This window comes from Bubalus kerabau, chromosome 15 (genome assembly GCF_029407905.1).
Source record: "Bubalus kerabau isolate K-KA32 ecotype Philippines breed swamp buffalo chromosome 15, PCC_UOA_SB_1v2, whole genome shotgun sequence".
Taxonomy (NCBI): Eukaryota; Metazoa; Chordata; class Mammalia; order Artiodactyla; family Bovidae; genus Bubalus; species Bubalus kerabau.
Window position 1 is genome coordinate 21,698,402 of NC_073638.1, and position 61,953 is coordinate 21,760,354.

Sequence of the window (61,953 nt, forward strand, 5' to 3'; positions counted from 1 at the left end):
AAATATGAACAGATCAATTACAAGTAATGAAATTGAATCACTAATGCAAAAAAATACTCCCAAGAAACAAAATTCTAGAACCAGACAGCTTTACAGGTGAGTTCTAACAAACATTTAGAGAAGAGTGAACATCTATTCTTCTCAAATTATTTCCAAAAATTTTCAGAGGAAGGAACACTTCCAAACTCATTTTATGAGGCCACATCACCCTGATACTAAAATCAGACAAAGATATAACAGGAAAAAAATCACAGGGTCAGTATCATTGAAGGAAAGTTATGACCAACCTAGATAGCTATAAGAAAACTGCAAAAAACACAAATACATGAAGGCTAAACAATATACTTCTATTAAAACAATATACTTCATATTAAAAAGCAGAGATATTACTTTGCCAACAAAGATCCATCTAGTCAAGGCTATGGTTTTTCCAGTGGTCATGTATGGATGTGAGAATTGGACTGTGAAGAAAGCTGAGCATCGAAGAATTGATGCTTTTGAACTGTGGTGTTGGAGAAGACTCTTGAGAGTCCCTTGGACTGCAAGGAGATCCAACCAGTCCATCCTGAAGGAGACCAGTCCTGGGTGTTCATTGAAACGACTGATGCTGAGGCTGAAACTCCAATACTTTGGCCACCTCATGTGAAGAGTTGACTCATTGGAAAAGACTCTGATGCTGGGAGGGATTGGGGGCAGGAGGAGAAGGGGACGACAGAAGATGAGATGGCTGGATGGCATCACCGACTCGATGGATATGAGTTTGGGTGAACTCCGGGAGTTGGTGATGGACAGGGAGGCCTGGCATGCTGCAATTCAAGGGGTTGCAAAGAGTCAGACATGACTGAGTGACTGAACTGATCATTGATGAACAGAGATGCAAATCAAAGAAAGAATAGAGAGCCCAGAAATAAACCCATGAATCTATGGCTAATTAATCTATAACAAGGAGGCATGAATATCCAATAGGGAAAAGAGAGTCTTCAATAAGCGGTGCTGGGAAAATACAACAGCTACTTGTAAAGAATGAAATTAGAAGGAGTTTCTCATGCTATTACAGAAATAAACTCAAAATGGATCATAAACCTATATGTAAGACTGCAAACCATAAAAACTCTTCAGAACATAGCATAGGCAGAACTCTGATATAAATTGTAGCAATATTTTCTGGATGTCTCCTAAGGCAAAGAAAACAAAAACAAATTAACGTTAAAAGCTTTTGCACAGCAATGGAAACCATCAACAAAAAGATTACCTACTGAATGGAAGAAAATATTTGCAAGTATAACTGATAAGGGGTTACTATCCACAATATATAGACAGCTCATACAACTTAATATCAAAATTTTTTCATTTCAAATTTTAATTCAAAATTGATTTCAAATTTTAATATCAAAAAAATTTAATTTCCAACCTAAAAATGGATCTGAATAGACATTTTTCCAAATAAGACATACAAATAGCTCATAGGCACATAAAGAGATGCTCAATATTTTATATTATTTAAAGAAATGCAAATCAAAACAATGAGACATTACCTCACACTTGTCAGAATGGCTATCATTAAAATGTCTACAAGTATCAAATGTTAGTGAGAACATGGAGAAAAAGGACCCCTTGTACACTATTGGTGGGAATATAAATTGGTGTAGCCACTATGGAATATGGAGATTCCTCAAACTAAAAGTAGGATTACCATGTGATCCAGCAACTCAACTCCTGGGTATATATCCAGAAAAAATAAAATCATTAATTTGAAAAGATACATGTACCCCAGTATTCAGAGAAGCACTATTTACAATAGCCAAGACTTGGAAGTAACACAAATGTCCATCAGTAGATGAATGGATAAAGAAGATGTGGTATATGTATGTACACACTAGAGTACTACTCAGCCATAAAAAAGAATGAAATTCTGCCATTTGCAGCAACATGGATAGACCCAGAGAATATTGTGGTTAGTGAAATAAATCAGAGAAAAGTCAAATACTGCATGATGTTATTTATAGGTAGAATCTAAAAAAATAAAATATATGTATATAGCAAAAAAAACTGACTAAACAGATAAGAAAACTATTGGTTACCAGTAGAAAAGAGGGAAGTGAGAAGGGGCAAGGTAGGGGTAGGTACAGACTACTATGTATAAAATATAAGAATATATTGTACAACACAGGGAATATAGCCAAGGTTTTACAATAACTTTAAATGGGGGTATAATCTGTAAAAAAAAAAAAAAAAAAAAAAACTTTGAATTACTATGATGTATACCTGAAACTAATATAATTTTGTAAATCAACTATAGTTTAAGAAAACAAATTGAAATGGCTTGTCAGCAAAGCAAATTGAGAGACATTATGACCTTCTGCTACTATACTGTCATAATTGGTGGAGGTCAAGGATTCTATAAAAGCTTTCTAGGAATTAGCTAAGGAAAAGACAAACTTTTTTTGATTCAACTAATGGACTGATTTGCTGGTGACAGATAATTCCTCTTTCCCCTTGATACTGCCTAAAATGCTTGGACTTTATGCAATTGGAAATAGGATGCCAGGTTTAACGTCAAATTTCAAATACTATGGAAAAATCTTTGTGCTTCCCACCCCATCCACCCTAAAATGAAGTCTGTATTGTCTGATATAGCTTGCATCTAGTCTTAATGGGCTTGTGCTCTCATTGCTAATCCAGGGATTGGTAGCATCACCTTTCACAAAGATGCATAGACTAAATAACCTAAGGTTCCCAAGGGTCACAGACCACATAAACTGGCTCCAATAAGATTACTCACCGGCAGCACACTTCAAAGGGGTCTACCCATATGGTCATCTCCTTTGGAAGTCCCAGGTGAGAAAAATCCACGTTACTTTCAGCACAAGCCCTTTCTAGAATAGGATCTTTATTCTGATTATTGTTTATCCTGATACACCTTTAGAAACAAGAAAAGGGAAACGACGTGGTGATAGTTGGAGAATCATGCAGCTGGCAAGGGTCTCCAATACACACAGCTCCCACCTCACTCCCGTCTTCCCTCAACTCCTTCACCACCCCTCAGAAGTTCTACAGTAAGAGTGAAATATCAAATTTTTACACAATATGGATTCCATTACTAAATCACACAATTAGTTCACCAAATGTGCTCACTCATGTTCAACTCTTTGCGGCTCCATGGATTGTAGCCACCATGCTCCTCTGTTCATGGGATTTCCCAGGCAAGAATACTGGAGTGGGTTGACATTTCCTACTCCAGGGGATCTTCCTGACCCAGGGATCAAACCCTCATCTCTTGTGTCTCCTGCACTGGCAGGTGGATTCTTTACCACTAGAGCCACCTGGGAAGACTAAAGGTTCTCTGTATATCCTTCACAGTAAACACAAGTTAGAAACTGTTTAATCCACCTCGCACAAGGAGGTTTCCTCTATAGTTTTCAAATTGTGCTATAATCTACTACTCTCCTTTTTTCAAGCCCAAGTTCAAACAAATAAATTTTCATTATTTATAGGCGGCCAACAGTCACTGCACGCGGTAGCTGCTGGCTTGTTACTGCCCTCTGCTATGCCTACCGCATCCTAGCTCTCACCTGAAGGCTTGCCCTTTAGAAGGGTGATCAGAGTGCCAGTGACTTCTGTATGTTTCAAACAAGATTGTCATCAGCTTTTCTGCAAAGTCTTCTATTTGCTCTTTATTCAGTTTATCATGTTTTTTCACTAATCTTGTCACAAAGAAGACTGTTGTTGCTATTTCATCTCTCATGATTCAAGAAGAGCCTACAAGGAGGTCTGAAACCATTGAAAGGAAGCAAGAAGAAATTAAACAGAAACAAGGGTCTAACTTACTATCAACATGTAATTACCATTTGGAAATTTTATATATGTACCTTAAATTTAAAACAGAAGTCACTTGCTAATCCTTAATGAACTTAAAAAAGCACATCAATAGTATCAACAAAACAGCCAAGCAAACCAGTTCCTCAACTAACCTTTAATGATTCTCACAGAAAAAAAAAATTTTAATACTGTAATATACTTAACAAATGATTATGCAAATTAAATGTTTTTAAAGTCCAGATCCAGGAGAGTAAGTTACACCAAGCACTACTGTTTGAAAACATAGTTACAAAGAGCAAAAACATTTCAGGATATAGTTGTCCCTAAAATTGTGGCTCTCAGGTTGCACATTCAAAAGTTAAGATTAATCAAATATATATTATTATACTTGCCAGCAAAAGATCTTTAGCCCAACAGGAAGGGGGCCAGAGTCAGAAGCCTCTCTCACCACACCTGGTTTGTCAGTTCCAGGCTGCAGTTTATATAAACCTGGGTCCCGAGGCCGGATAGGTTTTTTGCCTTACACAGGTGCTGCCCTTTAGGATAATTGACAGCTCTTTCCAGGTCCCCATCAAATTGCTCCTTGGCATATGTAGAGGATATTCGTTACGTAAAGTGTTTAAAGATTTTCAACGTGGATTTCTATCTTCTGTTTTGCTCTTTAAGTCCTATCTTTTATGACATAAATAAGAATCAATCCTTCTCCTTCCAAATCCTAAGAGCCTACATTCCAGTATTTTTGTCTCTCATTTTATCTCTCAAAACTGTCAACATATTAAAGCATTTTGTCTTGGATCTTTTCTAAAATTAAACACAACTTTCTTTGAACAGTCATTGTGTTGACTCCACATATTTTTCACTGTAAAATAAATGGAAAAGACCTCAAAGTATATCTAGTCTTACTAGTTCTCAAAGGGTAGGTCACTGATCACCTGATTTGGATCCACTGAGCTGCTTGTTAAAAATGCAGATTCCAGGACTTTATCCCAGATCCACTGAATCAATACCTCTAAAGGCAGGTCTGGGAATCAATATTTAACAAGTTCCCCTGGGTGATTCTTATACCCCACTAAATTTAAGAACCATTACACCCAGAATATGTCTTTAACACCCATGGTAAGTGGTCATTCAGGTTCTTTGTCAGTGAAAAAGAAGTTTTCTCTTATAAGGAAGCCCATTTCTTTTCTAAAAAGCCCCAAAGGCCAGGCAGTCCCTCTCCTTGAGAAGCTACAGCCAACTCTTTACTCTATCTGAAAAGCCTAGTTTTTCCCTCCGGAACCGTACAGATTTTATCGAATTCTCCACCACAGGAAGACACTTCAAATACTAGCTATTGAGCCTTCCCTGAGCCTCCTCTTTAGGAAGAGAGCTAACCATTCTTAGCTTTTCAGTAGTTCTTCCCACAGACATGTTACTCAGACATGTCATCACTCACATCTGGATGCGTTTCAGGTGCGTCAGTAATCCTCTTTTAAAGGCTGGAGCCCAGACTCCCACGCAATGCTCCAAGTGTGCTCTGCCATGATGGAATAGCGTGGACTGTTACTTTGCTCTGAAACTGTGTATCCGGAACACAGCCTCAGGTGGCATTTGCCTTAGTGGTAGCGCCATCACGTCTCTGCTTCACGCTGAACTATTAACAGCCAAGCAGTCTTTTTCACTAATGCTATTGTTTTGTCACATCTTTCCCTCCTACACAACATAATGTTTAAGAATATGATCTTTGAGAAGAACTGAGTAGAAATTTCTGCTTTGAGTAGAAATTTTTTCAAAGAGAGAATACAGATGGCCAACAAAAGATGTTCAACATAGCTCATCGTCAGGGAAATGCAAATCAAAACTACGTGAGTTATCATTTCACACCTATCAGAATGGCTATCATCAAAAAGAACACAAATAAATGTTGACGAGGATGTGGAAAAAAGGGAACGCTTGTACACTGTTGGTGGGAACGTAAATTGATATAGCCACTGTGGAAAACAATATGGAGGTTTCTCAAAAAACTAAAAATACAACTACCATATGACCCAGAAATTCTGCTCCTAGCTATATTCAAAAAAAAAAATCAAGAACATTAATTTGAAGAGATAACATGCACCCCAATATTCAAAGCAGCATTATTTACAATTGCCAAGATATGGAAGCCACTTAAGTGTCCATCAACTGACAAACAGATAAAGAAGATGTGACACACACACACATACACACACACACACACACACACACAGGAATATTACTCAGTTATTAAAAAAAAAGAAGCAGAACTTTGCTACTTGCAGCAACATGGGTAGACTTGGAGGGCAGAAAAAGACTAGCACGTATGATGTAAGTTATATGTGGAACCTGAAAAATACAACAAACTAGTGAATACACACAAAAAAAGCAGCAGACTAGTGAGGTGGGGGGAAGAGGCAATATAAGGGTGGGGGAGTTGGGGGGCACAAACCATTGGGTGTAAGACAGGCTCAAGGATGTATTGTACAACACACGGAATCTAGCCAATGTTTTGTAATAACTATAAATGGAAGGTAATCTTTTTTAAATGTATTAAAATATTTTTTAATTTTTTAAAAATAAATTAAAAAAAATAATAATAATAGGCTTTGGAGCCAGACCTGGGTGTAAACTGCAACTTTACAACTCACTATGCATGTAACCTTGGGCAACTGGTTTAGCGTCTCAAACTTTCAGTTTCCTGAAAGGAACAATAGCGACCTCATAGGGTTGTTAGTGAGATCACAATTAATAATCTTTTGTTTTAAAGCATCTTGTCCAGGGCCTACCCAGCAGTTGTTAGAGGAAGGCAGTGCAGTAGAGTAGTTAAGAAATAAGCGATGAAATTAAGCATCATGAGATTGACTCCCAGCCCTCTAGCTGACTAGAAACCTGCAGCAGTTTCTCAACTTCTCTAATTTAAAAAAATCTTTATCTATAAAAAGGTGGGTAAGGTGTGTACCTAAGGCCTTGGAATCAGACTGCCAGATGTGGATCCTAGCTGAATTTACTGGATATAGTAAGTGCTCAAAAATGCCTTTCTTATCATTAAATATGTTGATTTATTTATTAAATCATGTTAATCAACTCTATTTTTAAAAAGTTATTCCTTGCCCAAAGGGTGGCCTGCAATCATTGACTGGCTGGTGTGAAGGAAAAAAACCTGGCCCTCCTGCCTCAATGAGCAACAACTCTGAAGAGCCATCTCATCTCCAGAGCTCCCGTAAGATGGGCAGAGGCCTCAGCAACAACCAGATCAGTGGCCCTCCTCTCCCTCTCCCCAATCCTCTTTCTCACTCCCTTATGGGTGTATCTCTCAACAAAACTCCCCAGTAAACCTTCTGCATGAAACTCCCTATCGCAGACTCTAAGAAGCTCAGTCTAAGACAGTTTGTATCAGGAATGTTTAAGGAAGCAGACTCTAAAATGGGATTTGGGGAGTAGGTTACAAACCTACTGGCTGGAATAAAAATCTTATCCCTGGTGGTAGCAGAATATGGATATATTTGGCTCCAGGCATGCTGGAGTGGTATGATTTTTACAAACCTCACCAGTGATGAACTGAGATGGAATACAAATAATAGGAGGTGCGTTGGCTATTGTAATATCTTTGATGCTGAAGAGGTATGTGAAATGATAATACAAGGACTGTGGAAACAGATGGTTAAACACCTTGATGTCTAGTAACAACATGATTTAATAAGACTAGTTCAGTTCAATTCAGTGAGTATTTAAGTGGTGCTAGTGGTAAAGAACCCACCTGCCAATGCAGGAGACATAAGAGACGTGGGTTCAATCCCTGGGTCGGGAAGTTCCCCTGGAGAAGAGAATGGCAACCCACTCCAGTATTCTTGCCTGGAGAATCCCATTGATACAGGAGCCTGGTGGGCTACAGTCATGGGGTCGCAAAGAGTCGAATACAACTGAGTGACTAACACTTCATTTCAGTATAAACTCAGAACATACAAAGGTGAGACTAGTCCTTCCATTTCTACAGTATATGACTTATTTCAGCTGCCATGATGTGTTACTCATTCCCCTTACTCAATGGCAGGAGTTTTCAACCTGCTGTACTTGGAATCACCTGAATATCTTTTTAAAAATGCAGATGCCTAGCTCCTACCCCTGCTGCTGCTGCTGCTAAATCGCTTCAGTCATGTCTGACTCTGTGCGACCCCATAGACGGCAGCCCACCAGGCTCCCCTGTCCCTGGGATTCTCCAGGCAAGAACACTGGAGTGGGTTGCCATTTCCTTCTCCAATGCATGAAAGTGAAAAGTGAAAGTGACGTCACTCAGTCGTGTCCAACTCTTAGCGACCCCATGGACTGCAGCCCACCAGGCTCCTCGGTCCATGGGATTTTCCAGGCAAGAGTACTGGAGTGGGGTGCCATTGCCTTCTCCGTCCTACCCCTAGATATTCTGATTTAATTGATATGGAGTGCAGCCTGGGGCTTTGGGATTCTTTAAAAATCTCCAAGTGATTCTAACGGGCAGCCAAGTTGGAATATCATTAAGATAGATCTCCCCTAGCTATCAAGGAGATTTTAGCTTTATTTTACACTTTTGAATGCTTAGTAATGCCTTAAGTTTAACAAAGATTATTATGCCAAATTTGCATCATTTATTCTCATCTTTTCTAGCTTTGGCTGAGATAATTTTTGCAAAGTTTTTAGTTTTTTTAACTTAGAGGTGACAGAATTGAATATCAGGACGGTTATTCATACATATATTGCTGAAATAAAATTTGCTTCAGAACCAAAGGTAACCTATGTATTAGCACATACTCAAATTTTTCCTTTTCAAATGGTTTGGTTTACATTTACAATATTAAAATGGTATTGAATAATTCTTCCATTATTTCACCTTCCCGGATGACAAGCCATTCTACTGCATGCTGAGTTGGGGAAACACATTAGCTGATGAAGTTTTGAACCCTTTCCTTGCATTATTTTCTGCAACAGGTCCAGGCAGGCCTTGGAAGTTATGAATAGAACAGTAGAACAACAATGTACTTAGATTTCAGGAAAGAACAATCAAATAGAAACTAAACATCACACAAGACTTCCTTCAGTTACTTATTTATGATGATCTTAAACACCATATTTAAATCACCTCCTACGCATTAATGACAATTATCCTTTCTGTTATAACTAACATTTACTCTGTGTTTTCAGTGACTATCTACTGACCATCCACTACATATTAGCACTGCTACACTGCTGTGGGCTTAAAAAAATTTCAACTTTCAACAGGTTTGTTTTCTAGAGAAAGAAATCACCCAAGACCATTTGGATGCAGAGCTTGGAATACTCAAAAATTACTTCAACTTTCAAGCATTAGTGACCAAGACAATAATGTTATCATGGAAATAACTGAGTTCAGCAGAATAGCCCAGAAAAAAAGAACAATGGTTGTTTCAGACTGAGGTCTCCTGAGTTTCTTTACAGCAATTAAATACACAAATAGTAACATCCATTCAAATCGTACTATAATTTAGTGAAAGGTTCAGCCTGGGCAAGCCTAAGTCAACTTCATATTTAAGTGGAATAGAAAATAGCTATTGAGTTTTGAAGACAAAAAAATTCAGCTCTCTCATTATTTTCATGTAATGTATAAAATTCCCACTATCAGACATTCATTCCTTTGATTTAGATACTGTCTTTCCAGGATTTCCAGATGGGTTACCCATAGTAGAGGGGGCTTCCCAGGAAGCTCAAATGGTAAAGAATTTGCCTGCAATGCCGGAGACCTGGGTTCGATCCCTGGGTCAGGAAGATCCCCTGGAGAAGGGCATGGCAACCCACTCCAGTATTCTTGCCTGCAGAATCCCATGGACAGAGGAGCCTGGTGGGCTACAGTCCATGGGTTCACAAAGAGTCGGACACAACTGAGCAACAGACATACATTCATAGCAGAACAGAAGAATTGTGTTCCACCTGGTAAAGTTTGGGAGAGCAGAAAAAGCCTAGAGGAGGCACCACAGAAAATGGCAGCTACATGAGGTTTCTGGTCATACAGGATAAGGATGAAGAACAGAAGAAAAGAGAGCATCAAAGACAGATTTTACCTTATTAAACCTGAAACACAGATTCAAATAGTTTAAAACATGAAAATAACCCAAAAGATCTTCTAGAATAACAGTTTCCAGAATCACATTTCTTCATTTTAACATGAGGGAATTCAACTCACTTGCTACAGTATCTTCAAGCCCCAAGGTTCACCAACAAAGATTTATTTTGAAATCTGTCTTCCTAATTTTAGCTGAACTTCAGCTATAAAATAAAACTATTTGTGCATATAAGTTTTCAAATAGGCAAAATAATTTTAAAATATCATCTAAATTGGACATAACATTGATTGGACTTTTGATGTCATAAATAGTAGCCTTTTTAATCAGACCTCTGATTTCATTAGCTTCCCTTCCTTAAATTGAAAATTACATTCATAGACTCATCCAACTGTTTGCAAAGGCACATCATTGCTAACAAGGGAAAAAATACAGATGCTTTACCAAAACTCCCACTCAAGTAGAAAGTATATTTTTGATAAAGGCAACTAAATAGCACCATTTTTTAAAGCAGTGAACTAGCCTAGAAACCCACACAGCAAGTCACTCCTGTTATATTTGAATTACATACAAGGGAAGTCACATTAATTGTGGAAACGAAATTGCATATGCTAAAACGTTATCTAATAAAAATCTGCAGTCATGTAATGTTCATTTGAATCTCAAAGAAATTAAGTTTAGAGCTGCCTAATCCACTAATAAGTGAAACTCATTTACTGATCAACTAAATGAATCTTAAACTATATGCTGCTTCTTTTTGATAAAGTTACCTGCAAGTGTTTTATTTACCACAAGCCTTTTTCCTACTTTATTTGTATTTTCCATGTGCATGATCAAGCACATGTAATGGTTAAGTGGCATTGTCCTGGAGAGCACAAAAATGTCTGTAGCCCGCCAGGCTTCTCTGTCCATGAGAGTCTCTGTATCATGCATCAAGGTGGAAACCAAGTCAGCCCACTAAAAATAATTCAGGGTGTAAGAAATTATACAGACAAGACTTTGTGCTAATATAATAAATGTGTGTTATACAGAACAGCATTCTCTAATACTACGTCAGCCAAAAAGTTCCTTTGGGTTTTTTCATAAGATATTACAATAAACTGCTGCATTTCATTGCAATATTAATTGCAACATTATAATTACAGACTGATTTCAAAACTGAATTTGAGTATTGAATAATAATATTATCTTACTAATGGAAGATACAAATCATAGAGTGAATATATTAAGTGCAAAGAGACAGAAAAGGGAAATACCAAAATTAGCTAAAAGCACCAGGAAAGATTTTACCCAGGAAGTAGAAGCTGAGCTTGAGATTTAAACCAGCAGTAGATGAGCTAAGTGGAGAAGGCAATGGCACCCTACTCCAATACTTTTGCCTGGAGAATCCCATGGACGGAGGAGCCTGGTAGGCTGCAGTCCATGGGGTCACTAAGAGTTGGACACGACTGAGCGACTTAACTTTCACTTTTCACTTTCATGTATTGGAGAAGGCAATGGCACCCCACTCCAGTACTTTTGCCTGGAAAATCCCAGGGACGGAGGAGCCTGGTGGGCTGCTGTCTATGGGGTCGCACAGAGTCGGATACGACTGACATGACTTAGCAGCAGCAGATGAGCTAAGAGAAGGACAATATGAACTTTACTAAATGTAAGCAAGATGAAATCCTTACGATATATTCCATGTTTGCAGAGGAAATAAAGATAATAAATGTTATGTAATTCTTAAAAACTAAAGGATATAAATTCTGCCTAGAAAAAAGACTTAAGTACCAAATGTAGGGAATAGAAACAAAAATAAGAATAAGTCAACATAGAGTGATGCTTAAGAGAATTATACTTTAAAGTATTTTCCTTCTTGTAAACCAATTAACAAGATAGCCAATTTCCTCCTTTTGGTTTCATAGAGCTCTTAAAGAGAATAGACTTTCTTCACCTGTGCACTCTGTTTACTTGTTGGCTATACTGAATCCCTAGAATTGTCAAGTTATTTCTAAAAATCTTGAAAATCTACCTGAGGTTTTTTTGTTTGTTTGTTTTTTAAGAGTTGACAGAGATCAATCAGTGGTGAAAAGCAGTCAGGAAAGTTAATCTGTTTAGTAATAGCCTAGAGAAGTTCATTGCCCCTTGAAAGTCCCACTGAATCAAGCCCTGAAGCAACCTTCTGGTAGAGCCAGTGAGGTCACCCTCTGCCCTCTGGTTAATTCCACTGATAAACTTTATGATGCGGTGGTGTCAAGGCAGCAGTTTCCTTTGAATTCATTTGTGTCTATCAGTTCAGTTCAGTCGCTCAGTCATGTCTGACTCTTTGCAACCCCATGAATCGCAGCACGCCAGGCCTCCCTGTCCATCACCAACTCCCGGAGTTCACTCAGACTCATGTCCATCGAGTCAGTGATGCCATCCAGCCATCTCATCCTCTGTCGTCCCCTTCTCCTCCTGCCCCCAATCTTTCCCAGCATCAGAGTCTTTTCCAATGAGTCAACTCTTCGCATGAGGTAGCCAAAGTACTGGAGTTTCAGCTTTAGCATCATTCCTTCCAAAGAAATCCCAGGGCTGATCTCCTTCAGAATGGACTGGTTGGATCTCCTTGCAGTCCAACGGACTCTCAAGAGTCTTCTCTAACACCACAGTTCAAAAGCATCAATTCTTCAGTGCTCAGCCTTCTTCACAGTCCAACTCTCACATCCATACATGACCACAGGAAAAACCATAGCCTTGACTAGACGGACCTTTGTTGGCAAAGTAATGTCTCTGCTTTTGAATATGCTATCTAGGTTGGTCATAACTTTCCTTCCAAGGAGTAAGCGTCTTTTAATTTCATGACTGCAGTCACCATCTGCAGTGATTTTGGAGCCCCAAAAAATAAAGTCTGACACTATTTCCACTGTTTCCCCATCTATTTCCCATGAAGTGATGGGACCAGATGCCATGATCTTCGTTTTCTAAATGTTGAGCTTTAAGCCAACTTTTTCACTCTCCACTTTCACTTTGTGTCTATGACCCCGTCTAAAATGGTTTGACTTTTGTTGAGACTCCGCTCTTCTGCTTCTCTTGTGGACCAACCTTCCTCAAGGTTTATTTCCACCTTCCAGCCCCTTAATAGGAAATAGATGCTCTCAAAGTTGGTCCTGAGCCTTTCACTTTTCTCACTCTATTTTCTCTATTCAAGAAAAGCACATTACTGGAACTTTTCAGGGGTCCAGTGGCTAAGACTCTGCACTCCCAATAACTGGCACAGCCAAGTTAAAAAAAGAAGAAAACAATTTTAGCAAATTAAAAGAAAAAAAAGCACATTGCTGAAGTCACCTACTCCTGAGTGAACCACAGCATGTGCTGGAGGTTCAGTGAAAAATAAGACAACATACCTCTCTTGGCAATCTAATTTAGCCTCATGACTTCAACTACTACAGCTTCAGAAAAACTACTAAATTTCTCCTTTCAGTTCTGATCTTTTTCCAGAGTTCCACCTCCAAATACCCAACTCCATCACAATGTCCTTCCATTACTTACAACTATATACACCTAAACCTAAAATACCTCATAATTCTCCTCTAAGTAGATCTGCCTGCCAACATCTCTACTTGTCATGGAAACCTGGAGGTTAATTCTGTCCTCTAACTAGTTACCAAAGCCCCGTGAAGCTCCCTTCACAAAGCCTCTCTCATTCAGACCGTATATTCTATGTGACTCTATGCCGGGGCTATTAAAATAATCTCCTAAATGGACCTTCAGTCTCCTCTGTCTCTCCCTCTTCTAATCTATGTCACTTTATTAATCTCCATAAAACAACATGTCATGTAAGTCATAGGTCCCTCAAACAGAAGAATAACATTAAAATCCCCTGGCCTGATACCTAGAGTGCTCCAAGATCTATCTCCTACTTCACTGCCTCTCTGATCTTATTACTATTTCCCCAATGGGGATACATTCACTGCTCTCCCATCCACCATGCGTATTACGGTCTCCGTGAATTTGCTTGTGTTTTTTCCTCATAAGTTGCTCCTACTACCAAGAGCATCCTCTCCATCTTCTCCCTTTATCTATATCCTACTTTTCCTTCTCAGACCCATATTTTCCACATAGCCCTCTCTGTGTGCCAATCGTTGGTGTTTTTCTTCTTTCCTTTTTCCTAAATGCTTGACAACAACAAAGCTCACATTAGTATTCAGGAGTCTTGAAACACTTATTAATCTAACTATCTTAGTACTTAAGATAATTATATAAGTATATAAATAATACACAACTTATTATATTGTATATATTAATAAAATTAATATACTATCACTACCTTAATTATATATTGTAGAAATTGTCTATCTTTCTATTAATAGACCATAGATCCCTAGATTGTGTTCTCTAAAGATGATAAATATGCAACAAGCTTGCCCCTGCTGCTAAGTCATAACCAAGAGTTCAAGCAACTCTAATTATAAAGCTTATATTTTAGATTGTTTGATTTACTAAAAGATAAATCAATTTAACATTTTCATATAGAAGGCAACACTATTGATTAATCAATAAATAGAAACTGAAGATAATCAAGAATCTGGTGCACTCTTACTAATGAGAGTACAATGAAATGGAATCAGAAGTATAAAATTAGAAAAGTTGCTGGCAGTTCATTTTAGCTCAAAAGAAAATCTCCTCTCATAATTAAACAGATTCATTGATTTTTAGTTCTTCAAAGGCACCATGCTGACTTCAATCTAGTCTTGCTTCAACAAATAAACTAGTTCTTATTTATAGTATCATGAATATTAATAAAATATTCTAATAGTTATTGATCTACATAAAAATCAAAACATGGTTTTATATTTCTTAAAAGAAAATGTACCCTTTAAAAAAAACAGGTTTAAAAAGAAACTGCTTAATTCCAATCATTTCTCCTCAGTCTGATTGTTCACGTCTTCCTCCCTGACAAAAGCTATGGAGGACTTCCTTGGTGGTCCAGTAGTTAAGAATCCACCTGCCAATGCAGGGAACCCTGGTTCAATCCCTGGTCCAGGGAGATTCCACATGCCACAGGGCTACTGGCCGTTGAGCCACAGATACTGAAGCCCACACGCCGTAAAGCCCATGCTCTGCAACAGGAGAAGCCATCATCGCACTGCAACCTGAGAGCAGACCCCTGCTCACCATAGCTAGAGGAAACCTGAGTGCTGCAATGACAACCCAGCACAGCCAAACATTTTTTAAAAATTAAATGAAAAAAAAAAAGCTATGGAAGTTAGAAAATGTCCAGACAGCAATTTGTGTATGTTGAAAGCAATGAATAAGCTTTCACCATCTTTTGTAATTCCCAACTCTCATCACTCTAGTTTTTATTTAGGAGTCATAAGTTTAGCCAATATAATAAATTTGCTAAAGCAGGACGTATTTGTTTTCTACGCTCTTCTTGCTTTCCTCCTAACAACCAATCTCACCTCCTTTCCTTAGTACACCATCCCCATCTCCCTAATCACCAAACGCCCAGAAATCAAATACAACAGTAAACAAGCCGCTGAATGGTACCTTCCTGGTGCTGTATAAAACAAACGCAATCTTCTGTTTGGGCATTTAAAAACACCACAAGCATTCTTACTTAGATTAAATCATGGATCTCCCTGGTCTCCAGGCATGTCTAGACATGAACCATAAAGGGAATGAGATCCTTGGAGTTTCTCTAGTAACTGCAGGCCAAACCAACAGCAACCCTAAGAACAAGCATTCTTTATTTTTTTAGGCAAAACTATCCCACACACATTTTGTCTCGTTATTTTAATTTTTTAGTTGCACTACCTACAAAATAAACTGCATTTTAAATGTTTGATTTCAGTAGGCAATGCATATTGATGACTTTTATATATGAATTTTCTTTTGTTTTTTAATCATCTTTGAAGAAAAGTTTTTAAAATCTAAATTTCAAGGCATCTACCTGCAACCACTGCCTTGGATGGCAGCAATTCAGCTCAGGTAAGACATGTAAAATGCAGCTAATAATCATAAAATATCAATCAGGAGGAAGTATTAAATATTGTATTGGGTAAAAATGACTAACAATTTGAAAGAATTGCCTTTGTAACCACATCCTAACCAAGACTTATAAGATTGCATATGGTTAATGGAAGCTATTTTATTTATACATGTATATTTATATACATGTATATTTAACTAGAAAGTACAAATTGAACTCTACAGTTATCTCTAGAGAGTTTAGAGGTTAGCTAACTCTGATTACAGCATGTTGCCTGATAATGGCTTGGTATACTGTACATGTTAAAGGTTTACGAAGGATTTATGTAATGTATTCAACAACATCATGCTCTCCCAAAGATATGATGAATACAAATCACTGTTAGTTGTAAATAACCTGCCTTTTGCAATTTAACAAGTTAATTTTTACAATTAACATTTTCTGTATTGTACATTTTATACCTTGGTTTCTTACTCTTCACTTTGGTGTATACAGAGCAAATGATGCATTTAACAAAAAAAAGTACTGTTTTTCATATTCAAAGATAATGCTATAACTTCTCAAATTCATCCTTGAGAAGATGTTCTGGTGTTTTAAGAATGTGAGTTTGGAATGTGTGTTGAATGATCTAGATCATCTGGGCCTATGCATGTTGAGTGGCATCTGTGGGACCACTTGCTGGGTTTAGGGAATCAGCCTATAGCTGGGGAGTTTTCCTTTGCGGACAATCATTTAGAATTAAGATATTTGGGTCAATAATGAGTACTCCATCCTGGGTGCATAAAGATCAAAGGGAGGGCTACTTCCAGTTGAGCCCTAGAAGGTGTGTAATCAATATTCTTTATTCTCTCCTGATTCGTGCACTGAAGAAAACAAAGGGAAGGAGTAACTAAGGGAAAGAATTATTAGTAGAGGTCTCCCAGAAATCCTCACTCTCCTCTTTGCTCAACCTACTCCAAATGCACACATAAACACATCTACATCCTCAAATGTGGAACTGAGAGAATAAGACAATGCAACTGGTCACAAAACACTGTCTTTCTTCCATAGCCCTCACGGTGAACGTCCAAAACGACGCTTGCTTCAAGGACCTACTTATAGTTCTCCCCCATGCCCCACCCCGCTCACTTCTATTTCTACCCGTCTTGGACATTTACTAGGCACTGTCTTGTATAGTAAATACTGTGTGTTCATTTTGTGTTACCATCTAGGTTGTACATAGAGAGGGTGGAACGACCCTAGGGGCTAAACATACAGCAGGGATTGAAATAAACAATGTACCAGAAGTAGGAATAGTTTTGCCTAAAGTTGACCCGGGCTCGATTCCTGGGTTGGGAAGATCCCCTGGAGAAGGAAATGGCAACCCACTCCAGTATTCTTGCCCGGAGAATCGCATGGACTGTAGCCTGTCAGGCTCCTCTGTCCATGAGGTCGCAAGAGTTGGACGCAACTTAGCGACTAAAGCACCAAAGCTGACCTAGAGGGTGCGAAACTTTGGCCTCGACCTTAAGAGGCCCACACTCCCATCTAACTAACGAGCTGGCCGGCTCCCTCTCTTGACTAAAAGAAGATCTGGCTCCCACCCCCACTGAATGGCCCTCCGACAAAGGGAGAGCACCCAACGGGAACACAAGAGGGCAGACGGGACCTCAGGGGCACTCCTCCGGCATGTTACAGAAAACTGAAGCCAACCAGCTGATACTCCAGCGAGCTGTTTTCCCTGACGGGGATGGGTTTTGAAAACTGGCGGGAGGGCCTGGGGTTTTTTGGAGAGGGGGTCGGAGAGAAGGAGCTCTTCGTCCCTCCCGATGGATGAAGAAAAACAGCTTCCCAAGATCCTTGCCTCCTCGTCCGGGGCCTCGTCCCGACCGGCGCCCGCCCCCGCCCCTTCAGGCGGCGTCCTCCCCGCCCCCACCCCGCCCCTCCCCCACCGCCCCTACCCGCCCCTCCCCCACCCGGCCCCCTCGCGCCTGCCCCGCCCCCTCCACCCGCGGGGTTCTGAGGGCGGTTGGTCGGCCACGGCCACGGTCACTTGGCCACTCGGAGCGGCGGGGCGCACGGGGTCGAAAGAGCCGGCTCGAAGGGTTGGGGCCCAGACCTGAAGAGAAGTTTCCTGGGGCTGACCAGGCCCGGCTGAGGGAGGTGGGAGCCGGCCCGAGGAGAGCGGAGGGGAAAGGAAAGGGAAGGAAGGGAACCTGAGAAGCAGAGCCCCGGGAGGCGGGGAGACCGCTGGCCGGGGACGCGGGGTCGGGGGCTCGGTGGCCCAGGTGGGGCCAGCCGGCCAGGCACCCCCGGGAGTCACCTGGGCCTGGGGTGGGGGCCGAACCCTCGGGCGGCAGGTTCCCGCTGGAGCGCCACCCGCCGGCCTCGCCAAGCGTGCTCGGCACGTCCGGCGGGGGCCCCGCGCAGCCCCACGGGCCGAGCGAGAGTCGCTGGAGGGCGGCCCAGAGGCATCCTCTGGGGACCCGCATCCTGGGCCTCGCGCCCCGGCACTGTCGGGTGTCGCCCCCGGGGAAATGTGGGGTCGCGGCGGGCCTGATCCCTCCCGCCCGCCTGCTCTGGGACACCGCGTCGGCGCTGCGAACCGTCTGAGAGCTTCGAGCCCGCGGGCGCCCGGTGCTCGGTTTGTAGGCAGTGTAATTAGCTGATTGTACTCTCATGCTTACAATCACTAGTTCCACTGCCATCAAAACAAGGCACAGCATCACCCGCCGCCCTGCCGGCAGGAAGACGCCACCCTCGGCGGCTAACCGCCGACCTCAAGCGTTCGAGAAGAGTGCCCAGGGCTTCGAGATCTGATGCATCAGCGTTTAGCGCTGCTGGCGGAGCACGTTGTCAGCTTGCTAGTAACCCCCTTGCAAACTCCTTCAAGCTGCTGCTTCTAGATACTGTTAAAGAGTTAGCCGTCTCTAGGACTAAAAGCAAAACGGTGCAATCCCATGTAAACAAAGCGAAATCCGTGGTGTTGAATGGCCTTAAGACTTTTTAACTGCTGGGTGGAGCCCCCACGTAGCATTTAGTACTGTTAGCTGTGATTCGTTGTGCCCGTTTTTCATTATTTAGTAGTTCAGTCGCTCAGTCGTGTCGGACTCTTTGTGACCCCATGGACTGCTGGCATGCCAGGCTTCCCTGTCCATCACCAACTCCCAGAGCTTTCTCAAACATGTCCGTCGAGTCGGTGATGCCATCCAACCAGCTCATCCTGTCATTATTTAGTAGGGTATTCACCAAGACACCAAGTGAGCTACTACTGAACTAGTACCTTGCCTATTACAACGTATGGAGCACCAACCTGAGACGCAGTTTGTAATAAACGTAAACCTTTTTCCTTTGAGTCTAGTTACTAGGCAGTGTAGTTAGCTGATTGCTAATAATACCAATCACTAACCACACGGCCAGGTAAAAAGATTTGGGAATTCATCCAAATGAGTTGCATGTATATATCAATGTGGGGGGCTTGGCGAGGAGGATTGGAATTTGCTGCTATTGCCCATTGGTTATTTATCAATAGCTTAACCAAGAGAGAAGTCAACATTTTAGGTGCTAAATATACGATGTATGTTTTATATGTATATATATATGATTTTTCAATATTCCTTCAGTCTCTGAACCAAAAAATGTTCAGATATATTGGAGAATATAATTTTTTTCCTTAGCTGTCATTGTATAGATTTGTAATTATCTACTTTTGAACTGTATTTTTGTGAGAGACTGTATTAATATCTTGAAAGAATAAAGTGTCATAAGGAAACGAAATTGTGGTTATTACCAATACGTTCATGTCCTTTCCTTAATTGGTTTTATGATTTCCATCTCAATTCCTCCCACAGTAATTACAACTTTCCTATCGCTGAGTTAAATTGTTCCTAGATTAACCAGATCGCCGGGGAAAGCTACACACATAACATTTGTAAACATTTTTGTAGAAACATATTAACAAATGTTTATAGTGTATTTTTCATCACACTTATCCGATATATTTAAGTAATCATTTACAACTCTTGCCGTAAAAGCAGCTTTAGTGGGACTGACAATCTAAATCAAGCTTCTTTCCGTAAGATTGGCCTTACAGATTCAGTGGGAAATGTGTAAAAGAGTATACACATGGGTACCTATCAGCCCCCTTCCGACCTCTAGCTACCATAGGCTATGATGTTAGCTGTCCTGTTGAATTCATCAACCAATGCAGGCCCAGAACCTCCCCATAGAGGGTGCTGGGCTACAGCAATCTGGTGTGGAAAAGGGTTTGGGGCGGTGGAACTAAGGAACTGAAAGCTTTATTTGGGGTAAAGGAAGCTGGTGTGGCGGGGATACGAGGAAGGAGGGTGGGGGGAAGGAGGCTGAGGATGAAAAAGCTGAAGTGCTCCCCCACTGACTCCAACAGCACAAGACGCCCCAAAGTGGACGCTTTGACTCGTATTTGCACCCCAAGACTTGGACAGGTCCCGAAGCCTGTGATCACTGCAGAAATGGGATTCAGGTGACCCACAAGCGCGCGCCAGACCCCAACATCTACCGAGCAAACCAAGGGCTTCCGGCCGTGGCGCTTGCCAACTTGGCGGGTTTCCGCGGTGAGGGCGGGGCGGGGCTGAGAGACAGGCAAAGGAGCTTGGAGAAGCGTCCTGAGTTGCCATGGAAACGAGGCCCAGCAGCAGGCTTAGCAGCCCAGAGGAGTCCTGTGAAGCTTTTCCCCAAGGATTGCTAGTGTTCACCGGCTCTTCGGATCGCGATGCCAACTTGGCCAAGCAGTTCTGGATCGGGGCGTCAATGTACCCCCCCAACGAATCTCAGCTGGTGCTGTCCAGAGGTAGCAGCCAGCGTCTGCCGGTGGCGCGGCCTTCCAGGAGCAGTGCACCGGGTGAGTAGCTCCTGTGTAACCCATAGGGAAGATACTAGAGCCCCGCCCAGGAGAAACTGCTGAACCTAGTTCTAAAGAACCTTTCATTCAAATATCTAAACCTCTATACAAATAATTTTAAAATCGTCTCTGCAATTTTTCCACTCCAAAATGATCGGTGGTGTCTTTGTTATATCTAAAAGCACATCTGAAAATATCACCTGGGTTATGACATCTATTTGTCTAAACAGTGTAGAATAGTCTAGGCAAATGTTGGCTGAAAGGATATGAAAGACAGTCGTTTACGTAATTGAGTTCAAACATGAAAGCCCTAGAGAAGGTTGAAGGCAGAGTCAATATTAGGAAACAAGTTCCCTGACATGTAAGGCTTAAGATGGGGAAACTGCAATTTTTATAGGTGTAGAAAACTTAAATACCTTTAATGCTATGGGTTTTCCAGTTATCTCTTTACTTCCCTTTTGTATTTTTTAGAGAAAACTTACTTCCAGCCTTTTTTCCTTGAGGAAAGCAGTAAGTACAAAGTTTTATGCCTTTCAACATCCTGATTCCTAGATTCTTTAAAAAAATCTAAGAATTTTTTTAAAAAAAATTTTAATATAGATAATAAGTATAAGGATACAACTTCATACTTTGGCATAACTTCCTGAAAGCATACCAGGACCCTGCCTCAGGGACCAATTCATTTATCCAGAGGAAAATGCCTAAATTCCTGTAACACTTTGAATAGGAATTATAATATCTGATACTACAAGTTTGTTCTGTTTAGAGACCTTTTCTTATCTCTGGACTCAGGCTACTCCTCTTCTAAAGAGATTAAAGGTTCCTTGCGGTCAGAGCTAATTAATTCAGTCTCCAGTTATTTATGAATCTGGTTCATAAAGTTTCAAGACAGTACATATTTATGTTACCTTCCTACTCTATGTATTACCTTTTAACCTTTAATTTTTATCAACATTATTGTAAAATCATGATAAAATTATTTCAGATTGAATTTGACTGTTTTCTTTAGAGAGTAGAGATGTCACTGCTGAAACCCTAAAGATTCAGGAATCCGAGGAGAAAAAAAAGTATCTCCAAAAGGTAGGCCAATATTTCAGAAAATTATTTGATTTTCATTAAAATTTCATTATTATTTTCTGTGTGTGTTTTAGTTGCTCAGTCATGTCTGACTCTTTTTGACCCCATGGACTATAGCCTGCCAGGCTCCTCTATACATGGAGTTCTCCAGGCAAGAGTACTGGAGTGTGTTGCCATGCCCTTCTCCATTGTTTTCTAAATCATCCCAATATATTTTTTTAATATACATATATAGAAATTTTCTGCTTCTGGTATATCAGCTTGGGCATTGAAGAACCTTTATTAGAACTTTAATTGAAGATTAAGAAATTCTTTTAAACTTGGGACGTTCTCAGTCTCTGCAAAAGTCCAAGGATGTATAAGAACAATGCAATCAGAGGGAAGTGGGGAAAAATGGATTCACATACTTTACATCCAATAAGGTCCTAAATCATATACAAAGTTGTAAGAAGAGAAATAGTGTAAGAACAGGAAAAAGTGAAGAGAATTGACTGTCTTGCTGTGCTGTGCTGTGTCACTCAGTCGTGTCTGACTCTGATGAACCGACTGTCTTAAAAGGTCAAAATTAAATGATCAGAGGAATGAGTCTGTCATCTAGAACCATTTTGATTGAAGGCCACAATTCAACACATTGGTGTTGTCAAATCAACTGAACTTGTCTCTTCTTGGCAACCTCCCTTGTTGCTTTTCTTGTTGTAGGCACAGACTTTAACTCAATAATTAGTACAGTGATTTATAGAAACATTTTGTTTGGTTAATGGGGAGATTCCATTCCTGTAACTGTTCCTGTACTATAAAATATAAAAGCAAAGATAGAGCATTTGTCTGACCTAATGTCTTTAATCACCAGATCTATTGGCAAACTCCAAAAGACTTATTGGGAATTCTACATAAATTACAGAACAATCATTTGAGTTTGCTGATCACATTAGTTCCCTTTGTGGACTCTTGGTGATTCCTCCAAACAAATTAAGTGATTAGAAATAGTCAGCATTTTCTTCTCTCCTGGGGATACTATATACATATATTTATACCAGGACTTAATGAGGGGGAAGAGAACTTAATTTTCAGTGAGGCGAAAATCATTAAAATTCTACCTCTTCAGCATATTTTAATTTCATTTTTGGAAGAGATTAGAAGTAAAAGATTAAAGGCAAACTATTTCCAATTTTTATCATTTTTTTGTCAAACAATTTAAGACAATTTGAGGAGTTACACGTGAATTTTCTGTTAACGGACTATTAGTAGTCTTAGAACTGATTTCCTTGCCTCAGGTTCTTCTATTATTTATTAATTAATACCCAGATATCTACTGAGAACCTGTCACGTGCCAAGTACTATCGTAGATGCCGGGAATATAAAGATGTATTCCCTGACTTCCAGGAGTTTATAATCTGGTGTGGGAGAATACCAATTAAATAATGCATTATTATGATAGATTATGCACATAATACATTATTATGATAGAGATACACACGTAGAACTATGGGAACACATTGAAGGACATCAAAGTCAAGCTTAAGGATTCAAGAACTCTTCCCAAAGGAACTGCGTTTCAAAGAATGTATAGAGTTGATCAATCAAGTAATATCCTCCATGCTAAACTAGTTATCTTCCTAAAACCCAAGTCCTGTTATGCTGCTTTCTTACTGTATTCGTCTGCCAGGGTTGCCATAACAAAATACCACAGAACAGGTGGCTTAAATAACAGAATTTTATTTTCTTGCAGTTGTGGAGGCTGGAAGCCTGAGATCAGGATGCCTCCAGAGTTGGTTTCTGATGAGGCCTCATTCCCAGGCTTCTGCAATAGATGGTCACTTTCTCAGTGCATTCTCACATGGTAGCAGGAGCTCTGGTGTCGCTTCATCCTCTTATAAGGACATCAGTCCTGTTATATTAGAACCCCACCATTATGACCTCATTTAACTTGAACCACCTACCTAAAAGATCTGTTTCCAAATAGAGTTACACTGAGAGTTAGGGCTTCAACATAGAAATTGCAGGAGTGGGGATGGGAATGATATATTTCAGTCTATATATCTGGTTTCATTTTTCTCCCTGGCTTTTCTGCAGCATGGAGACCAAACTCTCCAGCGTGGTATTCAAGTTCTTTCCCAGTCTGACCATGACCTGACTGTCTTCTACCACTCTCCTTCCTTCCCCTATTCAGCACCCCCTACCCCAAAAGCAGCGTCCTCTGTCCAGCTGGTGCTCAGCCACTAGGCTAGGGCACCCTGTGTACCCTTTGCCATATGTGCTGCGATGGTAAATGGGTAAATATTAATGTATTTTTGCTAAACCTAAACACACACATTATCCTGTGATATCTGCCAAATTGTACATTAAGTCAAATGGGTTCTGCAAGGCGGTATAAACAAGACTCTATCTGTTGAGAGTAGAAGAGGCCTAACCAAGCAGCAAACGAGCAGGACAGAAAGAGAATATTAATGAAACTTCCTTGTGAGGATATAGGAGAGCTGAGTCAGTATGGTGCAATACAATTAAGAGAATCATGTAATAATTGAATGCTCTTATAGATATCCTCTTTACCATCTGAGCCACTGGGGAGGCCAGTGGATGTGAACTTGGACAAACTCCAGGAGATGGTGAGGGACAGGGAGGCCTGGCATGCTGCACTGCAGCATGGGGTCGTGAGGAGTTGGACATGACTTGGCAACTGAACAACAGCAATAGATGTCCTCAGATACCATTGTGATTTAGTACTCATAACACCCAATTCAGTGAGTGCATACCATGTCGTATGTTTACTAAGCTAAGCAGTGTATATGCATCAACTCATACTCTCCTTAAAATAACCTGATGATGATTATTCCCACTTAATCAAACAACGCCTAAATGATCTTCCAAAGTTCCCACAACTGGAAAGTGGCTGAGTCTAAACTGAAAGCCTGTATCCTAATTGCAAAGCCCGTGAGTCTCATTTTGTTGTACTGATTGATGGCCATGGTATTGTTCAAGTATGCTGCTGAAGATTCTAAAATTCAAGACTGTGGTATGAATACAAGTGTGAGAAACTGTTTCCAGCCCTGTGGAACGGTACACTGTCTCTTCAACCTGCAGTGCACTTTTGTGTGTCTTCCTAAAATGCCATCCCGCATTTACCTTCAAGTTTCAACTCAAATACAGCTTCTCTCTGAAGCCTTCCCAGAGGTGACTTGGACACTACAGAATGAATAGCTCCCTTCTCTGTGCTCCCAGAGCAAGTCATGATCTGTGTTATAGCTGCATGGATATTTCTGTCTCTCCTGCTGGATTCCAGGCACCATAGTGTAGTGGACTTCGGAGACAAGCTGGGTTTGGAAGTCTGACCCTGCCACTTACTATCTCAATGACCATTAGAAGCCTACTTAACCCCTGTAAGGCTCAGCTTCCTCAGACAGAGAAGCAGCAGTGATAAAAATATCCCCCTCATCCAGCTGGTATAAGACATGTAAAACACCTGGCCATCGTTTGCTCTCAACAAATGCCAGTTCTCTTTTCCTCCAAGAGGGCAGAGGTCATTTCCTATGTGCTTGACCCTGGTGCTCATCTACCTATTGAAACTCAATAAATATTTGTTGATAGAATAATTGCATAATTGAGTTAATGAATGAATGGATATATGCTCTATACAGTGATAATGTCATTTTGGTTAGCCTTTTGCACGTGTATACACCTGACAAATTTTTCTAGGCTGACAGTTTTTGTAAGAATATTCTCCAAAGTTAGTCTATTTGCAAGTCTACTTTAGGATCAATTTAGTACATGCCCTCGCTTCTCAGTTTTGCTTTATACAGTGCATTGTATACCTCATGGGTCTGTATATGATGGGAGGAAATATACAGTGCATTGTATACCCTCATGGGTCTGTATATGATGGGAGGAAATGTGACTCCTTGTAATTACTAAAACTTAGACTCTATTTTTGGACGACTGTGTTTTTTTAAGATTGTAGTACTCTATATTGCCGCCACCACCATTCTAGAATTTTCAGCTTGATGGCAGAAAATAAATGGGTTCTATTTAACACTAGTTAAATAGAACATTTATAATGATCTATTTAATTTGCAGATCTTCTACGTATTTTGAACATATACATTTGTAAGTAAATTCCTGGTATAATTTTCATTCTAAAATGGTAAAAAATATTCCCCATCAAGTCACTTAAAGTTTTTTTTTTCTTTCACAGTCTCCTTAAAATTAATGAAAATCTAAAAATTTATCTCTCTCTCTCCTAAAAATACCTTTATAGCTTTTCTCCCCAACTGATATTGATTGATTTTTTCAGTTGTTGAACTTTTTAAAAATTTTAATGTTATCCTCCATCTTGGAATATCTTCCAGATATACATTATAAATACTTTGGTTAGTAGGAAAAAATGCTATTAATCACAAGTACTATTTCTGTGAGGGATAGCCATGGCAGAAAATCAAGAACAATTTGAGTCCATCAAGATTAAATGGCTTACTCTGTCCATAAAGGAAACCTTATAGCTCTGTCCTGGCCCATTATTCTTCCTCTGAGAGTTCTAAAGTAGTCTGAAAACATTATAGTAAATGAATAGTCAGCTAATTCTTTGAAATCATAAAACTAATTTGCTTTTTAGTTTTGCCACCTTTAAGAAAGCTCTTTACCTGATTATCTCTTTATGAAAATGATTATAAATAATTCATTTTCTGGGAGGGGAAGTAAAGATCAGAGCAGTACTTTAAGGCATGTATATAGACAACATATTCATAAACATCCATCTGGAATTGGAGTTTAATGTGAGTAAATATAAACTAAAGGTTTTTAGAAGGAAAAGATCCCATCTGCGAATCAGCAATAAAGATATGGTCTTTATCAGGCTTCCCTGGTGGCTCAGGCAGTAAAGAGTGTGCCTCCAATGCAGGAGACCTGGGTTCAATCCCTGGGTCAGGAAGATCCCCTGAAGAAAGAAATGGCAACCCTCTCCAGTATTCTCACCTGGAGAACTCCATGGACAAAGGAGCCTGGTGGGCTACAGTCCATAGGGTTGCAGAGTCAGACGTGACTGAGCAACTAACATTTTATCAGGAATGGGGTTTAAATCTGTTCAGTCTCACAACCTATACAACCAATGCTAAATATGGGGGTAAGTCTTCCTCAAAAGTCGATTTGCAGGCTTCTCTGGTGGCTCAGTGGTAAAGAATCTGCCTGCCAAGGCAGGAGACACAGGTTCAGTTCCTGATCCAGGAAAATCCCACACGTCACGGAGCAACTAAGCCTCTGCACCACAACTATTGAGTCTGTGCACTAGAGCCTGGGAGCCCCAAGTACAGAAGCCTGCGTACCCTAGAGCCTGTACAGCCACAGGAAAAGCCACTGCAGTGGAAAGCCTGCCCAGCAGCAGAGACCCAGCACAGCCAAAAATAAATAAATAAATTTTAATGTTTTTTAAGAAAAAAGAAATTCTTATTTCTTAAACAAAAAAAGTCAGCTTGCTATATGACACTTCAGTGAACCAGAAGCAAATCATTCTATGATGAGATCATGCTTAGAAGAAGAATCTAAGAAATTTCACAAAGATGCGTTTTTAGATACCAAATCACAAAAGTGGAAACATTTAACATTATCTTCCATTATCTTATACTTTGAAGGGATGCTCAGAATCATTGTTAATCAGTTTTGTAGAGCCAAACCAAAGATGTAAGGAATTTCCTCAATGTCATTGACCAGGATGTCCAGTTAAAAGAAAATCCTTTTTGGTATCAAATTGCCAGGAATGACTACCCAGACAAATCAAAATTTTCTCAGTCTCAGTGTTACCTGGCTTTGTTTTAATTTTACTTTCCTGCCCTTCAATTCAGTTCAGTTCAGTCACTCCATCATGTCTGACTCTGCAACCCCATGAATCGCAGCACACCAGGCCTCCCTGTCCATCACCAACTCCTGGAGTTCACGCAAACTCATGTGCATTGAGTTGGTGATGCCATCCAGCCATCTCATCCTCTGTCGTCCCCTTCTCCTCCTGCCCCTAATACCTCCCAGCATCAGAGTCTTTTCCAATGAGTCAACTCTTCGCATGAGGTAGCCAAAGTATTGGAGTTTCAGCCTCAGCATCAGTTCTTCCAATGAACACCTGGGACTGGTCTCCTACAAGAAGGACTGGTTGGATCTCCTTGCAGTCCAAAGGACTCGCAAGAGTCTTCTCCAACACCACAGTTCAAAAGCATCAATTCTTTGGTGCTCAGCTTTCTTCACAGTCCAACTCTCACATCCATACATGACCACTGGAAAAACCATAGCCTTGACTAGACGGACCTTTGTGCCCTTATGTAGTAATAAAATTCCTTTTCCTCCATTAGGAAGTGGTGGGTTTCTCCTTCACCAACAAGATACTTATTTAAATTCTTGTTGTTGCAAATTTGTCAAAGAATTCAAGTGGAAGAATAATAAAAACAGACTGTGTATTCACCATAGCAAGCAAATATTTTGGTAGCAAATGATAATTAAAAGATTGCATAAATATGAATTACTCTTTTATATCCTCTGTTGTACCACTTTGTCTTCAAACATTATTCAATCTTGGGAAACATTTAAGGTTGACAGATAAGGTTTCCCTGTTAATCTTCTTTAGTAACATCTACAGTCCACCAAAGGCTTCCCAGGTGGTGCTAGTGGCAAAGAACCTGCCTGCCTGCCAATGCAGGAGACAGACATGGGTTTGATCCCTGAGTTGAGAAGATCCCCTGGAGGAGGACATGGCAGTCCACTCCAGTATTCTTGCCTGGAGAATCCCATGGACAGAGGAGTCTGGTGGGCTATAGTCCACAGGGTCACAAAGAATCAGACACAACTAAAGGGACTTACACTACACACACACACACACACACACTCCACCAAAAGATGCCTGGGGTGAGAAATGATATTTGAGATCAAATAGTTGAATTCATTACCTCAGACAGACCTATCCCCAGAGTTGGATAGGGTCATGCCCCAAATGCATCTCATCTTTTTTTCCAAAGATCTGTATATCTTGTCTTCTGTATATATTCACTTTAAGAACAAAATAAAAGCATTTTAAGCCCTATAGTACAATTAGGCAAGGACCCATACTATTGCCTGGTAAAACATGATTAAATGAAACTATTGAACACAGAACAAAGCAAAGAAGATCATGTATTTTTTAAAATTTAGTCAGAACTATTTGATTCCAGCTACATGAAGCCTTATTGTTCAAATTAGTAAACACCTTATAAGCAGTGAAAGTGAAGTCACTCAGTCGTGTCCGACTCTTTGCAACCCTGTGGACTGTAGCCTACCATGCTGTTCTGTCCATTGCATTTTTCAGGCAAGAGTACTGGAGTGGGTTGCCATTTCCTTCTCCAGAGGATCTTCCCGACCCAGGGATAGAACCTGGGTCTCCCGCATTGTAGGCCGACGCTTTACCATCTGAGCCACCAGTAGGGTTAATCAAATAGAATTTTTTGAAGAACTGGGTAATTCTGTGGATCAGGTCACTCAGAAAATAATCACAACATACCTGAAATCAAAACCATAGTCTATCTTTTCCCTTTGCCTCTGCTAAAGGCAAGATAAAAAGAGCTGTAGGTAAAATATGTTGGAGCCAGATAAGAAAGTTTAAATTTTTCTGTATCTATATTTACTTCCTCATTTTATCATTTTCTGTGCTAAGGTGTTTTAGTCCCAGGAGGTGTGGTCACGCATACTCTCAGAGCCTGATACAGCCGTTTGCCTATTTGGCTTCTGAGATTTTGCAGCTCCCCAAGCCACTGTGTTGGTGATGTAGTCAATCCTTCTTATTCACGATCCCATATTTGCAAATTCACTTACTATGCAACAGTTTATTTGTAACCCCAAAATCAATACTAGTAGCATCTTCATGGCCATTGGAGGTAATTCACAGAGCAGTGAAAATTTTGAGTTGCCCAACACACGTTCCTAGCTGAGGCTAAACAAGACAATGTTCTGCCTTCTTGTTTCATCTCATACTGTAAACAGGTGTCCTTTTGCAGTTTATTAAGTGCCATGTTTTTCACTTTTTTCAATGATTTCACTGATTTAAATAGCCTCCAAATGCTGAAGGACTGCGTAGTGTTCCTAAGTGCAAGAAGGTTGTGACATGCCTTACAGAAAAAATACATGCTTTAGATAAGCTTGAATCAGATATGAGTTACAAGTGCTATTAGCTATGAGTTCAATGTTGGTGAATCAACAAGCTATTTTAAATAAGGTGTCTGTAAAGAGAAACACATAAAACAAAGTTGTATATTGATGAAATGTGGTGAAACATTTCACATTGCTGAAATGTTGAGATCAAAGGTGGGCAGGAACCTAGAAGACATGGTCACCTCTGTGCTGAGTCAACAGTTTCTTCTGCTTGGAAATTCCTTTCTCCGATTTCTCCCTTTAGCCAATGCCTACTTGTATTTAAAAACACTTCAAAAATAATCACAAGCAAGTCTTTCCTTACACTTGCTATTCCCCAAGTTGATACAAATGCCCTTTCCTTTGTGCTTCCCTCAACCCTGTACATTCCCTGGTCATAGTTCCTGACACATAGTAGTATGGTGGAGTTGAGCTGTTTCTCCTGCGGGCTCTAAATTCCTTAAGGAAAAAGATCATGACTTCCTTGACTTTATAACCACAGGAATTGACAAATATAAGAACATCTCCTAACCTACCAAATAAATGCTTATGAGTGAACAAATAGATTATTTAACTTGTCTGAACCAGACACCTGCATGATAGCCCAGTTCCTTGAGCTAGATAGCTTATGAGGTATTCATTTCATCAGAGGATGGCCCAAAATAGAATTGACCAAGACTCAGAGCCTCACAGGCTCAGAAATACTGAATAAACATGTAGGCAGTTGCAAAAAAGGATGTCCAAGCAACAGACAAGAGTGGAAATACAGTCTGTAAGCCACAGAATAAAGTCACAGTCAATGAGCATTATCTGCTCTCTGAAGAAACTGACACCAGGAAAAGGCAGTAGATAAAAATTTAAGGTCCTGGTGCCAACAGCATGTAAGAGAAACCTTGATATGGGAATTAGAATGCAGCATCAAGACTAGAAAATAAGTCAAGGCCACTGTCCCCAACTGTCTGAGGGCAAAGACACAAGACAAAAACTTGAACACATGGGACATGACAATATATACTAGAACTTTGATACAGAGATAGACTTGGCTATAAAAATAGAAAGCAAATTCCTAGAAGCATGTATCTTTCACCCAAACTCCGATCACATTCCTAAACGTTTGTGTCGTTCCCCACTGCCATACCCAGATAGCTACTTCAGAACCATCGCTGCATGAGACAAACAAACTCACCTAACTATAGTAATTCTTTCTTACAAAACCAAAAAAATATTGTTCAAAAGTCAGTTTACCAACAATTGATTTTATTGTTGAGATAAAAATCTGTTAAATAGCTTTTTAAGAAAGGCAATGGCATATTTTCATTGTAGCACTAATTCAGTAATTTATTTGAAAAAACTTACAATTTATCTAAACTTTGAAACTTGTATTATAAAGGATAAATTTTTAGAACAATGAATAAGTAAAAACATAAAGAAAAAAGAGAATGTATAAAATACATTTAAAAGGTGATAAGAAACAGTAGGGAATTCCCTGGCAGTCCCGATAGTTAGGACTTTACATTTTCATTGCTGTGGCCCAGTTGAAGAACTGAGATGCTGCAAGCCACATGGTACCGCCAAAAGAAAAAAAAAAAAAAAACACTGTTGGCTATAAGTGTTCCAAACAGATATGATGTAGTTGTTGGTGTAGCTATAGACGTTAGTCTTTATGTGTGAAGTTGAATTGGACATTATATGCATCTCGATTCATACATTAATACAGGTGAGGGCCATACAGTGAAATGTGGGGTCATGGGGCCAAGCTGAAATTTACAGAATGTTTGCCAAAAGCAGCTGAAAACTTTGTACCCTTATAAAAAGATGTCGGCAAGGTAAGGGTCAAAACTTAAGAGGCGGTGTACAGCTCAGGCATGAAAGGTCAGACAAAGCCATCAACAGGAGGATGAGTTTCAGAGTCAAAAGGTAGGAGAATCCAACTTGGAAAAGGTAGGAGAATGCAATTTGGAAAAAATTGTGCAAGATTCATTTGACAAATATTTGTTGAGAATCTCTGTTAGTCTGGCCTTGTGCTAGACACAGGAGTACAATGATGAACAACAACAAAAAAACAAGCATTAAAGTTACAAACTCTGCCCTTATCTGAAACTTACAATCTAATCAACGAGAGAAATACTTATGAAAGAATTACATGTGATGTTAGGAGAACATCTAATCAGGCAGTACTGATCCAATCAATGGAGTCAGGGAGAATTTCTGCAAAGATTCAGCTGAGATTTGAAGGAAGAATGGGCTTTAATTAGGCCAGAGATGGGGTGGAGGGAACATTAAGGGAACATTCTGGACAGCAGAAACAACTTAGTGCCTGTCTGAAGCTAATGGCCAGTGTGGTGATGGAAAACTTAGGCCACAGTACTTAAACAACAAGAAGCCATTGTAGGGTTTTAATTTGGGGGAGGATAATGACAGATTTATTTGAAAAAATTTAGGAGAAGAGGTTGAAAGTGGCCAGAAGTAAGGAAACCAGAGTGAAGGCCAGTGCAATCATTCAGTTGGGAGGTTATGATAGCTTGGATTAGGAAAAAGTAGATTGATTTAAGAGATATACTTAGGAAGAAAAATAATTAGGACTTGAATTGTATATTGAATATGGACAGTGAGGCATAGCAAGGTATAAAAGATAGTATCATGGTATCCTGGCTTGCAGAACATGATAGATGGTGCCATTCAATGAAACAAGGAACATTAAATAAAGATCAGGTTGTTGGGGTTTTGCAGGGAGGGGGAAAGGGTTGTGGTTTAGTCGTTAAGTCATGTCTGACTCTTTGTAACCCCATGGACTGCAGCACACCAGGCTTCCCTGTCCTTCACTATCCCCAGGAGTTTGCTCAAATTCTTGTTCTTTGAGTCAGTGATGCTATGTAACCATCTCATCCTCTGCCACCCTCTTCTTTTGCTTTCAATCTTTTTCAGCAACAGGGTCTTTTCCAATGGCGGTTCACATCAGGTAGCCAAAGTATTGGAGCTTCAGCTTTAGCATCAATCCTTCCAATGAGTACTCAGGATTTATTTCCTGTAGGATTGACTGGTTTGATCTCCTTGCAGACCAAGGTATCTCAAGAGTCTTCTCCAGCATCACAGTTTGAAAGCATCAGTTCTTTGGCACTCAGCTTCTTTATGGTCCAAATCACGCATCTATACATGACTACTGGAGAAACCATTTCTTTGACTATACAGACCTTAGTCGGCAAAGTGATATCTCTGTCTTTTAATATGTTGTCTATATTTGTCATAGCTTTCCTTCCAGGGAGCAAATGACTTTTATTTTATTTTATTTTTTTGAACATCTTTCAGAATGTTTTTTTTTATTTTATTTTTAAACTTTACATAATTGTATTAGTTTTGCCAAATATCAAAATGAATCCGCCACAGGTATACATGTGTTCCCCATCCCGAACCCTCCTCCCTCCTCCCTCCCCATTCCATCCCTCTGGGTCGTCCCAGTGCACCAGCCCCAAGCATCCAGTATCGTGCATCGAACCTGGACTGGCAACTCGTGTCATACATGATATTTTACAAGTTTCAATGCCATTCTCCCAAATCTTCCCACCCTCTCCCTCTCTCACAGAGTCCATAAGACTGTTCTATACATCAGTGTCTCTTTTGCTGTCTCGTACACAGGGTTATTGTTACCATCTTTCTAAATTCCATATATATGCGTTAGTATACTGTATTGGTGTTTTTCTTTCTGGCTTACTTCACTCTGTATAATAGGCTCCAGTTTCATCCACCTCATTAGAACTGATTCAAATGTATTCTTTTTAATGGCTGAGTAATACTCCATTGTGTATATGTACCAAAGCTTTCTTATCCATTCATCTGCTGATGGACATCTATGTTGCTTCCATGTCCTGGCTATTATAAACAGTGCTGCGATGAACATTGAGGTACACGTGTCTCTTTCCCTTCTGGTTTCCTCAGTGTGTATGCCCAGCAGTGGGATTGCTGGGTCATAAGGCAGTTCTATTTCCAGTTTTTTAAGGACTCTCCACACTGTTCTCTATAGTGGCTGTACTAGTTTGCATTCCCACCAACAGTGTAAGAGGGTTCCCTTTTCTCCGCACCCTCTCCAGCACTTATTACTTGTAGACTTTTGGATCACAGCCATTCTGACTGGTGTGAAATGGTACCTCATAGTGGTTTTGATTTGCATTTCTCTGATAATGAGTGATGTTGAGCATCTTTTCATGTGTTTGTTAGCCATCTGTATGTCTTCTTTGGAGAAATGTCTATTTAGTTCTTTGGCCCATTTTTTGATTGGGTCATTTATTTTTCTGGAGTTGAGCTGTAGGAGTTGCTTGTATATTCTCGAGATTAGTTGTTTGTCAGTTGCTTCATTTGCTGTTATCTTCTCCCATTCTGAAGGCTGTCTTTTCACCTTGCTAATAGTTTCCTTTGATGTGCAGAAGCTTTTAAGGTTAATTAGGTCCCATTTGTTTATTTTTGCTTTTATTTCCAATATTCTGGGAGGTGGGTCATAGAGGATCCTGCTGTGATGTATGTCAGAGAGTGTTTTGCCTCTGTTCTCCTCTAGGAGTTTTATAGTTTCTGGTCTTACGTTTAGATCTTTAATCCATTTTGAGTTTATTTTTGTGTATGGTGTTAGAAAGTGTTCTAGTTTCATTCTTTTACAAGTGGTTGACCAGAGTTCCCAGCACCACTTGTTAAAGAGATTGTCTTTAATCCATTGTATATTCTTGCCTCCTTTGTCAAAGATAAGGTGTCCATATGTGCGTGGATTTATCTCTGGGCTTTCTATTTTGTTCCATTGATCTATATTTCTGTCTTTGTGCCAGTACCATACTGTCTTGACAACTGTGGCTTTGTAGTAGAGCCTGAAGTCAGGTAGGTTGATTCCTCCAGTTCCCTTCTTCTTTCTCAAGATCGCTTTGGCTATTCGAGGTTTTTTGTATTTCCATACAAATTGTGAAATTATTTGTTCTAGCTCTGTGAAGAATGCTGTTGGTAGCTTGATAGGGATTGCATTGAATCTATAGATTGCTTTGGGTAGTATACTCATTTTCACTATATTGATTCTTCCAATCCATGAACATGGTATATTTCTCCATCTGTTAGTGTCCTCTTTGATTTCTTTCACCAGTGTTTTATAGTTTTCTATATATAGGCCTTTAGTTTCTTTAGGTAGATATATTCCTAAGTATTTTATTCTTTCCGTTGCAATGGTGAATGGAATTGTTTCCTTAATTTCTCTTTCTGTTTTCTCATTATTAGTGTATAGGAATGCAAGGGATTACTGTGTGTTGATTTTATATCCTGCAACTTTACTATAGTCATTGATTAGTTCTAGTAATTTTCTGGTGGAGTCTTTAGGGTTTTCTATGTAGAGGATCATGTCATCTGCAAACAGTGAGAGCTTTGCTTCTTCTTTTCCAATTTGGATTCCTTTTATTTCTTTTTCTGCTCTGATTGCTGTGGCCAAAACTTCCAAAACTATGTTGAATAGTAATGGTGAAAGTGGGCACCCTTGTCTTGTTCCTGACTTTAGAGGAAATGCTTTCAATTTTTCACCATTGAGGATAATGTTTGCTGTGGGTTTGTCATATATAGCTTTTATTATGTTGAGGTATGTTCCTTCTATTCCTGCTTTCTGGAGAGTTTTTATCATAAATGGATGTTGAATTTTGTCAAAGGCTTTCTCTGCATCTATTGAGATAATCATATGGTTTTTATTTTTCAATTTGTTAATGTGGTGTATTACATTGATTTGCGGATATTGAAGAATCCTTGCATCCCTGGGATAAAGCCCACTTGGTCATGGTGTATGATCTTTTTAATGTGTTGTTGGATTCTGATTGCTAGAATTTTGTTAAGGATTTTTGCATCTATGTTCATCAGTGATATTGGCCTGTAGTTTTCTTTTTTTTGTGGGATCTTTGTCAGGTTTTGGTATTAGGGTGATGGTGGCCTCATAGAATGAGTTTGGAAGTTTACCATCCTCTGCAATTTTCTGGAAGAGTTTGAGCAGGATAGGTGTTAGCTCTTCTCTAAATTTTTGGTAGAATTCAGCTGTGAAGCCGTCTGGACCTGGGCTTTTGTTTGCTGGAAGATTTTTGATTACAGTTTCAATTTCCGTGCTTGTGATGGGTCTGTTAAGATTTTCTATTTCTTCCTGATCGAGTTTTGGAAAGTTGTACTTTTCTAAGAATTTGTCCATTTCTTCCACGTTGTCCATTTTATTGGCATATAGTTGTTTATAGTACTCTCTTATGATCCTTTGTATTTCTGTGTTGTCTGTTGTGATCTCTCCATTTTCATTTCTAATTTTATTGATTTGATTTTTCTCCCTTTGTTTCTTGATGAGTCTGGCTAATGGTTTGTCAATTTTATTTATCCTTTCAAAAAACCAGCTTTTGGTTTTGTTGATTTTTGCTATGATCTCTTTTGTTTCTTTTGCATTTATTTCTGCCCTAATTTTTAAGATTTCTTTCCTTCTACTAACCCTGGGGTTCTTCATTTCTTCCTTTTCTAGTTGCTTTAGGTGTAGGGTTAGGTTATTTATTTGACTTTTTTCTTGTTTCTTGAGGTGTGCCTGTATTGCTATGAACTTTCCCCTTAGGACTGCTTTTACCGTGTCCCACAGGTTTTGGGTTGTTGTGTTTTCATTTTCATTCGTTTCTATGCAAATTTTGATTTCTTTTTTGATTTCTTCTGTGATTTGTTGGTTATTCAGCAGCTTGTTGTTCAGCCTCCATATGTTGGAATTTTTAATAGTTTTTCTCTTGTAATTGAGATCTAATCTTACTGCATTGTGGTCAGAAAAGATGCTTGGAATGATTTCTATTTTTTTTGAATTTACCAAGGCTAGCTTTATGGCCCAGGATGTGATCTATCCTGGAGAAGGTTCCATGTGCGCTTGAGAAAAAGGTGAAATTCATTGTTTTGGGATGAAATGTCCTATAGATATCAATTAGGTCTAACTGGTCTATTGTATCGTTTAAAGTTTGTGTTTCCTTGTTAATTTTCTGTTTAGTTGATCTATCCATAGGTGTGAGTGGGGTATTAAAATCTCCCACTATTATTGTGTTATTGTTAATTTCTCCTTTCATACTTGTTAGCATTTGTCTTACATACTGCGGTGCTCCCATGTTGGGTGCATATATATTTATAATTGTTATATCTTCTTCTTGGATTGATCCTTTGATCATTATGTAGTGACCATCTTTGTCTCTTTTCACAGTCTTTGTTTTAAAGTCTATTTTATCTGATATGAGTATTGCTACTCCTGCTTTCTTTTGGTCCCTATTTGCATGGAAAATCTTTTTCCAGCCCTTCACTTTCAGTCTGTATGTGTCCCCTGTTTTGAGGTGGGTCTCTTGTAGACAACATATGTAGGGGTCTTGTTTTTGTATCCATTCAGCCAGTCTTTGTCTTTTGGTTGGGGCATTCAACCCATTTACGTTTAAGGTAATTACTGATAAGTATGATCCCGTTGCCATTTACTTTATTGTTTTGGGTTCGAATTTATACACCGTTTTTGTGTTTCCTGTCTAGAGAATATCCTTTAGTATTTGTTGGAGAGCTGGTTTGGTGGTGCAGAATTCTCTCAGCTTTTGCTTGTCTGAAAAGCTTTTGATTTCTCCTTCATACTTGAATGAGATCCTTGCTGGGTACAATAATCTGGGCTGTAGGTTATTTTCTTTCATCATTTTAAATATGTCTTGCCATTCCCTCCTGGCTTGAAGAGTTTCTATTGAAAGATCAGCTGTTATCCTTATGGGTATTCCCTTGTGTGTTATTTGTTGTTTTTCCCTTGCTGCTTTTAATATTTGTTCTTTGTGTTTGATCTTTGTTAATTTGATTACTATGTGTCTTGGGGTGTTTCGCCTTGGGTTTATCCTGTTTGGGACTCTCTGGGTTTCTTGGACTTGGGTGATTATTTCCTTCCCCATTTTAGGGAAGTTTTCAACTATTATCTCCTCAAGTATTTTCTCATGGTCTTTCTTTTTGTCTTCTTCTTCTGGGACCCCTATGATTCGAATGTTGTAGCGTTTAATATTGTCCTGGAGGTCTCTGAGATTGTCCTCATTTCTTTTAATTCGTTTTTCTTTTATCCTCTCTGATTCATTTATTTCTACCATTCTACCTTCTAATTCACTAATCCTATCTTCTGCCTCTGTTATTCTACTATTTGTTGCCTCCAGAGTGTTTTTAATTTCACTTATTGCATTATTCATTATATATTGACTCTTTTTTATTTCTTCTAAGTCCTTGTTAAACCTTTCTTGCATCTTCTCAATCCTTGCCTCCAGGCTATTTATCTGTGATTCCATTTTAATTTCAAGATTTTGGATCAATTTCACTATCATTATTCGGAATTCTTTATCAGGTAGATTCCCTATCTCTTCCTCTTTTATTTGGTTTGGTGGGCATTTATCCTGTTCCTTTATCTGCTGGCTATTCCTCTGTCTCTTCATCTTGTTTAAATTGCTGAGTTTGGGGTGTCCTTTCTGTATTCTGGCAGTTTGTGGAGTTCTCTTTATTGTGGTGTTTCCTCACTGTGTGTGGGTTTGTACAGGTGGCTTGTCAAGGTTTCCTGGTTAGGGAAGCTTGTGTCGATGTTCTGGTGGATGGAGCTGTATTTCTTCTCTCTGGAGTGTAATGAAATGTCCAGTAATGAGTTATGAGATGTCTATGGATTTGGGGTGACTTTGGGCAGCCTGTATCTTGAAGCTCAGGGCTGTGTTCCTTTGTTGCTGGAGAATTTGCTTGGTATGTCTTGCCCTGGAACTTGTTGGCCCTTGTGTGGTGCTTGGTTTCAGTGTCGGTATGGAGGCGTTTGATGAGCTCCTGTCAATTAATGTTCCTTGGAGTCAGGAGTTCCTTGGAGTCAGGGTTTGGACTTAAGCCTCCTATTTCCAGTTATCGGTCTTATTTTTACAGTAGTTTCAAAACTTCTCCTTCTATACAGCACCATTGATAAACCATCTACATTAAAGATGAAAAGTTTCTTTACTGTGAGGGTCACTCAGAGAGGTTCACAGCGTTACCTCCTTTCGAAGAGTTGGGTTGCTTTTCTGGGTGCCTGATGTCCTCTGCCGGCATTCAGAAGTTGTTTTGTGGAATTTACTCGACGTTTAAATGCCCTTTTGATGAATTTGTGGGGGAGAAAGTGTTCTCCCCGTCCTACTCCTCCGCCATCTTGGCTCCTCCCCAAATTCAGCAAATGACTTTTAATTTCATGTCTGTAGTCACTGTCCACAGTGATTTTGGAGCCCAAGATAATAAATTCTATCACTGTTTCCACTTTTCCCCTTCTATTTACCATGAAGTGATAGGACCAGATGCCATGATCTTAGTTTTCAAATGTTGAGTTTTAAGCCAGTGTTTTCACTTTCCTCTTTCACTCTCATCAAGAGGTTCTTTAGTTCCTATTCACTTTCTGCCATTACAGTGGTATCATCTGCATATCTGAGGTTGTTAATATTTCCCCCGGCAATCTGGATTCCAGCTTGTGATTCATCCAGCCCAGCATTTCTCATGATGTACTCTGCATAGAAGTTAAATAAGCAGGGTAACAATATGCAGCCTTGATGTACTCCTTTCCTAATTTTTAACCAGTCCATTGTTCCATGCCTGATTCTGACTGTTACTTCTTGACCTGCATACACATTTCTCAAGAGACAGATAAGGTGGCTTGGTATTCCCATCACTTTAAGTAAAGTTAAAAAATAAAATAAAATTAAAAAAAAAAAAAGAATTTTCCACAGCTTGTGATCCACATACTCAAAGACTTTTGCATGGACAATGAAGCAGAAGTAGATGTTTTTCTGGAATTCTCTTGCTTTTTCTATGCATCAACTAATGTTGGGGATTTGATCTCTAGTTACTCTGCCACTTCTAAACTAGCTTATACATCTGAAAGTTCTTGGTTCACCTACTACCGAAACTTAGTTTGAAGGATTTTAAGCATAACCTTGCTAGCATGTGAAATGACAGCAATTGTATAGTAGTTGGAACCTTCTTTGGCATCGCCCTTCTTTGGGATTGGAATGAAAACTGACCTTTTCCAGTCCTGTGGCCACTGCTGAGTTTTCCAAATTTGGTAGCATATTGAGTGCAGCTCTCTAACAGCATCATCTTTTAGGATTTGAAACAGTTCAACTGGAATTTTGTCACTTCCACTAGGTTTGTTTGTAGTAATACTTCCTAAGGCCCACTTGACCTCATACTCCAGAATGTCTGGTTCTAGGTCCATGATTATACCATCATCATTATCCAGGTCATTAAGACCATTTTTGTATAGTTCTCTGTGTCCTTGCCACCTCTTCGTATCTCTTCTGTTTCTGTTAGGTGATTACTATTTCTGTCCCTTATTGTGCCCATCCTTACATGAAATGTTCCCTTAATATCTCCAGTTTTCTTGAAGACATCGTTAGTCTTTCCCACTCTATTGTTTTCTTCTATTTCTTTGCATTGTTTATTTAAGAAGGCTTTCTTATCTCTCCTTGCCATTCTCTGGAACCCTGTACTCAGTTGGGTATATCTTTCCTTTTCTCCTTTGCCTTTCACTTCTCTTTTTTTCTCAGCTATTGTAAAGCCTCCTCAGGAAACTACTTTGCCTTCTTGCATTTCTCTTTCTTTGGGATGGTTTTGGTCACCACATCCTGTACAGTGTTATGAACTTCTGCCCATAGTTCTTCAGACACTCTGTCTACCAGATCTAATAATCCCTTGAATCTATTCATCACCTCCACTGTATAATCAAAAGGGATTTTATTTAGGTCATACCTGAGTGGCCTAGTGGTTTTCCCTATTTTCTTCTATTTAAGCCTGAATTTTGCAAGAAGGAGCTCATGATCTGAGCCACAGTCAGCTCCTGGTCTTGTTTTTGCTGACTGTACAGAGCTTCTCCATCTTCAGCTATAAAGAATATAATCAATCTGATTCAGTATTGACCATCTGGTGATGTCCATGTGTAGAGTTGTTGGAAGAGAGTGTTTGCTATAAGTGTGTTTTCTTGTCAAAACTCTGGTAGCCTTATGCTATGCTAAGTCACTTCAGTCATGTCCGACTCTGTGTGACCCCATAGATGGCAGCCCACCAGACTCCCCCGTCCCTGGGATTCTCCAGGAAAGAACACTGGAGTGGGTTGCCATTTCCTTCTCCAATGCATGAAAGTGAAAAGTGAAAGTCAAGTCGCTCAGTCGTGTCCAACTCTTAGCGACCCCATGCACTGCAGCCTACCAGGCTCCTCTGTCCATGGGATTTTCCAGGCAAGAGTACTGGAGTGGGGTGCCATTGCCTTGCCTTAGCTCTGCTTTATTTTGCACTCCAAAGACAAACTTGCCTGTTCCTCCAGGTATCTCTTGACTTCCTACTTTTGCATTCCAATCCCCAATGATGAAAAGGATGTCTCTTCTTGGTGTTAGTTCTAGAAGATCTTCTAGGTCTTCATAAAATCATTCAGCTTCTTCAGCATCAGTGATTGGGGTATAGACTTGGATTGCAGTGATGTTGAATGGCTTGCCTTGGAAAAGAACCAAAATCATTTTGTCATTTTTGAAATTACATCCAAGTACTGCATTTCAGACTCTTCTGTTGACTATGAGAGCCACTCTATTTCTTCTAAGGGATTCTTACCCACAGTAGTAGATATAATGGTCATCTGAATTAAATTCACCCATTCTCATTCGCATTTTAGTTCACTGGTTCCTAAAATGTTGATGTTCACACTTGCCATCTCCTCCTTGACCACATTCAGTTTGCCTTGCTTTGCAGAGCTAACATTCCAGGTTCCTATGCAATATTGTTCTTCACAGCATTGAGCTTTACTTTCACCACCAAACACATCCACAATTGAGTGTCATTTCCCGTTTGGACTATCCTCTTCATTCTTTCTGGAGCTGTTACTAATTGCCCTCTGTTCTTCTCTGGTAGCACATGGGACACCTTCTGACCTGGGGGCTCATCTTCTGGTGTCATATCTTTTTGCCTTTTCATACTGTTCATGGGGTTCTGAAGGCAAAAGTACTGGAGTAGTTTGCCATTCCCCCTTCCAGTGGACCACATTTTGTCAGAACTCTCCACCATGACCTGTCAGTCTTGGGTGGCCCTTCACGGCATGGCCCATAGCTTCACTGAGTTACGAAAGTCCATTCAGTTTAGACTCATGGAGTTTGAGGTGCCTTTGAGATAAGCAATGATAAGTCTATCTGAGTGTCAAATAGGCCTGTAAATATGTGAGCTACAGAAGTATGGGCCAGAGATGAGATAGAATCATCTAGATGGGGAATCCCCCACCTGCTCCTTGTTAGAACATAGTGGACAGGACAGACATACCTGAATGATGAGGTCAGTCCCATTCATCCATTCATCGTATCTGTATAACCAGCAACATGATAAAAACCTTGAGGATTCAGTAGTTATTTGTTTGCTAAGGACAAGTCTTGGTGATTATTGTAGACCCAGTCAGCAATAATATATAATTCAATCACATATAGAAGTATCTTTAAAATTGTTGTTGTTGTTGTTTAGTTGTTAATTCGTGCTCTACTCTTTGCAACCCCAATAACTGTAGCCCGCCAGGTTCCTCTGTTCATGGGATTTCCCAGGCAAGAATATTGGAATGGGTTGCCATTTATTTCCTTCTCCAGGGGATCTTCCCAACCCAATGATCGAACCAGAGCCTCCTGCATTGGCAGGCGGATTCTTTACTGATGAGCAACCAGGGCAGCCCATAGAAGAGAGGTTTCCCTGACCAGGAATCGAACCTGAGCTGCAGTGGTGAGAGCACTGAATCCTACCACTAGACCACCAAGGAACATCAGGTTGTCTTTAATATATCTATATTGAATTTTAAGGGCTTCCCTGATAGCTCAATTGGTAAAGAATCTGCCTGCAATGCAGGAGACCCCGGTTCAATTCCTGGATCGGGGATTTGCTGGAGGAGGGATAGGCTACCCACTCCAGTATTTTTGGGCTTCCCTTGTGGCTCAGCTGGTGAAGAATCCTCCTGCAATGCGAAGTTTGATCCCTAGGTTGGGAAGATCGCCTGGAGAAGGGAAAGGCTACCCACTCCAGTATTCTGGCCTAGAGAATTCCATGGACTGTATAGCCCATGGGGTCGCAAGGAGTCGGACACGACTGAGCCACTTTCACTTATTGAATTTAAAAATGTAATATTCATTTTATGATCATATTTTCCTCAACATTAAGATTCAAGTCTCACTTATTGCTTTTAAAAAAAATAAGTGCCTTTTAAAGCAATATTAAAGCAGTTTTTCACTTTGCTGTACACGTGAAACTAACATTATAAATCAACTATACTCCAATAAAAATCTTGTAAAATAGAAATAAAAAATAAAGTAAGCTGGGGAAATTTTTAAAAAATAAATAAATAAAGCAGTTTTAAAAATCATTTATGCTTATTTTTTGCTGCATTTGTTTTGTGTGACACTTAAAACAAGAGCTATGCTCTTCAGATAATTACTATTGGTTTTCCATTAAAATATATATAACAAAATTAAGAAAAAATATGTAACAGAACCAAGAAAATACACATTTTCCTTCTTTAAAACAGATAAATTCATATTTTACCAAAATCTACATTTAAGAAAAATTGTGTTGACTCCTTTTTATGTAATGACTGATATGTTTTTCTCATTTTAGTAAGCCATTATTTTTCAAATGAAAATTATATATGCCAGAGCTGGGAATTGAGCCAGGATCAGGCAATTTCCAGGAGGTATGAAAAGGTGCTTAGACATGCATTTTTTTTCTACAAGTCAGCATTCTTCCTCCCTCCAATTAATAATCGTCTAGCACCTTCCATCCACTCCCATAGATGCCTGCCTTTAGGTCTACCTTCTAAATATCAGATTAAAGCTGGAGAAAGCCTTTTCACTGATTATTCAGGCTATCTTTTAAAGTGCATGGTAGACCATTTGAGGTCCAACATTTCTGTATGTTATTATAGTAGATGTAAATTTACTGTATGAAATTTGGAGAATCTACATAGCAGGTTTCACTTAATAGACACAAGGGATGGTAGTAAATTAATAGTTGAAGCATTTTGTTATCAAAATCAAGAGGCACATACTGCCTTTTGAAATCAAGCCCAAGTGTGACACATAGTTTTACCTTAAACCAATAGTAATTTTAACCTTCCTTAATTGCATTTTGTAACAGAATAGAAATGGAACCTATTCAAGATTAAGACCATTTGACTAAGAACTAAGATTCCCTAGTGATCCCTTTGGGCATTTAACTTGAAATTCTTGGCATAAAAATAAAAATTAAATTCTAGAGCTGCAAGAAAAAAATTTGATAATGTTCTCTAATCTCTGTAAAACCACAGAAACTTGGTTCTGCTTAGATAGTATTCTAAAACTGGAATGTAATTCTCCTTGTATACTTAACTTATATCAAAAGTCCTATCATAAATATTTGCATGCGTGTTCAGTCACTCAGTCATGTCTCACTCTTTTTGACCCCATGGATATAGCCCAGCAGGCTCATGTCCATGGGATTATCCTAGCAAGAATACTGGAGTGGGTTGCCATTTTCTCCACCAGGGGATCTTACTGATTCTGGGATCAAACCTGAGTCTCCTGCTTGACAGGTGGATTCTTTACCACTGAGCCAGCTGGGAAGCCCTATCATAACTATTTAAAGTACATTAAATAAAATGTTAGAAAATTCATCAGTTTATAAGTACCCATACAGTTCAACTATTCTTTCCCTTGGATCACTTTTTGCAAAGTGTTACATGATCCTATAAAATAAGTAAATTAGCTTTTTATTGGAATATAATTGTTTTACAATGTTGTGTTAACTTCTGCTGTATAATGAAGTGAATCAGCCATATTCATACATAAATCCCCTCCTTCTTGAGCCTCCCTTCCACCCCTCCCATCCCATCTCTCTAGTTCATCAGAGAGCGCTGAGCTGAGCTCCCTGTGCTGTATAGCAGCTTCCCACTAGCTACCTATTTTACACATGACAGTGTCTATATGTCAATCCCAATCTCCCAGTTCAAGTCACTCTCTCCTTCCCCTCCTGTGTCCACATGTCCATTCTCTGTATCTGCATCTCTATTTCTCCCTTGAAAATAGATTCATCAGTACCATTTTTCTAAACTCCACATATATGCATTAACATGCAATATTTTTCTCTTTCTGACTTACTTTGCTCTGTATGACAGACTCTAGATCCATCCACATCTCTTCAAATGACCCTATTTCACTCCTTTTAGTGGCTGAGTAATATTCCATTGTATATTTGTACCACATCTTCTTTATTCATTCACCTGTCATTGGACATTTAGATTGTTTCTATGTCCTGGTTATTGTAAACAGTGCTGCAATGAACATTGGGGTACATGTGTCCTTTTGAGTTATGGTTTTCTCAGAGTATATGCCCAGTAGTGGGATTGCTGGGTCATATGGTAGTTCAATGTTTAGTTTTTTGAAAAATCCCACCATTGGTGGGATTGTATGTAGCAAACAGTATGGAGTAAGACACCTTTGATCAAGCAGACCTCACTCTGGATTAGCTCCCCTGCTGTGTGTTCTCATAGCCCACATTTTCCACTAGAATGTAAATTGTTCTGTTAGAGCAGACTGTATTTGTCTCCTTCACCATGGTTAATCCTAATTAATTCTACATTTTCATAATCAAGATTGATTAAAGAAACTCTTCTGTTACTGCATGTGTGTGTGTGTGTTTAAATGTACCACAGTCTCTAGTGTGTGTTCTAAGTATTAATAGTTCAGCAAAAGAAGCCTGGAGGCAAACAACTGAGAATGAGTTTGAATCCTTTGCTCTGACAGTTACTAGTTACCTAATTAATTAATTACCTAATTTGAACTGAGGTGTTGGAGAAGACTCTTGAAAGTCCCTTGGACTGCAAGGAGATCCAACCAGTCCATTCTGAAGGAGATCAGCCCTGGGATTTCTTTGGAAGGAATGATGTTAAAGCTGAAACTCCAGGACTTTGGCCACCTCATGCAAAGAGTTGACTCATTGGAAAAGACTCTGATGCTGGGAGGGATTGGGGGCAGGAGGAGAAGGGGACGACAGAGGATGAGATGGCTGGATGGCATCACCGACTCGATGGACGTGAGTCTGAGTGAACTCCAGGAGTTGGTGATGGACAGGGAGGCCTGGCGTGCTGCGATTCATGGGGTCGCAAAGAGTCAGACACGACTGAGCGACTGAACTGAACTGAACTGAATTAATTAGTTAAGTGACCCTGAGAAAAGTTGTTAATTTTATGTTGATTGAGTTCCTTCTCTCTGTTAAAAGATAGTAATACCATCTACTTCAAGATTTAGATGAATTACATAAAGCCTGACATCCAGTAGACGCCCAATGAAAGTTTGTTTTTATCTTTTCTGCTTCCCCTCTTTTTTAAACCCGTAATTGAAAAATAAAATTTTAGGAGGTACAAAATAAGCTTTAGCATTAAGTGAAATGGTTTGACCAAAGTGGTAAATCTCAGAAGATGAAGAGTAGATTATGAAAGGCATGGTCACCCAGGTATCCACATCCTAATTAAAAGACACAGTCAAGATTGACTTGCTCATACTGTTCAAGACAGCCTCATGTATTTCTCTTAATCCTGTCTTTATTTATAATCTGCAAAAGGACAAATTACCACCAAAGATATATTTTGAAATTTCAATATGGGGCAAACTGCGTGGGCAAAGTTAATTTAAATATCACAGATAAATAAAATATAATTAAATTTATCTTAATGCCTCTCTCTACAAATACAGATTAAGAGGTAAATGTAATGATAATTCTGAAGGTCTGGATCAGTGGTTCTCAATCAGAACCCTGTCAAAAGCCAAGTAAGAAAAGAATATTACTATATTCCAACTATATACACCCTTTGCAACAGTTCTTGGAAACCTAGAAAGAGACTCTAGTGTAGAAGAAAAAGCCAAGGCTATTAGAAATGGTGGGCAGTACAGCAAGCAGATCCAACTCAATCCAAGGCAAACCAAACTATCAGCTAAATATTGACTAAAATAATTACTTGAAATGATAAATATGACCTTAATATGCATATGTACTATAGGTTTAATTGGGTTGTTTTGTTTTGTTTTTTAGTAAATAAGGCTTTTTTCCCTTGAAATAATTTGGTAAATTTTTTTTTTTGGAAATCATGCATTTCATCTACATTTTCAAATTTATTGATATAAGGATTCACAGTGGTTTTAATAATCTTTGTCATCTCTGCTGTAGCTCTAGTTATTACTGCTTTTCATTTATAATCATTCATATCTTTCTTTGTCAGTAATTATACCAAAGGATTATCTGTTTTAATAGTCTTTTCTAAAAACAACATTTGGCTTTATTATCCTCTGTACAGTATTTTTGTTTCCTATGTTATCAGTTCTTGATTTTTATTATTTCTCCCTTCAGTTTTGAGTTAGTTCTTATTTTCATTCTAACTTCCTTCCCTTCTCGCTTTGTTTCTTAATTTTCCACCTTATCTCTTTTCTAATACTAGTATTTACAGTTGTAAATATTCCTCAAAGTACTATTTTAGCTGCAACTCACAAGCTATATAGGGTTTTCATTATTACTCCATTTTAAGTATTTTTAAATTTTTATTTTGATTTATAATTTGTCTCATGAGTTATTTAGAAGTATGCCTTTTAATTTCCAAATCTATGAAGTCTTATCTGTTTTTATTTCTAACTTAGTAATATTGAGGTCAGAAACATAGTTCCTGTCTTCTACTAAGTAAATTTAAACAGAGCTATCTTTATGTCAAGGTCCTCAGCGTGATGCCATTCAACTATCCCACCCTATGTACCTCTACTCCCCAAAACACACATCTTGACCCTGTCAGGCCAGGGTTATTAAGCAACTTTATGCTCATTGCAGCCTCCATGTCTCCATTTATTTTTAATTGGGTGAACTGATATCCTCTTTTCATCGGTGAGCGTGTTTTTTGTATCATGATCATTAAGCTGCTTCCCTAGTTGCCTTTCTCCCTTTAATGTATTATTTTTAAATCCTTAGATTGTTTATTTTGGAGCTCCCTTAGGGTTCTTCTAAAATTTTTACATGTTTTAAAATTTTAAACTTATGTTAAGATTTTAGATTCAGCAATGGATTTATGTAAATATAATTTTCCTCTATGTCTTTTTTTTTCACATACTTTGATGTTTGTGTCATATTGCATTGATAGTCAATGGAAAGAATAAGTGTTTTTTTAAATCTGTATTTGAGTGAATATATTTCCCCCAGGGCTTCCTAAGCCTATTTTCTTCATGTTTTTTCCTTTTCCAACTATCTGCTCCTTTCACCAGAGAATAGTAATATTTTTGAGAACTAACTACATAGCATATACACACTAAGTTGTTTACTCACATTCTTATTTAATCATCAGAAAAGCTCTGTCTGAGAAGCATTATAATTACCCCTATTGCAGATGAGGAAGCTAAAGCAGAAACCTGTAAGTGACTTTTTCAAGGTCACACAGTTAAAATATAGTAAAGACAGTTTGAACCTGGACCCATCTGACGATGTAGCCAAAGTGCTTAAGTACTACCCCACACTGATTTCAAGACTTTCTGGATTCTCTAAGCATTGGGATGGTTGCCAGGTAACTAAGCAAAAAGCATATTGAATTGGAACCAGTTCAGTACTCTTCTAAGATATTCTTAAGATTAAATTCAGTAATTAGGCTCTTATACAATGGTAGTCAAGAGAAAATTTATTTTGGTAATGTAGATAGGTAATCAGTGAGATAAGCACTGCCATATGCTATCTTTGATGAATGTTTCAGTCAAAATGTTTAAGCATAGTACAAGGAAGAAATGCATTCTTCATATGAGAACAAGTTCTTGAGAAGAAAGGATTTTTCTTTTAGAGTTTAGTGCTTATTAAGATCTTCTTTATAACTGAAATTTAACTAAGAAGCAAGTTTATAATATACTGGAGACTTTGTAAGAGGGAGTTCTACTGCATAAAAGACAAATAATACCTTAGATGTCCCTTCTTGTTTCTCCCTTCTTCCTTCCAACACTATTCACTAACTCACCTGAGGTTGAGTCATCAGGAATCTTTCATGCCTGTACAGAGAAAGTGGTATACATCCTTCCCCTCTTTTTCCCACTTTTCACATTTTAAAAGCATTGAAAAATGTTTTTCTATACTAATAATAGCTGCCATTTAATAAATATCCACTATATGCCATGCATTGTTAAGCAATGTTTGTATTATCTCCAGTTTTCACACCTTTCCTTACAGATAAGAAATCAATACCCAGAGAAATGGTTCTTTGATTTACCCAAGGTAACAAACCTCTAACCAAATGGGATAGTAATTATAGTTAGAAGGATGATTAGTTAAGATATTAAAATCACACAGAATTGGGATTCACACCCAAATGTGTTTGGCAGCTAATATATGTTGCCACCCAAACTGTTTGGCTCTGAAAAGCCAAAAATAGGAACTCAGCAACTTAATTCTTGAAGTGACACTAAAATTCATTAACCTTCTATGAGATATTAAATTTATATATTGTCAAATCCTAATTTCCTAAAATTTACTTTTTATTCTGTAATTTATTTTCTCAGGAGTAGTATATAAATATAAGTAATATAACTAAACTTTATATTATAAGAAAACATCCAGTATTAAAATATTATGAATATAAGATATAAAGCCCTGGGGATGTAATATACAACATTATGGCTGTAGTTTAAAAAAAATACTGTATTGATACATTTGAAAGTTGCTAAGTGAGTCAATCTAAAAGTTTTCATCAAAAGGAAAAAAATTTGTAATTATATAAGGTGATGGTTGGTAACTAAACTCATGTGGTAATCATATCACAATATATATATCAAGTAATTCTGCTGTACACCTTGAACTTATACAGTGTTGTATGTCAGTTATATTGCAACAAACCTGAAAAAAAGAAAAAATATTGCAAATATAAATTCTGACCCCCTCATGCTATCATTTTAAGAATTAATAAATTAAATGATTTAAATGCCTTATAAAATTCCATTTATGAACACAACAAAAGCACTGTGGTTAGAAATGAGAGTTCTTTTGTTATGAAATTAACAAGTAAATTATTTATTCCAACTAATATGGTAAACTGTAAGAATTTTCTCTTACCACTGAATTTATTTAGTTATCCTGGCTGAGAGTTCTTAGAGTAGTTGGAAATGTTTTTGTTCTGATGACACAGTTGCCTACAATAGTTTTGTTATTTATTCCCAGGAAACATATCCAGGAAGCAAAAATCAAATCATATTTGAAAACTTTGTTTCTGGTGCATATTATATTATAAAACTGATTAGATATTAAAATCTGTTATAATTAAAAAGGACATGAAATCAAAATTTAAATGAATGAATTTTACCTTACTATTATTTAGAATCTTATAACTAAATATTTGACTATTTATACTAGAAGCATTATGACAATATATTAATATCTTGCCTGTGACTAACCAATATTTTCTATTACACAGAAAATAATCATATTAGTTTTGCTTATAGGGGATTTTAAGAACTAAACTTCCTACTGTTTAATTTCAATCTCTAAGACTTTTTTTTTGCTTAGACTAGTAATTGTGTATTAGACAATGTAATGGTTTCATTCATTCATATTTCATGACTCAATCAATTCAGCAGAAATTCATTGAGTATCATTGACAAGGCACTGCTAAGCTTGAAGGAAGGATAAAAGGATGAGTAAGACTTTGAAAGAGACATGGTAGCAGCTATGAGATAAAGCAGGCAAAGTAAGATCAATACTGTAATAAAAGTATAAAGTGCTATGTAATCACAGTATGGGAGCATTTAATTCCCACTGATTACATGTGTAATGGAAAAGTTAGAAAAGAAAGTTAATATTGAATGTGCTCAGTCCTTCAGTCATGTCTGACTCTTTTCGGCCCCCTGGAATGTAGCCTGCCAGGCTCCTCTGTCCATGGAATTTTCCAGGCAAGAATACTGGAGTCGGGTGTCATTTCCTACTCCAGGGGATCTTCCTGACCCAGGAATCGAACCCACATCTCTCACCTCCCCTGCATTGGCCAGTGGATTCTTTATCACTAGTGCCACCTAATACCTACATTGAAAGTATCCCAGGTCTTTTTCTATAAATGCTATTTTATTCAATCCTTAGCAAATTGACAGACGCTTTTAAATTATCTTAGTTTGTCAGAAACAGACTCACAGACTTAGAAAATAAAACTTATGGTTACCAAAGGGGAAAGGTGTTTGGGAATGACATATGCACACTTAAAATGGATAACTACCAAGGGCTTTCCCAGGTGGCGCAGTGGTAAAGAACGAGGGAGATGAGGGTTCAATCCCTGAATGGGGATGATCCCCTGGAGGAAATGGCACCCCACTCCAGTATTCTTGCCTGGGAAATCCCATGGACAGAGGAGCCTGGTGGGCTACAATCCATAGGGTTGCAAAGAGTGGGACACAACTGATGTGACTTAGCAGCAGCAGCTCAATATTCTGTAGTAACCTAAATGGGAAAAGAATATGAAAAAGAATAGATACATGTATACGTATAGCTGAAAAAAATTAGTTTAGTTTTTGAAGGACTCTGAATTTTTTTCTTTTATTATCTGTCATATATGATGCCTTTTCTTCTTTCAATATCTGTGGTATATGATGCCTTAAATTCAAGTGAAAAATAGAAATCTTGTCCCAAAATAAATAAAACTAAAACTTTGCAGGTTCTTAGAAAGCAAGATTAATAGGACTTGAATGGAATGAAGCAGAGCCAAAGCAGCAATGTGCCCCGCTAATTACTCAGGCCCAGCACCCCTCCTCCCTCCCACGTCTGGCTGGAGTGTGCCTAAATTTTGCAGCTTCTCTTGCATCTGGACTGAAGAACCATCTTGAGGAATTACTTAGCAATACACAGCTTCTAGGGCTTTGCACACCTGTCTCCTCTGTCGGAGAAGGCAATGGCACCCCACTCCAGTACTCTTGCCTGGAAAATTGCATGGATGGAGGAGCCTGGTGGGCTGCAGTCCATGGGGTCGTGAAGAGTCGGACACAACTGAGCGACTTCCCTTTCACTTTTCACTTTCATGCATTGGAGAAGGAAATGGCAACCCACTCCAGTGTTCTTGCCCGGAGAGTCCCAGGGAAGGCGGAGCCTGGTGGGTTGCCGTCTATGGGGTCGCACAGTCGGACACGACTGAAGCGACTTAGCAGCAGCAGCAGCAGCAGCAGCTCCTCTGCCTAGAAGCTTTCTTCCCCATCCTGTCTGTTATTATCTGGTGACTATGCTTTCATGTCTAATCTTGGACATTACCTCCTCTGAGTCTCAGCCATAGATACACACCCTTGTCTGAATTAAGGGTCCCTCTTCAGTTCTCTATTTGCATCCTGTTCTAACCTCATTGTAGTCCTTTTCCCTACAAGTCTGCCACCACCTGGCAGGCAGGAATGGTATTTTATTTGGCCCAGCCCCTGTAACTGTAACTGTAAGTCACTTCAGTCGTGTCCGACTCTGAGCGACCCCATAGACGGCAGCCCACTAGGCTGCCCCATCCCTGGGATTCTCAAAGCAAGAACACTGGAGTGGGTTGCCATTTCCTTCTCCAATGCAGGAAAGTGAAAAGTGAAAGTGAAGTCGCTCAGTCGCGTCCGACTCTTAGTGACCTCATGGACTGCAGCCTACCAGGCTCCTCGGTCCATGGGATTTTCCAGGCAAGAGTACTGGAGTGGGGTGCCATTGCACAGTAATATTATATCATAGGTGCTTATTATAGACTGAAGTGTTGTTCAGTTGCTAAATGTGTCCAATTCTTTGTGACCAATTCTTAGCAACCGATTGAAGTGTGACCCACTGAAACAAGAGATGTGTGGAAGTCCTAATCCCCAGTACCATCAAAATGTGACCTTATTTGGAAATAGAATCAAGGAGAAAAAGCAATGTGACAACGAAAGCAGAGATTAGAGTTACACAGCTGCAAGCCAAGGGATGCCACAGATTTCCAGCAAATGATCAGAAGCTAGGAAGAGGCAAAGAAGGATTCCCCTACAGGTTTCAGAGGGAGCATGGCCCTGCTACAGTTTGATTTTGGCCTTCTAGCCTTCAGAACTGTGTGACAATAAATATCTGTTGTTTTAAGCCACCTGATTTTTGATACTTTGTTACTGAGTCCTAAGAAAGCAGTGCAACACCTTTGAATGGATGAGCTAGAATTTTACCTGGCTGTGACAAATCTGTCCATTCTCAGTTTTATTTTCCTTCTAGCTTTGATCTAAGCTCCTCTCACTGTACTTGGCCATTTGAAGCTATGAGTTTCATTTGTCAGATTCTCAGGTTTCTTCTCTTGTTCTCAAGTATTCCAGATGCAATTTTCTGCCTGGCCATCTCCAACACTGAACATACGTGGACTCTATGGGGAAAAAAATGTGTACCTATATTTGTCTCTTTGAATACAGTCTGAAAAAAGTGAAGTGAAAGTGCTAGTTGCTTAGTCGTGTCTTTGTGACCCCATGGACTATAGCCCATCAGACTCCTGTCCATGGGATTTCCCAGGCAAGAATACTAGAATGGGTTGCCATTTCCTTCTCCAGGGCATCTTCCCAACCCAGGGATCAAACCTGCGTCTCCTGCATGGCAGGTGGATTCTTTACCGCCTGAGCCACCAGGGAAGCACTGTATACTGTCTATATCTTGGTAAATCTTTGTGCCTGCACTGATTTTTTCTTTCTTTTTACTTTTAAGAAAACTTACTTGAGTATATGCATGTCTCAATATCTAAGACAGAGGAGCGATGGGGTGTGAGGCTCTGTTCTGTATACAAGCTGCTCAAGAAAGCCTTCATGCCATCGCAACACATGCTGGCATGCTGTTTGAACTGGCTGATGTGTCTTGCTACCTTTTAATGGCAATTTAGTGTAATGACCGATACCTTGGGTTTTGTTGTCAAGTAGAGTGGGTATCAAATCCAATCCTGCCACTTTAAAGCTTGCAGCTGCTACTGCTGCTAAGTCGCTTCAGTCATGTCCAACTCTGTGCGACCCCATAGACGGCAGCCCACCAGGCTCCCCCGTCCCTGGGATTCTCCAGGCAAGAACACAGGAGTGGGTTGCCATTTCCTTCTCCAATGCATGAAAGTGAAGAGTGAAAGTGAAGTCGCTCAGTCATGTCCAACTCTTAGCGACCCCATGGACTGCAGCCCACCAGGCTCCTCCGTCCATGGGATTTTCCAGGCAAGAGTACTGGAGTGGGGTGCCATTGCCTTCTCCACTTTAAAGCTTAGGTAAATTATTTAACCTCAGTACTCTTCACATTCCTCATATGTAAAATGGATGACAGTGGTGTCAAACTTCTAACTTATCATAAGAAAATGATATAATACATATATCAAGCTTTTAGCATGGTTCATGTAATAAAATCAATGAAAGCTATTGTTATATGGGCAAGAAAAATTCATTCCATTTGCGATCGAAATCAAATTTATTTTGTAAAGCAGCACCTCTGGAATAAAACTGAATTGTACAGATGAAAAGTATAAATCTATCATGGAAAACAACTGTTTATTTCTGCCCCAAAACACAAGAAGGAAAATGGAAAAACATCCATTCCCTCCTCCCATGGACACAAAGCTTTATTATGAAGTCAAAAGACTCACCCACTTCTTTTTCTCTCTTTAAACAGGCTAAAAAGAGAGATGAAATTATCCAACTCTTAAGAAAACAAAGAGAAGAAAGGATCTTGGTGAGACTGATAGTGAGGCATTCAGATAAATCTTTGGGGGGGGCGGCAAATTCTGAGAGGTTTTATAGCTTTATCCTTTGAATCTTGATGCCCATGGTCCAAAGTCTTCTATATGCTGGAGGTGGGGCAGGGCATAGACATCAGATAATTTGAGAATCCTTGATAAACCAAAGATATCTCCAGAGTGTGCAACTCTGCTGGCATGGAAATGGTGCTCTTGTCACTGGGCTTATTGTCGCCTGTTATAAAGCTGTCAGATATTAACATGGGCTACTTCATTGCTAGTACGTACAAACAAGTTCTATTCTGAGAGCACGTTTGTAAGTCCAGTTTGTTTGTAAGTCCAACAAAGTTAGCCTAGGTACCCAGTTAACACAATCAGCTATATAATACAGTACTGTAATGGGTGTATAAGACTTTTCACACAATACATTAAAAAAAAACAAAACTTAAGCATTTTTAATCCTACAGTACAGTTACCTTGAAGAGCACAGTAGTATAGTACAACAGCTGGCCTACAGGGGCTGGAGTTACTGACTGGAGGAGAGAGAGGAGGTGGGAGATGGTAGAGCTGAAGGATCGTCAGCAACAGGAGATGGAGGGCGAGCTGCACTTTCACTCACACCTTCTGACTGAATATGCAAACACACATTTGTATCTTTGAAAGTTTGCAACTTGAAGGTTCACATGTAGGGGACTTACTGTATTTGTTTTATAATGATCCTGCTTAGATCATACAAAAACAAATGCTAAATAAACAATATAAACAAACAATAAAAGCAATAGCATCCCATAGTCTTATGGATGTACAAACACACTCTCCTGAATGAACCCCAAATGCCTTAATCTGGACCATTTCTAACACCATAGTCTCCAGGTTTAGGAAGATAGTGATTATAAACTCTGTGATAATCTTCAGATTTTTCTTAAGTAAGTAAATTTCAGTCATTGCAAGAAGTAAAAATTTTCCTTTTTGATGTTTGTTTTGTTTTAGAAAGAACTGATTTCCCTTCCGCATAAACCAAAAGGCAAAGTACACAAAGCAAAGTAAGTTCACCTCTGTCAAAAATAGTCTGATTCTGTTGTTGTTGTTCAGTTGCTAAGTTGTGTCTGACTCTTTGTGACCCTGTGAATTGGAGCACACCAGGCTTCTCTGTCCATCACTGCTTCCCTGAGTTTGCTCAAACTTCTGTCCATTGAGTCAGTGATACCATCCAACCATCACATCCTCTGTCGCCCCCTTCTCCCCTCTCCCTCAATTTTTCCCAGCATCAGGGGCTTTTCCAATAAGTCAGGTAGCCAAAGTATTGGAGCTTCAGTTTCATCATCAGTCTTTCTAATAAATATTCAGGGTTGGTTTCTTTTAGGATTAACTGGTTTGATCTCCTTGCTGTTCAAGGGATTGTCAAGAACCTTCTCCAACACCACAGCTGGAAAGCATCAGTTCTTCAGCACTCAGTCTTCTTTATGGTCCAACTCTCACGTCCATACGTGACTGCTGGATAACCATAGCTTTGACTATACGGATCTTTGTTGGCAAAGTAATGTCTCTGCTCTTTTAAACACTGTCTAGGTTTGACATCGGAGAAGGCAATGGCACTCCACTCTAGTATTCTTGCCTGGAAAATCCCATGGACGGAGGAGCCTGGTGGCTGCAGTCCATGAGGTCACTAAGAGTTGGACTCGACTGAGCGACTTCACTTTCACTTTTCACTTTCATGCATTGGAGAAGGAAATGGCAACCCACTCCAGTGTTCTTGCCTGGAGAATCCCAGGGAAGGGGGAGCCTGGTGGGCTGCCGTCTGTGGGGTCGCACAGAGTCGGACACGACTGAAGCGACTTAGCAGCAGCAGCAGCAGGTTTGACATAGCTTTTCTTTCAAGGAGCAAGCATCTTTTAATTTTGTGCCTGCAGTCACTGTCCACATTGATTTTGGAGCCCAAGAAAATGAAATCTGACACTGTTTCCACATTTTCCCCATCTATTTGCCATGAAGTGATAGGACTGGATGCCATGACCTTAGTTTTTTGAATGTTGAGTTTTAAGCCAGCTTTTTCACTCTCCTCTTTCACCTTTGTCAAAAGGCTCTTTAGTTCCTCCTCACTTTCTGCCATTAAAGTGGTATCATCTGCATATCTGAGGTTGTTGATATTTCTCCCAGCAATATTGATTTCAGCTTGTAATTCATCTAACCCGGCATTTTGCATGGTGTACTCTGCTTAGAAATTAAATAAACAGGGTTACAATATACAGCCTTGATATACTCCTGTCCCAGTCTTGAACCAGTGATGTCTGGTTCTAACTGTTGCTTCTTGTCCTGCATACAGGTTTCTCAGGAGGCAGGTCAGGTGGTCTGATATTCCCATCTCTTTAAGAATATTCCAGTTTGTTGTCATCCTCACAGTCAAAGGCTCTAGCATTGTCAATGAAGCAGAAGTAGATTTTTTTTAATTCCCTTGCTTTTTCTATGATCCAGCATTTGTTAGTAATTTGCTCTCTGATTCCTCTGCCTTTTCTAAATCCAGCTTGTATACCTGGAGGTTCCTGGTTCATGAACTGCTAAAGCCTAGCTTGAAGGATTTTGAGCAAAATCTTGCTGGCATGTGAAATGAGTGCAATTGAATAGTAATTTGAACATTCTTTGGCTTTGCTCTTCCTTGGGATTGGAATGAAAACTGACATTTTCCAGTCCTGTGGCCACTGCTGAGTTTTCCAAATTTGCTGGCATAATGAGTGCAGCATTTTAACAGCATCATCTTTTAAGATTTGAAATAGCTCAACTGAAATTCCATCACCTTTCTGGTTTCCCTGTGAAGAAGTGCTTCTTTTTTCCTTACTCAATTTTCTCCCTAACTTCAAATCTTCTTTATAAAAACCCGCCCACCATTCTAGAGATTTCTTGCTTTGAGAAAACTTTCTTCTTCTCATCTACATAGAAGTGTGTGTCCACTTATCTGTCTGTGCAATACAAAAGCATAAGTTGATGCAAACAGGGGAACAGATCAACCTTAAGCCTCTGTACACATTCCATTCCCCTCCCTTCTCACCCCAGGGAATTGTATCCACCTGCCCTCACACCCTCTCGGCTCCCCTCTCTCCCACCGACACTGAACCCTCTCATTTTTGGCAAAACACCATGTCTTCTAGATTTTCAACTCTGATACAACCAAAGGCATACCTAAAATTGCTAAATCTTAATCCATGTAGCAAGGGCTAGCCTCACAGTTCAGGGTTAATTGCCTTATTCCCAGAATACTGCTGCAGGAGCACCAGGCACAGGGGCCAGAAGAGTTTAAAGGAAACTGGCTATCACCTGTTAATGACTAAAGAATCCCTAATAAAAAATGTCTCCATCTTTGTATTATGACTGAAACCCAATGTGTCTAACTCAACATTAACTTGACAGATGTTTATTTGCATACTACATTCATGGATTAACAAGAAGTAATAGAATTTTTATTCTGATCTTATTGGTATTGAGGCCAACTTCCATTAATGTTATCAGATGTTATTAAAGAAAACATGAATATGTCTACCCTGATTTTTTTAAAGTTCTGAAAAAAAAATTGGAAAAGTCACTTAATAACCTAATATTGTCTACACAATGTTTAGCAACTTAATTTCTTGCTTTTCAGTCAGATGATTTGATTTAATTTATAAGGGTGGAGCAAAGTTAGTTCAGTGAAAATTTCATTTACCTGATTCAAATAATAAAGATTGCTACTTGAATTGTATCAGCAGATCTGTCTGGGTACCGCAGAGAAAGTAAAAGTGTTAGTTGCTCAGTAGTGTCTGACTCTTTGCCACCCCATGGACTATAGCCCGCCAGGCTCCTCTGTCCATGGGATTCTCCAGGCAAGAATACTGGAGTGGGTTGCCATTTCCTTCTCCAATGCATGCATGCATGCTAAGTCGCTTCAGTTGTGTCGACTCTGCGATCCTATGGACAGCAGCCTACCAGGCTCCTCTGTCCACGGGATACTCCAGGCAAGAATACTGGAGTGGGTAACCATTCCCTTCTCCAGAGGACCTTCCCAACCCAGGGATGGAACTCAGGTCTCCTGCGTTGCAGGCAGATTCTTTACCGTCTGAGCCACCAGGCAAGCCCCGGGTACCTTAGATTTCTGTGCATATTTTTATAGGGATAATCAGAACAGTCCTGTTACTACACATGTGGATTCACCTAAGAGTAAAACATTATTCCACAACTTGGACAGATAATTCCCTTAATGATATAAGTGCTAACCTAATTCCTTCTGTATACCTTCTTGGCCTCTCTCCTCTGTTCTAAAGCCTTGAATTTCAATCTGTTTCACTGCGACATCTTCTTCCTCTGAGCGTCTTACACAGAAGAATCTGTGTCTGCACCGTTCTTTTGGCAATTAGTCATGCACTACTTTGTGCCCATATTTTATAATTATTCAACTCTTCTCTACTATGTTGTTACTTAACTTTTCACCTATTTTTTGCTTGTCTGTGACTGTATTGTATGCTCCAAAAGAAATTGGGTCTAGCACAAAATGCCTAACACACTGCCTCCCTGTAGGAATTCAGAAAATATTTGTAAAAAACTAAAAAAAATTTGGCCACACTACGTGGCTTTTGGGATCTTAATTCGCCAACCAGGGATTGAACCCGGACCCAGGCAGTGAAAAATGCCAAGTCCTAACCACTGGACCACCAAGGAATTCCATGTAACAAAAAGTTTTAGCTAAAAAAATGTCATGTTGTTCAGCATTAGCTAATTTAGAAAGTAGTATTTCTACACTGTACATTAGTTTGTGAACAATTTTAAATTTGTGAAATACCTTAAAATTTTATTGCAATTTAAAGTTTAATTTTATTTTAATTTTACCTCCTTTCCTCTCCCTCCATCCTTTCTTGTCTACCCAAAACTTCCCTACATAAGCAGATCTGCCTTTACCATCACTCCTTCACCAGATCTTAGAATACTCCAGGTCCCATTCCGTCAGAAAGAAAGAACTAAAAAAGTGTGTACACAGTAAGGTTTTAGTGGCATTATGTTTTTTATCCACCCAGGAATATTTTCATTTTAAAAGAGGGCTGAGTAGAAGGAATACTGGGTAATCCAAAGAAATCAGTCACCAGTGATAAAATCTCAGCAGTTTGACTCTTAGGTGAGCACATTATATTTACCTTTAGGAGGTCCACTCCCAAACCTTTCAAGTCACCTCACAGTGGAATGACTGCTCCTCCCACACAGAAATTTATACTTGGTTGCAAAATCTAACCCATAGTTAGAATCCAACACAGTAAATTTTTATTGGAGAAACTCTCAAAAGTTGTTTTCATGCCACATTGTGTTCACAACTAGAGAGTTCTGTACAGAGTTCTGAACTGATCCGTGTTACTGCCAGCAGGAAAGTGATTTCAGAATCAGATAAAGAAGACCAGGAAGAAGTCAAAGCCTTGGACTAATTTGATTGACACCTGGGAGAGGATGGCTCACTTAGACCTTCACTTTGGAAACAACTGGCTCTTACATCAGGATCACTGGAATCAATTAAATTAGACCAAGAAATAAAAGTTAAATATACAGCGCTTCTAGGAGTACCAGCTATTGAGTACTTGTGTCTGTTTTACTTACTTAAAACCACTGCATTTGATACCACACAGTTATCATCTGTCTCATTTTATATATTCTCAAGCTCCAACTTATCTTGCTTTCGTTTGAAGGGTATTTCCAGAACTGCTGTATTTGATCTATATTATGAATATCAGATAAACAAGGAACAGGGACTTTGTGTGCCTCAACTTGTAGACCACCATAAAAACAAGGGCTTCCCAGGTGGTGCTAGTGGTAAAGAATCCACCTGCCAATGCAGCAGACGTGGGTTCTATCTCTGGGTCAGGAAGATCTCCTGGAGGAGGAAATGGCAACCTGCTCCAGTATTCTTGCCTGGGAAATCCCATGGGCAGAGGAGCCTGGCAGGCTACAGTCTATGAGGTTGCAAAGAGTCAGACACGACTGAGCGACAGCACAAAAGCACTACATATTCCACAAAAGTAAAAACAATAAGGAAATAGAGATGAAAGATCAGTCCTGAAAACTTTAAAGTTCTTCTTGCTATTAAAAAAAAAATCCATTATCCAAAACTTGGTTTATTCAGCTTCTGGGACATGTCTGAAGTCAGAAGTGAATTACTTCCAGTTTTGTGAATAGCTGGCTCAACATCCCCATGTCTTATACACATGTCCATAATCCCAGTGCTAACCTACCAAACTTACAAAGGTGGGATACACTGGAAAAGAGAAGGTTAAGACTTTGTCCCTTCTGCATTGCCCAACTGGCAGGCCTACTCAGGATTGTACATGAGATTCCAGAGCTCACAGCTCTATTTAGAAGCACTATGCACTTTGCTGCTAGCCTCCACCTGCAACTGCTGAACATAAACTTCGCACAGTGCGGCTTCCATCCGCAGGGCCAGCAGCAGAGCGGGTGACCCACTGGTCAGAACTTAATCATTAAGGGCACACCAGACTGCAAGGGAGGCTGGGAAACAGTCTTTAATGGGGGTGGATGAGGGGATACCTGCCTAGTTGGAGTTCAAGGACTCTATCACTAAAAGAAGTGGAGAATGGATATTAGCATTTCTGCTGTGACACTATTTGGAGAAAAACGTTTTAAACAAAAAGAAAGGGAATCAGACCTAGAGAAGGGAAATTTAGAAAGTTACAAGATGGCAATCTCATCTCAGCATTATCAAGATTAAAAATGACCCTGTCAGGATGATGTGTTTGTCTGCCGGACAGCTCTCTTATCGCGAAGACGGACATAGCTGGATATCAAAGCCTAAATTTCAAATCGTATAGCTGATTCCCTTTGTTCTGATGCCACACTCACTGAGAAATCTTTTCCCCCCAGAGGGTGAGTATGTGCTCCAAAGACTGTTTCTCAATGGGTGAATATATTATTCTCTTAGATTGGGCTTGAGCTTGTCAAATTAAGGATTAGAGCCTGGACCAAGACAATTTTACCAAGAAAAATTCCATTTTATGAGCTTTTTCAGCAACCAGCAGTATCGCTCTGTATTACCAGGTGTAAAGGTTAGGTATTGCTGCAACAGAATTGCATAACAAAGTGATCTGAAACATTTATTATTGCTTATATATCTGGAGGTCAGCTGAGGATTTGACTAAGTCTGGCCAGATAGCTCAGCTTCTGGCTGCAGGGCAGCTCTGCTTCTCACTATATGTCTGTTGATTGACAGAGGCCGTCTGCCCCAGGTGTCTTCTTTGGGTTCTACCTGGACAAGTGGGATATCTGAGCTCTCAGAGGGTGGCAGAGAAGCAAGAGAACAAACAAAACTATGTGA

At 39.4% G+C, this 61,953-nt stretch overlaps 2 protein-coding genes across 3 annotated transcripts in view; one reads left to right on the forward strand and one right to left on the reverse strand.

Annotated features, from left to right (window-relative positions):
- Positions 1 to 4,351, reverse strand: part of BTG4 (BTG anti-proliferation factor 4) — a 16,155-nt gene extending 11,804 nt beyond the window's left edge. The window contains exons 1-5 of one of the 2 annotated variants that reach the window (XM_055547920.1): positions 4,212 to 4,351; positions 3,573 to 3,771; positions 2,783 to 2,920; positions 1,084 to 1,175; positions 1 to 806 (exon numbers count right to left, since the gene is read on the reverse strand). The exon at positions 1 to 806 is cut by the window's left edge and continues 1,560 nt beyond it. In XM_055547920.1, the coding sequence (XP_055403895.1) occupies positions 277 to 806; positions 1,084 to 1,175; positions 2,783 to 2,920; positions 3,573 to 3,745 (933 nt within the window). In that variant the 5' untranslated portion in view covers positions 3,746 to 3,771; positions 4,212 to 4,351 and the 3' untranslated portion in view covers positions 1 to 276. The remainder of the gene's footprint in view (positions 807 to 1,083; positions 1,176 to 2,782; positions 2,921 to 3,572; positions 3,772 to 4,211) is intronic. The other variant, XM_055547921.1, reaches the window with a different exon arrangement.
- A 15,691-nt stretch (positions 4,352 to 20,042) lies between these two features.
- On the forward strand, positions 20,043 to 60,168 carry HOATZ (HOATZ cilia and flagella associated protein). Its single transcript, XM_055547927.1, has 6 exons — positions 20,043 to 20,695; positions 21,167 to 21,205; positions 21,705 to 21,775; positions 54,557 to 54,616; positions 55,611 to 55,663; positions 59,998 to 60,168. The coding sequence occupies exons 1-6, from the start codon at positions 20,470 to 20,472 to the stop codon at positions 60,053 to 60,055; spliced, it is 507 nt and encodes a 168-aa protein (XP_055403902.1). The 5' UTR covers positions 20,043 to 20,469; the 3' UTR covers positions 60,056 to 60,168.
- The last annotated feature ends 1,785 nt before the right edge of the window (positions 60,169 to 61,953 follow it).

Coding starts and splice junctions, on each gene's coding strand:
- HOATZ (XM_055547927.1), top strand. CDS start 20,470: ATGGAAACGAGGCCCAGCAGCAGGCTTAGCAGCCCAGAGGAGTCCTGT. Junction 21,206..21,704: donor TTTTTTCCTTGAGGAAAGCA/GTAAGTACAAAG, acceptor TGTTTTCTTTAG/AGAGTAGAGATGTCACTGCT. Junction 21,776..54,556: donor AAAAAAAGTATCTCCAAAAG/GTAGGCCAATAT, acceptor CTCTTTAAACAG/GCTAAAAAGAGAGATGAAAT.